The following is a 72,089-nucleotide window of genomic DNA, read 5'->3' as shown; positions in this document are numbered from 1 at the left end:
ATAATAACGCTAACTCCTAAGGCGACGCTTTACCATCACACAACTATTTATCATAACCAACATGCATTCAAGATAAATTCATAGGTCGTTCATACAAAATCACAAGAAGTCACAAGTACTTCATAACATAAAAGGAAATCATTCAAGCTTGCTAAATGTAGGTTCCTTGGATGGATCGCACGAGATATCTCGATCTACTCAGGTGCGGAATCCCTGCGTAGATCGTTACGAGTATAGAACACGAATCACACGAACACACGAAACGAACACACGTTATAAATAACTCAAACACGTGATACGATATCACTATTACAGACACACGTTACAGCTCTCGTAACAACTCGAACAAACTAACACGAACAACTAACTGGTTCTTCACTAAGCCGTAAGCTAGGTATATAAATACACGACAACTTCGCCTGGCATGTTTAGGCGAAGTTGTCCATAACTTCGCTTGACTAACAAGTTCGCCAATTAAGCGAACTTGTCAGTAACTTCGCTTAAACATACAAAACATAATTAAACATTACAGACTCGATTACAGACACTAGACTATGAACTACTGGCATTATGCACCAACAGACTCCCCCTTGGCAGTAGCTTCATATCTTGATCTTTAAGCACTTGTCTTGTAATCTTCAACCTTGTATCTTCACGCATGCACTCCTTCTCTAACACAAACTGACACAACTATTTGATACTTCCTCGCTTCGTCCTTCCAAGCAGGAATATAAAAGATTTTCTTCTCATTTAGCACCTGAAGATCAGCTTGCGATAAGTTTACCAAATGCATCGGATCGTAAACTCTTAGGGAGCTCTTGTTCATCCTCGTCTTCCATCACTGCCTCTGCTGTCTCACAATCCACAAACCACCACTTTAGGTCTTTAAGCACATCCTTGGGCATAAGCTTCATCGGTACTTCTTTCAAACACCGGATCGGTTTATACTTCATGACCATCCAAGGTTTTCCATCAGCTCTCAAACCTCTATCCTTGTCTTCAACAAGTTTTCCCTTCTGCGGTTTCAACAGCTCAAACTTCTTCTCTTTTATACTCTCTCCCCATACAATTTTCCCAATAACTTTAGCCATATTATCGTCACTCCGATTGATTAACCACAATCTGGCTAAGTCTTTCACTTCACATTCCGGCAGTGTATTCAACGACCTTAACATTCTTTTAAAATACTGAACGCCGTCATACCGTTTAATCACAAAGAGCTTCAACTGCTCATCATAGATCCAGCAAATAATCCCTTTCTTCGCTTCAGCATAGCCTTTAATATTGTAACTCTTCTTAAACATTGTAGGGACCGCCGGTTTCTTCGTTTTGACGAACCACTGAGCATAGCCTTCCACCTAGGCTGCTCTTCCCATTCAGTCTCATCGATTACTGTCTCATTACCCATATCTGCTTTCTCCACACCTGGAATGTCATGCTCCACATTCTCTTCTTCTATTTCACCTTCTTCAACATCTTCTTCAATCACAATCTGAGCACCAATCTTTTCAATCTCTTTGACTGGCAATACATCATCATCAAACAACACATCATCACTAAACATATCATCATCTAATTCTTTCAAAGCATCAATCACATCATCTCCCATTTCTTCATCATCAACCATCACCACTTCATCACCACCAGAACTGCCAGCCGCACCTGCAGACTCCCCCTGAGCTGTGGAAGTCCCAAGAGCTTGAGTAGTTCTTGGCAACTCACCACCTGCACCTTTCGATGCATTGGGATCATCGTCTCTATCATTTCTCTTCTTTGTCCTTAACTCGTCGCCTTTACAGCGTGTCTCCCCCTGAGATGCCAAGAACTCCTTCATAGCATCTATAATTCTCCCATGTTCAACCAGGAGGGACGACTGTAGTTGATTTTCTGCTACTAGGCGTTGAATAGCCTGGGTCTGGACAAGATTCACCCTTGATTGTTCTGCCACGACCCGCTCAAGTGCAGCTATTCTCTCCGAGTCTGAGAGGGTTGCATCGAAATCAAACCTCATGTGAGATGTGTCTTGAGTATACTCAGCAGGGATTTCGAATGAAACCGGGACATCAGAAGCAGCTGTGGACGTAACCGCAGGTGGTATCGTGACCGACAACCCTGCAGTTGCAACGACTGTGGACTCTACAAATTGTGCAACCACCTCTGAAGGAGTAAGCGTTGGAGGTGGTAAAGACACAATCTCCGGAGTCGTCCTCTGGAAAGTAGTAGATGGAATGCCGAAAGCTGATGATGTAGCCACCACGGGAACATCCGCGGCGCTTAAACTTGTGACCTGTAGTGATGTAGGAACAATCGACATACCTGACAGTGCGGGCGGAGCGAAACGTACAACTCTTGAAGTCTCTCCAGCTCCCATACCTGCACCTGCCTTTCCCGTCTTGAACGTCTAATCAACTTGTGAATATCCTCTTCTTCTTCTGACTCACTATCATCAGCTGTCATCTTTCTCTTTCCAAACGTCCTCTCTTGAGTCACCAACATCCTTCTCGCCTCATCCATAACATCATCAAGATCTTAGTCAGCCACCGTCGTAGCTGCTCTAGTAATACGCACAGTCGAGACACGTTCAACTGGGATCTGAACGTTCTCCTCTGGATCCACCCGATCCATATCGAAGAATCCTTGACCTCCGAATTCTGCATCAAGGTCCACTTCCTCCTCCGGTGACACAACAGGAGCAGCAGGTATAGCTTGAGATGCTCCTGCCTGTTGTGGTGCCGGGTCTCTGAACTCATCCCCACGAGCTGGCACATACCCCGGGTTTATTAAGTACCCAAAGAGTGGAGTATGCCTTGGACGCAGTTCAGGCTTGCTCCTCTCACTGGATGTTCGGCATTGAGCGAAGATACGTTTGCTCACACTCTCCACGTATCGTATTGGACGTCGTTGAGGCAACGTGGGAGCAACATGATTCAAGATCATCTGAATGAATCTTGGATACATGATGAACCTCTCACGGGCCATCGCTCTTCTCTGTCTATCGATCTCGTAAAAGACCATCTGACTAAAGCTATAACGTTTGTTATAAGTCAGAGCAGTCATTGCTGACTGCATGGTCGCACCCATGCCATCAGTGCCGGCCTTCCTCCCAGACATGCAGACAATCATTACGTGCATGAGGAAGCGCCACTGATCAAGTAGGAAACCCTTCCTCCGTTGTGTATCGCCCAATGGACCAGAATAGCCCATTCGTAGAAATGCTCCATCGCGGAACGGAGCAACAAACTCTGTAGGGTCATCCCTAGTCTCCTCTCCAAAACGTAAAGCCACCCGTATTTGTTCAGAAGAGAACTGAACTTCTTGATTGTTGACGGTTGCTCGCATAACCGGGGGCTCAACGCGGCAATCGTATTCCACTGTCTGCCAAAAATCCTCAATATTGGGTAAGGAAATCGGCAGAGTCGTAGTGATTGCATGGAATATCCTCGAGCGAAGGAGGAAAGTGATTATCTCGCGGTAATCTTCAACTCCGTTCGCTTCCGAGTCTAAGGTGATAAACATATTGTGACCTGGGAAGAATTGCCTCTGATTATCTCCGTCATCTCCTCCAGCACCTCCAGCACCTGCTACTGCAGCCATATCTGCAACAAACGAACCAAGTTAGATAAACGTTAAGGCATAACACAAGTTCGCTTGTTACCATGAGCGAAGTTGTGATAAAATCTGTATAGGCGAAGTTAAAGTTGGGGCGAAGTTGGGAACAACTTCGCTTCATCTTTAAGTTCGCCTGATAACTAATAAGTTAAAAGGTCCAGGCGAAGTTAATGTTAACTTCGCCTCACCACAACATCGCCTCAGGCGAATTTAAGCCTCAGGCGAAGTTACGGATAACTTCGCCCAAACCTTAAGTTCGCCTGAATCTGAATCGGCGACAGTAAGCAGATTCAAACTTCGAAAAATCTGATGTTTTAGGTTAGTTTGACGATTGAGGGTTCCGAAACACATGATGTTAAGACAATATGGATGATAAGTTCGTTCATGACCACGTAGAGACAAGTTTTGAAATAGGGTTCAAACATCCGACGGTCGGAGGTCCATAACCGGGTCAAAACGACCACTGATTAACATCGGAGAGCAATGATTATACGATATAATGACACCACGAACCTTGAATCGTAACGGAAACTGAGAAAAAGAACAAAGAATCGGAATAAACGACAAGTTCGCCGGAAAACTGGATAAGTTCGCCGATAAATACGGAGGATAAGTTCGCTGAGTTTGAAAATAATGAAACTGTTGACCTTAAAAATTCTTTTATATAGGGGCGGAGTTACACACGCGAAGTTGTGGATAACTTCGCCTAGGGCAGGCGAAGTTAATCACAAGTTCGCCGATTTTACTAAATAAACCCCTATAGTTTGAACATTTTGCAATTAAGTTTTAAACTTCCCTTTAAGAATTAAATAACACGATCAAGTCCAAGTAACCAGATATAAAAGCATACAACTACATAAAAAGAAAACCTTTAACAATTAAAGTTTAAGGGATCAAATTTCAGTCTTTACAAGGGACTACTACGTTTTAGAAAAGATCCGAACAGGAATCATACTAATTACGTGACTGTCACATAGATCCGTGTTTAGCTGTATTATGACATAAAGAAACAGGTTGTAGGCAGGTAAATAACTTAAAATGATTTTCATCATTTCTGTGATACGAGTTAGGTTCAATTATGCCTCAAAATTTAAGTGGGCAACAACTCAGAGATTATGATGCCTCTTATCTATTCTCAAAGCGTATTTGGCTTTTCCCAAGTCACCCCGAATTGACTTCGACCCATAGTGTCTGATTAAGTTTGTAAGTACTCTTCATCTGATTCCCGTTCTCTTTCTTACTCCATGATTGAGAAGTCTTGACATTTTCAGCTATAGAATGTTTCAATAACTCCTAATTTTTTTTTATTTTTTATTTTTTTTTATGATAAACATTTACATAGACTTCAGAGTAGTAAACAACTGCAAGTCCCGAATCTGGATCACTGCAGTTTCTTCACACACTATCTTTGCGGGAATCAGAACACTTACGGGCTCGTGTATGACTGGGTAATCGCTTTTCTGCCTATCATTCGGAAAGATATATATGAAGACATGCAAAACTCGTAAGGAGTTTCCACGTAAAATCGAGTAGATTTAGTTTGTATCACATCTACTTTTACGCACCATAAAAAGCTACCATGACATACAATGACTGTTCTAAAGCCTTTTAAGCCTAATAACTTCACTAGTTAAGCACACAAAAGCAGTATATCTATCGTTTTCCAAGGTTGGATCAATTTTCTGTTAAACATAGCAAACGAACTTCTTACGAAGTAGTAGACTTGAAAAATAATTTCATTTCCCTTTAAAAAATTTTAACATTAATCGCCCCGACCAAAACAAAGTCTTCAGGTAAACGGCTATCCCGAAGATCCAATGGATCAGCTGAACCGACCACATACTAGTATGTGTCCTTCTAACTAAGTATGATCGACTAATTTTAAGCGAAAGAATGAAAACTCATCATAAACCGCCCCGGTCACTTTCAGTCATCTGGTTAATGGCTATCCTCAAATTCTACAAGTAGAAAATGAGGACCAAATATATCCTAAGACATGTCCTTCAAACTGAGGCAACCGACATAATTCTAAGCGATAGTGACCTTTTTTTTTTTTTTTTTTTTTAATAAACATAAAAAGCATGGTTACTCGGGATTGATCATCCCATTCAGCCCAATAAGGTTTTGAAATCTTGTTTTGTCAAACGCTTTAGTATAAAGATCAGCGAAATTATCAAGCGTATCCACCTTTTCAAGCACAATCAGTTTCTTCTCAGCACAATCCCGTATAAAATGATGACGTATGTCAATATGTTTAGTTTTACTGTGCTTCACGGGATTGTTAGTTACTGAGATAGCAGCTGTGTTATCAATGCAAATAGGAGTAAGTAAGAAATTCAGACCATAGTCGCGCAACTGTTGTTGAATCCAAAGAACCTGGGAGCAGCAGTTGGATGCTGCCATGTATTCTGCTTCACAGGTTGAAATTGCGACTGAAGTCTGCTTCTTGCATTGCCACGACACCAATCTGCCACCAAGAAACTGACATCCTCCAGTTGTTGACTTCCGACTCTGATTGCACCCTCCATAATAAGAATCTGGTAAGCGACTAGCTCCAAGTCTCCTCCTCTCGGGTACCACAACCCCAGCTTCGGCTTGCCCTTGAGATACCTCAGTATCCTCTTCACACCCTTCAGATGAGATTCTTTTGGGTTTGCCTGAAAGCATGCACAAAGACAAACAGCAAACATTATATCAGGCCTAGAAGCAGTTAAGTACATTAAAGAACCTATAATAGCCCGATATTGAGTTGGGTCCACATCTGCATCACCGTCTGACTCAGCACCCAATTTGTGATTGACGCAGATTGGAGTGTCGAATGGAGTGCTGTCCTCCATCTTGAAGCGTTTGAGCACATCATGGACATACTTGGTCTGATGAATGAACATCCCATCCTTCTTCTGATCAACCTGCAATCCTAAAAAGAAAGTTAGTTCACCCATAGCACTCATTTCAAACCTTTTCTTCATGACAGACTCAAACTCCTGACACATGGAGACTTTTGATGCAGCAAAAATAATGTCATCCACGTAGACTTGCACCAGCAGGAAGTCGCTTCCTTCTCTTTTGAAGAACAACGTGCTATCAATCTTCCCTCTTTCAAACCCATTTTCAAGCAAGTAATCTGATAAAGTTGAGTACCAGGCACGAGGTGCCTGATGAAGTCCATACAACGCCTTGCTTAACTTGTACACATGGTCTGGAAAGTCTGGGTCAGGAAAACCCGGAGGTTGCTCAACATACACAACCTCATCAACTTTCCCATTTAGGAATGCACTCTTTACGTCCAACTGAAAAACCTTCATCTTTTTATAAGCAGCAAATGCCAAAAACAATCTAATGGCTTCCAATCTTGCCACAGGAGCGAACACTTCATTATAATTAATCCCCTCTTGTTGATTAAAACCTTTAACGACTAACCTCGCCTTGTTCCTTATAATAATCCCTTTCTCATCTCTCTTGCACTTAAAAACCCATTTTGTGCCTATCGCATGCACATGCTTCGGTTTTTCAACCAAAGTCCAAACTTCCATTTTCTTGAACTGAGCCAACTCTTCTTGCATGGCTTCGACCCACGAGCTGTCCTTGAGAGCCATTTGATAATTCTTCGGTTCAATCTGGCTGATAAAGCAGGTGTACAAGCATTCGTTGATTATGCCTGTCTCCTTAATGCTTGTGTAAACACAGGTGTGCTCATTCAAGCTACGTCTTGTTTGTACACCAGAGGACACATCACCAATCACATTCTCCAAAGGGTGATCTTTATGAATTCTCGTGGTCGGAACAGAACCGACATGCAGATTGTCTTCCAAGTTAGAAGAGAGCTCGTCAATGATTGTTTCTTGCTGAGAGTGAAACGGATTGAAAAATTCTTCTTCAGTCGAGGCCGCAGGGGTATCGATAGCATTTGATGAGGAAGGTTGACATTTATCGATCAGCTGTCTTTGCAATAGATTTTCTTCCTCATCAAGGATCATCTTCGTAGCAACTCTCTCTTCCTCTTCAGCAATATCCAAATACGGTATGTTAAAAGACTTAAAAAGTTTAACATAGTCGAAAAACTCAGCAGGTCCGTTGCTTGGTTTTGGCGGTTGGTAACTTGTGATATCGGTGTTACACACCACCTCAACCTTGCTGGTCGATGTATTAAAGACACGTCTGTTGGGTGTCCCAACAACATAACCGACTAAGATTCCTTCATCGGCTACTTCACCAAATTTTGAATTTGTCTTTAAAATCGAACAAGGGGACCCGAATGGTTCAAGACCACTCAAGTTGGGCTTTCTCCCATGCATAAGCTCATAACACGTTTTACCAAGTCTTTTAACAGTTAAGACTCTATTCAGAACATAACAGGCTGTAGCAACAGCTTCATCCCAAAACACCACAGGAAGCTTCGAATCAGCCAGCATTGTTCTGGCTCCTTCAATTAACGTTCTGTTCTTCCTTTCAGCCACTCCATTCTGTTGCGGTGTATACGGAGCGCTGTATTGGTGTTCGATCCCTTTCTGAAGGCAGAAGATCTCCATCTCAAAATTCTTGAACTCCGTTCCATTGTCACTCCTGATGAACTTAACCCTTTTATCCATAACGTTCTCAACTTTGGTAATCAAATTCTTCACCATCTGAGCCGTTTCATCTTTTGATTTCAGGAAATATACCCACGAATATCGTGAGTAATCATCAGTGATCACCAAGCAGTAAGAAGTACCTCCTAGACTTTTTGCATTCACGGGACCGAAGAGATCCATGTGAAGCAATTCTAGGGTACTGGCAATTGAATTGACTTTCTTGGTGAGATGGGATTTCTTGTGCTGCTTTCCCTTCTTGCACGCTATACATTTATCTTCAAAATTGAAACTCTTCAAGGGAACGCCTAGCACAAGTCCATTCTTGACAATGTGGTTCATCTTCCGAAGATGAATGTGCCCCATTCTCCTATGCCACAATTCGGACTCCGATTCGCTCGCTTTTGTCATAAGGCATGATTCTTCCGTGGCCATTTCAGTCGACCTCATATCCATAATATACGTATTTCTTTCACGTGGAGCCTTTATCACAATCCACTCCTCTGGTATCTGAAAACCAGGTTGCAACACAATCGCCTCATTCTTTGTAAAATGAACGGTGTACTCCTTATCACAGATCTGCGACACACTCAGCAGATTGTGCTTCAATTCTTCCACAAAGTTAACTTTCTCCAATGTCATCTTTCCGTTCGACACCGTTCCCATTCCTGTAATCTTGCCTCCACTTTCACCGGCAAAGCTCACTCTCCCTCCTTGAGCAGGTTTCAAATCGTGTAACAAGTATTTGTTACCCGTCATGTGCCGGGAACAACCGCTATCCACAACCCAAAGATTGTTGGCAGCCCTGTTCAACTGTTCCTGCACAATAAAGCAAAAGATTAGAATTTAGGGACCCAAGACCAATTGGTCTTGGATCTATACATCCCAAACTTTGGCTTTCCAAAGTTAGTCTCTGGATAATTCCTGTAAGTCCTATAAGGATATCTCCTTGAAGATTGATTGTGAGGCCTTCCAAACCTTTGTGAATTGAAAGAATTATAGCTTGTGGTTTGGTTATTAGCAGTGTAAAACTGAGATTTGTTTCTATGAAAACCTGAATTAGTCACATTTTTGAATTTTGAATGGTTTTCATTTTTAGCAGCATGATAATTACTATTAGGCTTATTCTCAGTTTTAGTAGGCCTTACACCTCTGAATCGCTGCTTCAGAGGGCAATCTGCAACTAGGTGCCCTAATTGATTACACCTAAAACAACACCTATGCTCAACCTTTTTATCAACCGGTGTTTTAGATGTCGAGGCTTTATTACCGCCCGTTCGTCTCACATATGGTGGGACGTACGGGTTTAGTGGAGTACTCTTTTTATTCGTCTTATCTTTCTCTCCACCATTGGGTAATACCACCTCCTCTTTTGCCTTACCAGACTCGGATGACTTATCCGAATCCGATGAGACTGGACTTGGATCAGAAATTTTAACACTTGAAACAGGCGAACTTGTTTCGCCTCCACTAACATTTGGTTCGTTACAAGTTACTTTAACTGGTACTGTCTGAGCAACCTCAAAGTCAACAGATTTCTGAACACTAGGGTTAAAAGTGTAATTGTGATTATAAGGTGGTGGAACCTCATGATAACTGATTCCTCCTCTCTTAGTAGAGGAACCTTGATCACTAACAAGGTGATCAAGAATAGCAGAGGAATTTCTGAACTGCTCTAGTTTTCTATTCAGTTCCACCACTTTTACCTGGTGATCAGCAATCTGTTTTTCTCTATCAACAATTAGTTTGGTTTTTTCTTCCAAAACTTCATAGCTTAAATCAATCACTTCAATTTTTTCAGCAAGTTTTGTTTTTAGACTTTTAACATCTTTTTCACAGGCTTTTATTTTGACTTTATAGCTATTTTCTCTTGCTTTTGTAAAATGATGATCTTCTTTTAGGGTTTTAAATTCAGCATCCAACCTAACATACTGATCGGTTATAGTTGCTAATTGCTCAGACAAGTCTTCACATTTAGAACATGTAGGTTTAGAACATACCTCGGAGAGCTGGTCTTTAACATCTGCCATGAAAGCTTTTTCTTCTCCGGTAACCTTCTCATTTCCTTCAGTTTCAACCTTCGCCAAATTGGCCTGTTCGAAAGTTTCTTCAGAATGCAAGTTCCAGTTGTATTCACCATCTCCTCTGGAAATCATTGCACTATAATCTTTAGAACCCCCACTTTGCTGTGTAGACCTGCCCTGACTTCGTTCCACACGCTCATTCCTGCATTCCTTTGCAAAGTGACCGTTTTGCTGACAATTGTAGCATCTTACCTTCGTCTTGTCAAACCCTGGCTTTCCACCCACAAACTTTCTTCCGGTCTTTCTCATAAACCGCTTCACTCTTCTTACGATCATAGCCATCTGCCATTGCAAATCCATTTCCTCCAGATCATCAGCATCAATCTGGTCATAGTCTTCATCCAACACAGCTGGATCAACAATCTTCCCTTGAATGTAGTTCTCATAGGAAGCAATAAAAGAAGCATAGAGACCAAACTGCTCTTCAGCAGACTTGACACTCATAGGCATCTTGGAGTAGTTGTTGCTGGGAATACTTGGAGAGTAACTACTCTTGCTTACCTGGTGTTGAGAACCACTCGATCCACCTGCTACATAGCAAACATCACCATTTGTGTTGACTGACACATGACCCTCATGTGATGAGTTTGCGCCCGACTCTCCCTTCGAGTAGTAGGCAGCAGATTCAGTCTTCGATCCTGAGCTAGTGTTGACTTTAGCTCCATACATACCTGGATCTTGAACCTGATCCATAGGTGTCTCTTTTCTGACCATGTTAAGCTCAAAGGTTCTGAGCTTGTTGACTGCCGTTTCTAGATCATATGTGGGAAAGTCTTTGTCTTCCCTCATCAGCACAGTGTACATCTCCCATTTTGGTGGGAGAGCATCTAGAAGCTTCTCAACTATTTCTTCTTCTCTGTAGGAAATTGAATAGTTGCTCAATTCAGTCATCAGATGGTAATATCGAGTGATAATATCATCTAAAGATTCATTCTTCAAATACTTGAAGACTGAGAACTGGGTTTTGAGCAATTTTATCTTTGAAGCACGGATTCCTACATTCCCTTCAAATCTGTTCTCAAGAGCTTCCCAAAGCTCTCTTGCTGACGTGTACTTTCTAAACGTATGAAGGATCTCTTGTGGAAGAGCCATAGTAATAGCAGCATGAGCCTTGCTCTCGGCCTCATACATCTTTTTCTCTTCTTCTTCCATTTTGCTATACTTTTTGATTTGATCACGACCTTCATACTCCATAACTGGTGGAATATAACCATCCTGGATGTATACCCACATCTTCGCATCCTGGTATTTGACGTATTGTATGAACCGATCCTTCAATGCAACGAAATCGGTTCCCTTCATCAATCTTGGGGCCTTAGTAGCTGACCCTGCTTCAACTTCCATCTTCACTAACTCAGAGATGTTAATCGACGACATCTTTCCCGAAAAGTAAGAAACCCGGAAAAAAAAAATCAAAAAATTTTCTGAAAAGTACTGTAGGCGAAGTTACGGATAACTTCGCTTAAGCCTTAACTTCGCCGCAGATTAACTTCGCTGAAGAACTTCGCAGATGATTAACTTCGCTTAAGGTAAGCGAACTTAGGAGGTAGGCGGAGTTGTAGAGAACTTCGCTGAGTTAGGCGAACTTGAGAAGGTAGGCGAAGTTGTGGATAACTTCGCTTAACCTTATATCTTCGCCGAAACCCTACGTATCCTGACGGCAACTTCGCCTGATGAACACGGACGTTTTTGCAGATCTGAAATCTGGATTTTACGAGGTTTTTGACGGTGCAAAGGCTTGATTACGATGGTAGGAGGTAAGATTGACTCAAAAACACAGAGAACACGTCCCGCGAATAGTCGAAACGGGACGATTTCTACACCCGCGTGAATATCCCGAACCACACAATCGAGCAAAAGCTCTGATACCAATTGTAGGTTCCTTGGATGGATCGCACGAGATATCTCGATCTACTCAGGTGCGGAATCCCTGCGTAGATCGTTACGAGTATAGAACACGAATCACACGAACACACGAAACGAACACACGTTATATAATAACTCAAACACGTGATACGATATCACTATTACAGACACACGTTACAGCTCTCGTAACAACTCGAACAAACTAACACGAACAACTAACTGGTTCTTCACTAAGCCGTAAGCTATGTATATAAATACACGACAACTTCGCCTGGCATGTTCAGGCGAAGTTGTCCATAACTTCGCTTGACTAACAAGTTCGCCTGTTAAGCGAACTTGTCAGTAACTTCGCTTAAACATACAAAACCTAATTAAACATTACAGACTCGATTACAGACACTAGACTATGAACTACTGGCATTATGCACCAACACTAAACAAACATAGGTTCAACTGTAACATAAAACACTCTTCAACTACTAAACATAAAACAACTGTGACATGCCACTTATTCTCCGGCAACCTCCTCAGCAGCTAATAGACCATCCTTTCACGCGTCTCCTCTTCCTTCCCCCACTGCCACGGCTTCTCCACACTCCCTAGCGATGTGACCTGACTTACCACACTTGTAACACTTCTGGTCCTCGGTGCATTCACGGGAGATGTGCCCCTTCCTCCCACATCGGTAGTACTGATTTGGACCAGCCTTGCATTCCCCCAAGTGCATCTTCCCGCATACCTTACGTGCTTCCCTTCCTGCCATCTTCTGTGTTTTTCTCCCTGCACGCTCCACGACATCCCTAGCTCTTTTAGTTCCTTTCCCTTCTTCCTCATCTTCCACTTCCACATCATCCGCCGCCAGATCAACATAGACCATCTCCGCCAACTCGACCGCAGACTCAAAGGTAACAGGTTTGTTGGCCCTGACTAACATGCGGACATTCTGGGGAAGTCCTCTAACGTAGCACTTGATCCGTTTCGCCTCGGTGTTCACCATGTCAGGAACCAGCCTAGACATGCGGTTGAATTCAGTGGTGTACTCACGATGTGTCATCTTGTCCGCCTTCAGATTCAGAAATTTCATCTCGGCCCTCTCAACCTCAGCATCAGCACAAAACCTTTTCATCACTAACTCCTTAAGGTCATCCCATCTCATGGCCTTAATCTCCTCTCGGGTCTTCCTTTGTTCCACAGTTTCCCACCAGTACATGGCCTCATCTTCAAATGACTGAGTGGCATAACCCACTGCTTGGTCGGGACGGCATTCGCTAATTCGGATTTTCTTGTCCATTGTGGTTATCCACTGGAAAGTAGCGATTGCGTCTCTCAACCCAGTCAGCTTTGGCGGGTCGCATCCTTTGAAGGACTTATAGTTGCACCCATCTTGGCCTCTTTTCCTATCATCGACCTTCACAGACTTATCCTCACTCGAGGCCTCTCTTTCTCCTTCCCCATCCTTCCTACCATCACCACCCGCCCCTTCAGCAGTTCGTTCACGGCTTCCAGCAGATCTTTCGGGATTCAGGTTCTTCACAGCGGCAACTACAGCTTGAACAATGGCTGCTTGAACTGCAGGGCTAAGTTGAACCTCTTCGTTGTTGTTCTGGTCTCCTCCAGCTGTGCTTCCTTCATCTTCGGTGTTGGAAGCTTCTTCTACCGAGGGTTGCCGGACAAGACGAGGCCTGCCACGACGTCCAGTGCGACCCCCAGTTCCAATAATTTCTCCAGCTCCAGCCATTAGTATTCTAAAAGGGAAAACACAAACGTCATCACTCTAGGAATTATTTAGCACATGATTTGTAAAGTAAGTAGTTAATGACGTTGATCAAGTGTAATTAACTATTTGCGTTACTCCTCAGGTTCTACATACTTCCCTTCATGATTTCACTTGTGCTTGTTTATACTCTTAAACAGTTAATCAATCAAAATCAATTAATCCTATCCCTAACCTACGCTCATTCTTCATTTAGCAAATAAGCCAACATTAACATACACCATTTACCATACACTTTACCTTTACTGAGCTTGCTTGAGTGACACATGGCTATCTTGAACTGGCATCTTCTTTCTTTCTCATTTTAAATCTCATTCTCTGTTCGAGTCTAAGCATGTAGGATGCTTAAATCTCTCGAACTTATGCTCTGATACCAACTTGTAAGGCCCCGAACCCGGTAGCCTTACTTTAGCGTCAGATTTACTCATAAACACAGTTCTTGCAATCAGAGTTAATTAAAACTTTCGCGAAAACGTTTACTTGAAGCATTCGTTACAAAACATTCAATCTCTTCTCTGATACTATAAAACAAATCATTATATTTAAAACATCTTTTCTTCCATCTTAAGATGCCAGCCGTTCAATCCATGCCATGTGCCATCCTCATGCTAGTTCTTTGGTCTGATCACCTGCGTGCATACTAAAAGTCAGCTACGCTGAGTGAGTTATAGTTAATCAAGCAACTTATCATACAACCACTACATGCATCATATAGGTATCCGCAGACACGTAGTCCACTATCTAACCTGTTTACCTTACCACTTAGCTTCTTATTTACACCTACCACCTTGCCACTTTGCCACTTTAATAACGTATAACGTTATGCCACTTTGCCACTTTAATAACGTATAACGTTATGCCACTTTGCCACTTTAATAACGTAAAACGTTATGCCACTTTGCCACTTTAATAACGAAGGCACATATAGGCTTACCCTACCACGTACTATCGTTATGCCACTAACACTCTTACTAGACTCTTGCCACTTCTAACACGCTCTACCTCTACTTGTCTACAACACGCTTCATATCATTTACATAATAAGCAAGTCACATCAACAATCATTCACACATAATAACGATGGCACGTACAGGCTTTCCCTATCACGCGCTCACGTTATGCCACTAACACCCTTACTACACCCTTGCCACTTCTAACACACTCTACCTCTACCTGCGTATATCACACTTCATACCAGTTCAGTATTTACGTAATAAATATGTCACATCATAACATTCATACACACTATCAACCACTTGGGATTTACTATCCTTGGCGATACGTGCAATATCCGAAGATCGTTCACGTACCGACAAGCATTATAAAATATATACCTCGTATAACATCTATAGCATACACTTACCACTTAAGGTAAGTGTATTCACACTTCACATCGAGTATGCACACAGCCCCGAAAACATAACAAGGAAATGGGGCTAGAAACTCACCTGAACTCTGCCTCTTCCTCCGATAGTTGTAAATCCCTTCTTTAACTGAGCTCGGCTGACTGTATAAGTTACACGTATTAATACTCGCCTGATCTAATCTGGTGGTCTAGTATTAACTTACTTTTACTTATCGTTTATAATTTATTTTCTAATCGAACTCGACTTTAAGCGAAGTTAAACCTTAGGCGAACTTAGCTTTAGGCGAAGTTAAACCTTAGGCGAACTTAGCTTTAGGTGAACTTAGCTTTAGGCGAAGTTAACCCTTAGGCGAACTTAGCTTTAGGCGAAGTTAACCCTTAGGCGAACTTAGCTTTTAGGCGAAGTTGTCATCAGGCGAACTTAGCTTTTAGGCGAAGTTGTCATCAGGCGAACTTAGCTTGCAGGCGAAGTTCATCAGGCGAACTTAGCTTGCAGGCGAAGTTGTCGGCTGCAGCTACTGTTCGTCCTTAATCATCTTCGTTTCTTAACCAAATAACTCGATTTAGGTATCCACGTAATCGTCTGACCAGCGCCTACAAACCCCAACCATCAAATCGGCATAACATCGATGTTTAAGGGGTGCGATTTAGGCATATAGGTTACGGGTTCTTTTAGGTTAACAATTAACCTATCAAATGCTAATCAATTCCAGTAATATTTGTTGTTTTAGGTTCGTTTATAACAAACTAACACAGATCTATGATTTCCCAAATCAAACCGAACCTATACGAACGATTTCTAACTATAAACGTACCTTGAACGAGTCGAACTACGAACCCGGTTAAGCCTTGATGTTGTTTTGGTCCGTCACGACGTTCCAGCACCAACAAGCTCGGGTTTTCGCCTTCGGATCTTGGTTCGGGTTCTAAGATGGTGTTGTGTGTGTTTTGGTGGTGTATGGAATATGTGAGAATGAGGATTAAATGGTGATTAATGGTATTATATTTAGGGATCATGGGCTTAAGCCCATGGACTCTCCTTCCTTCTTTCATAACCCAAGTCCATAACCCATATCCATTACCCAACACTAGCCCGACCCATACCAACTCCTACTCTATTTATTTATTTCCCGATAACCCGAGTAAACTTTCCCTCTATTATTAAGTAATACAATTAATATTATTTTGGAAATTTCGGGATGTTACAGTTTATTATAAAATACAAACTTACCGGAAAATTGATAAATATCTTGAATGATATTCGCCGGAATTTATTAATAGGTGAAAGAGAGAAAAAGTTGATTAGGGTAAAAAATTAAGAAATGTTATGGTTTAAATATAGGTTAGTGGATGAGTTGGCTTGATTAAGAATGGTAATTGGTGGCATTGATGTGGAGGCCCTAGAAACTTGACAAGTGGAAAATGCATCTTGCTTTAATAGTATGTATAGATTTTTATTTTAATATACACTCAAATTTATATTGTTGAAAATAATTTTTTATTTAGAATTTAAAATATTTTATTAAAAGAAGTTGATTTTTTTTAACTTCAAATGTACCACTTCAAACGGCTTTTCTTTTTTTTTTATGTTATGATATAAATTTTATTTAAACTAAGTTGCATCAATATAACTTCTTTTTTGTTCTACAAAGATATATTTATCTCGTAACCGACCACATGACTTTTACTAACCAACTACACATTATTTTAAATATATTTTTTTAATCATAAGTTATACGAGTGCCAATACTATTTTAGGCGTTTACTTTATCGAGTTTATTATCGTTTCGGTTACAAACATTACTAACCGAATTCGCATCACAGTATCGCCACAATGCGACAGAGTATAACCTGGTTTCCAATCAAATATTAGTGACTTACACACTGATGTTGTCCCTTTATCTTCACCCTATATTTATATTATGCAAAAAGAAAAAGAATGTGTATAAAATTAGGGCCATTATGCAATACTTTTTATCAAACGATTTGTTTTCATCTAAACCCATTTTTGTTGGTACTTCTTTGGAATGGATTCATTAATTACAGGATTTGGATTCTTTAGTTGATGAGAAATATGCTGAAAAGTTTAATGGTGCAATCAAAGAATTTGATAGCATAACTAAGCAGGTAAATTTTCAACTTTCATCAATTAATCTTTTTACTTATTTTGGCTTTGACTTTAAGAGGGCGTGCGATATTGGTGACATAGGATGCATACAACACAACCCTTTTGGGTAGAAATGCTTGGCATTTGTATTTTCTTATCATAACTATTTAATAATGATGTTATTACTATTAAGATTAATCTATTTTAGTACATTTATAATTTCATTTTTGAAAATATAAAAATCTAATGAGTTAATCAAACGTTGTTACGCACGCTCGGTAAAGATCTTTGATAACATTATGATCGAAAGGGGACAAAATCCCCCATTTTGACGCACCCCTTTACCCTTTTATAGTTTATTGACCGATTAAATTTCAATTCTAACTATTCACTAATTAACTCATTCAATCTTGTATGTTGATTAAAATTCACAAAATCCATAAACCCACTTTATTAATACATATTTCACAAAGCACGATATATATGTGTACGTTAATATTTTAGTGCCCCGCCACTACAAAAAAAAACATCCAACAAACCAGATGCAATGCAGCAGCGGGGTCGCATTGATAAGTGATAACCCATTACATACGACAGACATAACAAACCAATACAGGAAGATGGGCAGTTTTGCTTGCTAGTATATGTTAAAAAGTAAGTTTTGGTCCACTCAGAGAAGTAACTAAAGGTTATGATCTAGCCACGTATTTCTTAATCTGGGCTTTTCCCAACACATCATCACACTCACAAAATCTCATCTAGCAATTCACCCCAACCAACAATCATCATCCACCGGTTCATGTTACGGTTTCGCTGCCCATATTATCCTAGATTTCATCTCCAGCATCTCTGTATCTAAGGTTAGTGTATGTATCTCCATGGCCTTTATGCTTCTAAAACTCAAGCCAATTATTTTAAAGTTCTGATTTCTCTTTAGGTAAACTTTGCATTGGGGCTTAAGTGTTTTGGTGGATTCATGAGCAAATGAGGTTGAGGAACATGTCTCGATTAATTATGTCATCGGTAATAGAGATACTACACAATAATAATAAAATGCCAATTTTGATCATTTGATGACGACTTACATAATAAGCAAATAGAGACTTTTTGTTGTATAAATTGTGTATACGGTTTCTGTTTTTGTACAAGTTTCATTAGTTATCAGAGAATGTTGAACATTTGGTGAGGGCCGAGACGGGTTTGGTTCATGCCATTGATCTAAAGAACCCGTTTATTTGAAAAAAGCATGAACGGGTTTGGTTCATGTCATTACTTTGCATTGGGGCTTAATATGATAAAATAAATGGGTGAACATTTGGTTTTGTTCACTTTTGTGTTAGTTGTTGGAGCTACAAATTTTATCGACTAATTAATTATGTTTACAATAGATATACTTGAACAAACAGTACAACATATATAATTAATCATGTTGATTCTAAGTTCAAAACTTTTTAATATTAGGAACAATACTTTGACTCAGAAAGTCAAAGTTGTCTGTTTGAACGATAATCGTTAGATGCATAAGGGAGATAGTTACTCCAATACTCCATAAACCAACTATTTGTGAATGAGTTTTAAAACCGCTTTAGGCCATTTATGAACCATTTGAGCCCTCATACCTCACTCAACTCCTTCCCAATTCCACACCAGTCATGGCTTTTGGCACAACTACCTCCTGCCAAACATTTATTCATCAAGGACTAGCTACACATCCGAAACCTATACAAAAAGAATTGTTTGTATGGATATCTTGCTTCGCTTGAAGTAGGGATGAGCATTTTTGGTATCGTTACGTAACGCTACCGGTATTTTCCGAATATTGCACGAAATACCGGTACCATCCCTAGCTTGAAGTCTTGATTTCAAATATTTATATTTCTTTTTAAAGATGAAAGCATATGCCATTTTACAAAAAGCATATAATAATTTTGTATTATGGTATTGCCTGAACAGTTACCGTAAGTTTGCATTATCGTTTTCTTGAGTCAAAACTGCGATAAGATCTTCAATAAAAATGTATGACGGTAGTGTATATGTTGCAGTTATCTTTATTAACTGAGCTTATGTTGTTGCGATGTGTTCTTACTAACTGAGATTTATTTTTTGCATATCACACAGAGTCTGCGCAACGCGTGTAATATACAAATATAGCACACAAGCATGTCCACACGCTGCAACGCGCGGGTAGAAAACCTTGTTCACTAATCAATCATAAACAAATATTACTTCAGCTTTATTCGCAACACCCGCTGAAACAAGTGTTTTCTACCAAAAGAATCGGATTTCATCATTCTATGATATCTTCTTCCTCGCAGAAGTTTGTGACCTAACGACAAACCCTAATAGAGAGAGAAAAGGAAGGTAATCAGAGAGAAGAGAGAATCAGACGAATAACGACGGTGACCTAAATTTTGTCGCAACATAGGTTTGCGATTTTGACGATCATTGCCGACAGGTATTGATGATGTAATCAGATTTTCATATTTTGTTTTTGCAATTTCTGTTGTTTACATCATATAATTTTCAGTTTGATGGAGGCCAATTAGGATAAGATTATTTTCAATTTCCAAAAAGAACTCTTCCGCGTCCACCACTGTTCTTAATTGAAGGTAAGCATAATTTGTTTTGATCAGCTTAAGGTGCATAGTTATAATAGGCTTTTTGTAACTAATGATTTTATTTGGGGGGTTTTTTAATAGTATCCTCCGAGCTATATCTTGTTATGGAAAGTGTTGTCCATAACTGCTTCGTTTCACTTTCACCGGCTGCTGCTGGCTTTAAGCCATACTTGACACCTAAACCGATTGCATATAAAACCCAAACCCTAACATTTCACAACCTCCTCGCTTTACATTCTCCACCCATCTCTCTCTCCAAGCCTTCCAAAGGTACCTCCAGTTACCACCCTAATTACTTTAATTCCAAGGATTATTATTATTATTATTATTATTATTATTATTATATAGAAACTGTGCTAATTCACTAATCAATCATAAACAATATTACTTACTTCAGCTTTATTCGTAACACCCGCTGAAACAAGTGTATGGGCAATGCAAGGTAATCATTCATACATTTACTATCCGGCGTGTACACCATACCATGTTAATGTTTAAAATTTGAAAAAAACAGATTTTTTTAGTTTACGGAAAGAGGTGGAGGCAATCTCGAGTCGTGTTCAAGAAATCAGGGCTTCTGCTAATCTAGACCAATTAGCAGAACAAGTTGCTAAATTAGAAAAAGAAGCATCAACTGATTCTTTTTGGGATGACCGCGCATCCGCTCAACAAACCCTTATGGCTCTCACAGATGTTAAAGATAAGATAAATCTTCTCAACGACTTTCAAACCCAGGTTTCACTTTTAAACGCTTCAAAGTTGCCGCCTTTACTAGTTGGTACACTGATATTTAACTTTGATTTGTTCAGGTTGGTGATGCAGAAACAATAGTCAACCTAACAGAAGAGATGGACTCAACTGATACTGCACTTCTTGAAGAGGCTGCCGCTATTGTCAAAGAGTTGAGTAAGGCGTTGGATAAATTCGAGCTGAGTCAGCTTTTGTCAGGCCCGTATGACAAAGAAGGTGCTGTTATTAATATAACTGCTGGTGCTGGTAGTACCGATGCACAGGTAATTAAGAAAACCTCCACTTATCATTTCATCTTCATATATCATCATCAGCAATTGCCATGAATGATATCACATTTTCATAGTTCTTAATTTGTGAGGATACTTAAAACATCTAACTGTGACAGCTCATAAACATTTATACACCCGCTATTGTTTTGCAAACTAGAATGGACTACTGCAGATGTTTTTTTTTTTAATGCGTGTTAGTCAAATAAATAATCCTTGTGGTTTGACACAAGTAAAAGGTTTGGGGTCTAACTTTGAAAAGTAATTTGTTGTGAATCCATGGTTTTCCATTTGAAACATGTTTAGGGTCTATCACTAACCTATGTAAAAAGTTCTGTTAATATCTAAAAGTGACAGTTTTGCCCTTTTAACTAATTATCTAAGTAGTCCATATGTTTTACTTTAGTTACATATTTGGTGTCTAGCAGACTAGCACTACTTGTATAATTAACTCTTAATTTTAATAGCCATTAGTTTGTTTTCCATTTTTTGCGATTTTTTACGGTAAAAATTTATTTATGTACTTAGTTACCAGGGTGAAATTCTCATTTATAAAAATTAAACAGAATTTTTAACAAACTTAGTGTTGGACCCCAAACATGTTACAATTTGAAACCAACGGATTCCAAACCTGATACCTGTTATTTTGTAAAACCACAGGGACCAATTATGTATTTAATTTTTTCTTAGAATTAAAAACGGTTGTCGTTCATGTGATTTGGTCTTTTAGTAATTAGTCCAAAAGTTCTAGTTTGGCTTTTTCATCCATTAGTTTCAATTCTTCTCAATCGAAGCCAGAAATCTAATCGACTGATAAGGCCAAATTAGAACTTTTGAAATAAATGATTTGGGTCAAACTACATTTGACTAAAACCCTATTTAACTCTTTTATAAATTTGGATATTTTTATGCAAAGTTATTTGATAATATTCAGTGCAGGACTGGGCTGATATGCTTCTAAGAATGTTTGTAAGATGGGGAGAGAGACAAAAATACAAAATACGAGTGGTTGAAAAGTCAATGGGAGAAGAAGCCGGGATCAAATCAGCTACAATAGAGGTCGAGGGTCGATACGCGTTTGGATATTTGAGTGGTGAAAAGGGGACGCATCGAATCGTTAGACAGTCTCCTTTTAATGCGAAAGGTCTTCGTCAGGTATTGACTTTTGTTGACTAGTGTTATTAATCAAATGTCTAAAATACCCTCCAATAAGTTGGGAGTTTGTGTTTGTTGATGCAGACAAGTTTTTGTGGTGTTGAAGTGATGCCTCTTCTTCCAGATGATTCATTAAATGTTGATATACCAGAAGAAGACCTGCAAATAGGGTTTTCAAGAGCCGGCGGGAGCGGTGGTCAGAATGTTAATAAAGTTGAAACCGCTGTTCGGATAACCCATATTCCAACCGGAGTAACCGTTCGTTGTACCGGTACTGATTTGTCTTTTTATTAAACATTGTTTTCTTTGTTAAATCCTTTAACATGAGCCATTTATTCTTTTGGATAAAAATAACCCTAATCATTCTTGACCTGTTTATTGGTAAAAGACTTGAAATTAAGATATGGGTAATTCCACTTTGAGGTCAAATTTCTTTTGGTTTTACTTATAAAGTATCATCTGTTTTGGAAAGATTTAATGTTAAATAATCTATTTTGTCTATTATCGTCGTTATTTTTGTAATCATAATCGACACATTGCTTATTTTATAAAATATATAAAAACAAAAACAACAAACATACCTAGTAAAAATCCCACCAATAGCAAAGCTTAAGCAGGGTCTGGGGAGGGTGGGATGAGGCATCGGTCTTGTGCTTCTAACCACATGAGGTGACAGGTGTAAACGAGGCGTAGGTCAAGAGCCTCGAGGCGCTTGCATAGAAACGCCTCTTGTACATGTTTGTGTATCATGAGGTTGTAAATATAGCTTTTTAGGTTGTACAAAGTATTTAATCGTCTAAAGAGGTTTGATTATATTTAATCATGAGGTTGTACAAAGTATAAAAACGTTTATATAGAGTAAATTACATTTTCTGTCCTGTAGGTCTATCCCAAATTGCAGGTTTTGTCATATAACTAAGGTAAATACAAAGAACATTTATTTCAAAAGGTGTAGCATTTTCGGTCCTTTCAACTGAAATATAATTGTTATATATTTAAATATTGTTTTTTAACTATGAAATTCTTTTTCACAAAAATATGACGCTAACTTTTTTCGTTAATGGGGGTGTGAAATGAGCAAACAAGTATTCTTTGGTCATCATAAAAATGCGTAGCGCCTCACATACGTGATGCAAGGGCAGTTTGGTCATTTCACACCCCATTAACAGAAAGGTAATGCTGGTTGGTGGAAAGGACTGAAAATGTAATAATGTTTCAAATAAGGATTGTTCTTTGTAATTAATTACCTTAGTTGTAAGATAGAGCCTGCATCATCATCATCGTACTTAGTATATCCCACCAATAGCAAAGCTATGGTAGGGTCTGAGGAGGGTAAGTTGTCGACAACCTTACCTCTACCCTTTAGGAATAGTGAGGCTGCTTGCGGTGAGACCTCCGGCTCGATAGTAGTTTTGCATCAAGTCTTGGACATAAGGCACATAACATTCAACCAGCGGGACACCGCCGATTGGTGCATATACTCTTGTCTTTCGGCTATCAACGCCACCACATGATGCCTGATTAACCTCCGCCACTTTTAACGTTATTTTAACGAGATTAGTAAAATAACGTCAAAAGAAAAAGCCTGCAATTTGGGTTAATCCCGTGTGCGTCTTCGGCTCTCACCTCAGCTCGGGAGACCCTAACGCCTCATGCTTTTTAAAACCAAGGTCAACACAATTTATAGATCAACCTGAACCATGCATAAATTTCCTTTTCACGTATTATGAAATCTTGAATTATTGATTTTCTTGCATCTCTCTTGCCCCTTTATAATATATTTTTTTAACATTGTGCAGAAGAAAGGTCTCAGCTAGCAAACAAGATCAAAGCTTTAAGCCGATTGAAAGCGAAACTAATGTTGATTGCGATAGAGCAACGCGCTTCAGAAATTAAGCAGATACGTGGAGATGCGGTAAAGGCGGATTGGGGGCAGCAAATTAGAAACTATGTGTTCCATCCGTACAAGCTTGTGAAAGATGTAAGAACAGGATATGAGACGACAGATATTGTATCGGTAATGGATGGTGAGTTAGATCCCTTCATTAAAGCCTACCTCCGCTTCAAGTACGCTCAATCCATGTAAGGATATGTTTATATTAAAACATCCCTTCATTATTACTTTTTATATAGATTTTAGAATAGGGATCATGCTGTTTAAATATCCCCTCAATAACACTAAAAGTGACATTTTCTTGAGAGAGAGAAACATTCACACAGTTTTTGTTTGGAGGATATGTTTATATTAAAACATCTATAATATATATGGATGTGTTTTTTGCACTTAGGGCTCTTTACACTTGTTACTAAAAATCATATACTCTTCACTACACAAACCATTTTGCAAACATGTTGTGTCGAGTTATATTTAAAGTATTATCATTTACTTGGTCACTTTACAGTGTCTTTTCTATTATTGGAACACTTTGATGTGTTCTCTAAAACCGTATGGTATGTTTTTTACATCGGACGCTTTGCCGTGGCACCTTGTATGAGCTCGTGGGATCTTTTGATTCCATTTTGTCGAATGCCATTCTGGCTTACAAGAAATATATTATTTTGCGGTTTTAAAAGTAAACTATTTATAAACAAAATAAGATTGTAGATGACAATCCTTACCTAAGGTAATAAGTTTCTTTGATGTTAATATGAGCTTTCCTCACACACCAAGCACTCAGCTCATAGATCAACGATGCTATCAAAAGGACTTGGTCTCTGATTGGTAATGTTGGGTGAACCCCACGTCCTTCCGTCTCCATAGCTCTTGACGATGCCAAAGCTAACAATCCAAATGCTAGGGCCTAGACATTGATATTTTGGGGTTCATTATCAACACTTTAAATTAGTGGCTTCATTGGTTCATCTTTCATCACTCGTTTGGTGCCTTTGTTATTGTAATCAGCATTCCAGCCATGATTGTCATTTGACATTTCAAAGTTGTTCATCCAGGGTTGTTAATCATCGGCATTTGCTTTTTGTGGATAATTTTAGTTTTCATTTATTTTTTTCTTTATTCTAAAATTTGTTTTATAGAATAAACCCGAATTGATTTGTAGATGGAAATGCTCGGGTTTTTTGTTCACAACAACTCGATCTACCATTTATAAAGCTTGTACATCTTTTAACACCTTTGTTGATGCTTTTAGATGTTTATATTCATTTTTCGTTTCCATTGTAAAACTTTTTTAAAACACATACAAATCTCAACATAAACATGGAAGCTTATTTTTACTTAATGATGTAGTGTTCATAAACTTGATTATTCAAATCAAGTAATTAATTAAGCAGTAAAATTAACTCCTTCCAGTGTAATAACCCTAAATGAGATGAACCAACCTTCTTCAGATTATACATCTCCACACCCAATAATCTGAGCTTTCTTCATACTCCAAGCACTCAACTCAGAGATGAATGCACTTTGTTGTTAAATGTAAACAAATGGGCTTCGTCTCTTAACACTTAATGATGGGTAGACCCTAGCTGTGATGCACGTCTTTCCTCCTCCAAAGCTCTCGGCGATAGAGTGATCTATCTGTGTTCCATTGGAGCTTAAAATCAAAACCCTTAAAAGAAATGTTTACCCATTAATTACCCACCAAGGTTCCAAGTGAAATATCATGCTGTTGAGGACCAATGTCAACAAATGTGGTTTTATCAAGGCTATTTCTTGTACAAGACCTGCAACATAAAAGGTTTTCAACACGTTAAGTAATTGGAGAGAAAAAAAATATCAAGGCAAAAACTAGTGGAAGCTAGATTTTAAAGTGAGTCAAGTCGTCATGGAAAGCAAAAGCTAATCAGTTTTGATCGCTACACATTAGCACAATGCATCTTCCATTATTTTGGAATACACGAAAGAAAATTGCAGTTTGTTCATGTTCAGTCAAGTCATGGGGGGCATAAGGTAAGAGTCCAAATGGGCCGAATTTGCCTTTCTTTGATGCATCCATCTTTCTTTGATGTAACAATACACCCTCCTTAAGGGCCAACGTCCTCGATGGTCACGGCTGGCCCACTCCAGGCCACCACTCCGAGTCCTCGTTGGTCACGGCTGTCTTCCTCCAGGCCACCACTCCGAGGTTGGCTCTGATACCAATGTTACAAGCCAAACAGAAGAACTCAACCCAAAAGACTAGTCTGATAGGTGAGGGAACCCATTTGGCTTATAAACCCCACATCAATTGCCCATACAACCGATATGGAACAAGTCCCATACCTTGCAATGGTTTCAGTCCATGACAATCAGCCTCTTCTAAATTAGTTAGTGTGAATGATATCTTCACATCCGCCTATCATATAACAAACACGACATACATACAAGAGCTAGAAAGATAATTGGACCTATGAAACATAGTTAAGACTAACCTCTAAAGCACTCATGCCTATAATTTCATGTAATGATCCATCTTCAAGATTCTCATTTTGTAAAGTAGCTTTGTTTTCATGTAACAATTCAATTTCCTCTATTGGCCATTGTATGAGCTGCTTTTGGTTTCTATCAAGCCAAATACTCCTTGGAAATGATTGCATGATATTAGCGTATTCGTCGTCGTAGTATATCCCACCAATAGCAAAGCTATGGTAGGGTTTGAGGAGGGTAAGATGTAGACAACCTTACCTCTACCCTTTAGGAATATAGAGGTTGTGTCCGGTGAGACCCCCAGCTCGATAGTATTTTTGCATCAAGCCTTAGACATAAGGCACATAACAGTCAACCATTGGGACACCGCCGATTTGTGCATGTACCCTTGTCTTTCGGCTATCAACGCCATCACATGATGCCTGATTAACCTTCTACCACTTTTAACATTATTTTCACGAGATTAGTAAAATAACGTCAAAATTAGTGCAATTTCACTTTTGCCCACCAGAGGGTTCACACATATATACATTATATGCGCGCACCGCAAGCAGGGCGATATTAGCGTATTCATGATTTCATTAAAAAAATGTATGATTAGCAATACAAAGTTTAAAAATGATTACTTGAAGTCCAGACCACCCTTTAGCAGTTTGATCAGCATCAAAATCAGATTCGTTTACCCAAGCCATCAAGATCCTTTTGTTTTTCATAGGGCCAATAAAGGATTTTGAAGCATAATACTTACCATGATCAAGTCTCAAACTTTGTTTATTTCCAGAAACAAACTTCTCTTTCACGAGATTGTAATCCCCAATCATGTAGTGGTCCGTTGCTTGATCAAAGAATCCCACCTTTAAGACATGCTTTATTCTAGGGCTAGTTACAATTGTATCGACTCCATTGGTGCTATCAATCAATACCGGAAAGAAATCAGGGCATTCAAACATCCCAATGCCAGCAATCTCATGAAGCGGTGATTCGTGTATAGTCCAGTTTACAAAATCCACAGATTGGTACAAAACAACCATACCGTTCCCATTATTTTGACTTATGATGATGATCCTCCATTTTCCGTCGTCTGCCAGCCATGTAGTGGTCGGGTCTCGGAAGTAATCAGGTTGAATCCCGTCGGGGACGTTTTTGACGGGATTCGCGGTGTACTTGACCCATTCTCGAAGATACGGGTCGGATAAGTCTTTTGGAACGACCACGTTTTGGACTTGGCGGAAATGAGTGTCGATTCCGGTGTATAATATGACGTGTAAGGCCCCGATCCTGGTGCTCTACATTGGCGTTTGATTTACTCATAAACACAGTTCTAAATATCAAAGTTAATTAAAACTTTCGCGGAAATAATAAAAGTCAACCATTTATTAAAAACATTCAATACTTGTCTTTAAAACATAACATAAAGTAGCTTATTATAACATCATGACAAATCTTCTTTGGATGCCAGTCCCTTCAAATCATGCCATGTATCTCTCTCTCAAGCCAGCTGCTTCAATCTATTCACCTGCGTGCATACTAAAAGTCACCTACGCTGAGTGAGTTCTAGTATAGAGTAAGAGAGAAATTTCGAGCCAATTAGCAGACTAAATATTATAGATAGATATGTCAATTGAGTCTAAGCTTGAGTTTAACTCAGTTATTTTAAATGAGGTAGATTGTAAAGCTCGTAATTTAAATATTTATTATGTAATTGTATAATAGTTGTGTAAAATAAAATTATTATATTTATACAAGTAATAGGCACATGAACCTAGTCAAAGCTCGATCTCGATCTCTTGTAAGCTTTGTTGGGTTTAAGGCTCGATAAGTCAATCTCAAATAGTTTACAAACTGTTAGCTCATTCACAATTCGTAAGTATTTAACTTCTTCATGTTTTATTGACACTAATAAATTATGTCTGAAAGACATGGATAAGGACATGAGGCATCAACAATAGGCATTATAGTTAGGGTTGTTTACGAGACGAGTCAGGGTGGTTTCGAGCTCGAAATTAAACGATGTAGTTCAGCTAGGATTCAACTTGATTTTGAAGCTAAATGCATTTAAGATCGAGCCTACGAGTCGAGCCATGTCCCGAGCCGAACCATGGTCGATTTTGGCTCGGTTACAAAAATAAGCCAAGTCAGCTCAGGTTGTGTCTCAAATCAAGTTTTTTTAGCTAGTTTTATTCGAGGTTTTATCGAGCAAGCCACAAGCCTGAGCTTCGAGCCGTGAGCTTTTTGAATAGCCCTATTTATAGTTTATTGGTGTATTGATTTTATTAATATCAACTATCATCTTTTGGTCGTTGCTGGTCCCAAATAACGAGTTGGCTGATAACGAATCCCACTTTTTATCTCCCAATGATCTGCGACTAACAGAATTCTATCACTGTTAGTTGTAGGTCGCCAGAAAAAAGTTTTTTGTTGGAAATCTCAACATTTTCATCCCAAACATTTTTGTAACCTTAGATCGGACCTTTAGGCACCCTTTTCTAGTAAAAGACCCCAATTATTGAGGCCACCGAAACTTTAGAACCATCGTTGTAATCGGTTGGTGGTGCTCAAGTGACGGTGGCTGGTTTGTGTGAGTCAATTGGTGGTAGTGGTGTTCAGGTTGAGTTTTTTGGTAGTGTGACTTTTCCGGCCAAAAGTTTTTTTCCGGCGACTGCAAGTAACTGCATTATGATTCTGTTAGTCGCGGACCGTTGGGAACAAAAACATTAAAAATGGGACTGTCAACAACCAACTCGTTAGTTGAGGTCGGCAACAACCAAAAGATGATGGTTATGATTAATAAAAACGACTACAAATTTGTTTAATAATGATAAAATTGTAATACATAATTGACTTTCAGGTCAGAAAAACCAAAACTCTTAAAAATTCTTACAAAATCGTTATAAAAGTATTATAATTATTTGTAATTTTTAAAAGCCCTTGAATTTAATTATTACTTGCGAACTTTTTAGTTTAGAATTCAGTAGAAAAGTACAATAACCTTTTAATGTATTCGTGAAGGGCTAGACGGGTTTAGATGACATACAACGGATATAGATATGAAGTTGGCTGTCTTGACAATTCATTAACTTATTTATTGATTTTTTTTTCAAACACCAACATGATTATCTTCATTTCCAGAGTATGGGAGACAACATTTAAAAATAACCTACCACATGTGAAAAAACTCTCTTGTCTAACCTGGAACCCTCTATTTTTTTTATGTCACGTATGAAACTAGAATTAAAGACCTTTTCAGATTGAAGTATTTGAGTATTTCATCTCAACCACTTAAACTATGGATCATTGACACTAAGGTTTTTATTGATACATATAGAGGGAATGATCAGTAAACAATTAGATTTTAATTAAACACGTGAAGTACATCATAATTTACCTATTTTTCAATGGTTAACACACATTCTAAACCTACCTTTTTTTATTTATCCATCTATCATGAGAATTTAACACTTTACCTCATGGGAATTGACCCAATTCCAGTACATCTGGATATGCATATCCTATAAGCCATTTTGTCACATGATACAAAAGACGGCTTTCTACCAAGTCGCCATACAAATAGCATCAACCATCTCCTTTCTGTTTTTTGAACAATCTGGATCAATCGATAGCAGCTAAAATCAATGAGTTACCTTGTATTAATAAAATAAAAACAACCATTTTCAAAAATTTTATACGGTGTTATACGAGCTTTTTAAATATACTAAAAAATTGCTGTATTTTTCTATATCATTCACTCATAACATCCTAAACCACTTCTTAAATTATAAAATTTTCACTTACATAAAATATCGATAGAATGAGAATGCCAACAGCTATTTTTAATCACTTTTCTAATCAATTAACTTCTAGAAATAATTTTAACCCATCTATATATTTTCAATTTTAGTCATCACTTTCACAAAAACTATAAAATAGTCACCTAAAATCATCGGATCAGACATTTCTTCATCAACCGCCAACAGACGAAACTCGTCGATCCGACGAATCTGAAGATGGTTTAGACAGAATTCTCTCTCTCTCTAAAGATGAAACTTCTTTTTCTTCAACCTTCCAAAACATCAACTCAAACTAAAATACTTGTGGTAGGACCGACATTATACGTTGACACGTGGCTAGATATTACCCATCCATGAGTTTTGTCGGATGGCAGATCTCTTCTGTGAGTGTTTGATGAAGAATCGGCGATGGCGACGGTTCTTGATAGCTATATTTAGTATTAAGTGAAAAAGATGGCTACAGTTAGAAATGGTGTGGTAAAAATGGTTATTTTGAGATTTTCCCATAAATTTTGTTAGAACAGTGACTTTTTTTGTATTTAGGCCACAACATTTCCAAAATTGGAGGTCCTTGTTGTCCTAGACTATATTGTCTTAATCGGGCCTACACTTGGTTTAAAGTTTGGCTTAGGCATTATTCGAAAACTATGCCACCGGCTGTCACTTGATAATTGTTGTGCAACCACAAGGTTAAAACCCCCTGGCGTAACACTCGAAATTTGAACTGACAATCTCATATGACCTAGTTCAAATAATTCATTGTCATAATCTACCAGAAGTGATACATGCAACACAAGAGTGGATCAAATTTATTTAGCTAGTGTAATTATTATATAACATACGTTCTTTTTTCACAAAGGTTAACTTGTATAAAATAGAACTTTAAAACAAAATAAAAAAGAAAAGGGGCCAGGAGGAATTAAGTGTCAAACGCATTCGTTTGGTACGCGGCGAAACGAGACAGAGTGCCTGCCAGCCAACCAATCAGAATCATGATAATTACGATGAATAAATAAATAAGGAAATGGGCTGTCGATGAGCTGGCTCAGACCGACACGTGGACTTGCAGAACGACTTTTTGTGATGGGTCCACGTCAACCGACCTCCTTTCCCGCCATTGGTCGCCGACACATCACGACTTGACGTGACCCTTTCACTCACATAGTATTTCTTTATTATTTTTTTACAGAATTATTTCTTTGAATAAAAATTACAATAATATTTTGGTCATTAATGACTTTCTTCTAATTATATCATAGGTCTTAAATAAATGATTCGGGAGAACATCTTTGGTTGTCATTCATTAATGAAATAAATCATTCCTAAAAAATGCCTTTCTTATATAACATTTTTTATTTCTTAACAAAAAGGTAGTTTTTCTTTCATTTCTTCTAGGAATGAAATGAAATAGAAAATGATTAATAATAATAATAATTAATAATAAAAATAATTATTATTTTTGTTATTATTATTACTTCTACTATTATTATTGTTATTTATCATCATCATTGTTATTTTATTATAGTATAAATTTTATTAAATTATAATTGTTATTATACTTTTATTACTATCGCATTATCTTATAATTGTTTTATTAATTGACAAAAATTACTATTTAATTAAAAAATAATAATAATGTGATGATTCATTTCATTCCTATGTGGTAACCAAACAAGACAATGGAATAGTATTGATTCATTTCATTCATTTGTTCATTCCATTCCTTTGTCCATCTCATTCCCTCGTTCATTCCATTACCCCATACCAAACATATAAGTGTTCCTTTTTTTTAATCCCCCATTTGTTGCCTAGTGATAGGAGGCTTGGGTTCTTCGGTATATACTCATGTTCGATTCTAACTTGTGTTATTTTCGGTGAATATTGACAATGAATTATTTGAGCTAGACCTTATACAAATGTTGTCAATTCGAACCTGAGCTCACCCGAGTTTTCGTCCCACTGTTGTTATGCCAAGAGTTCTGCTTTTGTGGTGGCACAACGACTGTCAAGTGGCAGTCGGCGGTATTTTTTCCGGGAGAACGCCCAAGCCAAAGTTTAAATCCTGCGTGGGCCGCGGTTAAGGCAACACAGTCTTTCCTGAGTGGGGCAAAATGACTCTCCAAATTTGAAGAGTGCGATAACATAAATACAAGAAAGTCGTTGTTTTAAAAAAAATATAGGTGTTCTTTTTTAAGATTACTCAGAATCTATATATTCTAATAAAAAACTACCATTTTTGTCACTTGTCAATAGGGTTGTCACTTTTACCCGAAACCCGAAACCCAACCCGAAAAAACACGTACCCGAACTCGAACTAACCCGACCCAAAAAACCCAAACCCGAGAAAAGACTAACCCGAACCCGAACCGAAGTAATTCGGGTTGGTTCTCGGGTTTGATTTAGAAGTTTCAGGTCAACCCGAATAACCCGAATAAACTTTTAGTTCTGAAATTAAATATATTTTTTAGGTATATAGGCTTAGTTTTAGCCACTAACATTATCAAAATTCGGTCCTAATCGATTGTCGTTATTAAAACTATTATAGATCGATTTTTTATTGTTAAGTTATGTTTTTCGGTTGTTACTAATAGCAACCGTAACCGAACAACCAAATCACGCCCGATTGAAGATGATTATGGTTCAAGTTAGTTTTACTCTTCTTTTAGTTTGTTTTATTAAGTTATGTTGGTTTATTATTTGATTATTTGCTTACGAACAAAGAATAATATGTTGTCTTAATTTTAGCATTGTGGTTTTTTAAAACTTTTTGCCCTTTTTATTTTGTTTTCTAAGATACCCGATTAACCCAACCTGAAAAAACCCGAACCCGAATTACCCGAACCCGAAAAACCCGTGAGAGATTCGGGTTGGGTTTTGGGTCAAGATTTAAAACTTTGAAACACGAATAACCCGACCCGAAAAACCCGAAACCCGAAAAACGAACCCGAAGAACACCCCTACTTGTCAATACCATAGCTCTCCTCATCTTTTTTTCAACCAATTATCATATATGGTCTTTATCTTTTAAGTCATTCAATATATGACATTAAAATTATAGGCTTATTCAAACTAAATCCATTACTACATATAATAAGTATTCTCCATATGGATAACAAGAGACGGTTAGTGAATTTTGAAGTGTTAATTAAAGTGTTTAGTATGGTTTATATTCAAAATAATAAACAATAAACATTCAATTCATAATATGTGGAATGAGAACAATCGACTTGGACTAAATCCCGATAACGTCATCGGCTAAGACTTAGCCTTTATGCCTAAAAATACATATGATTTTAAAACTAAAAGTTTTTTGTTTGACCCGAAACCTAGAATTCGGACCCAAGAACCAACCCGAATTAGTTTAGGTTCGGGTTAGTATTTTATTGGGTTCGAGTTTTCTCGGGTCGGGTTAGTTTGGGTTCAGTACGGGTTTTCTTGGGTTGTGTTTCATGTTACGGGTAAAGTGAAAACCCTACTTTCAACGATTATAAACAAGAATCACTACCTTCACTTTATGCAACTTTAAATCTTCTAATATTCTTCTAACTTAGAATAATCACTATTATTTGAACATGGTTTTAATGTTAGTATGTGTTTTTCATTTTCCTGGCAATTACATTCATATTAAATAAACAAATCATTTTGTTATATTTAAATTTTCGGTTTTAATGTTGCTTAATTCTACAATTAGAAATTGTAAAATATAAAGTCAATTAAAAATTTGTCATATACAGAATATTAATGACAACAAATTTATCATGATTAATCAATTTCAAATTGATTCTAAGGATGATTATATCATCAAAGTTCACATATATTGTTTTTGGGATAATCATGTTTTTTTTGGATAACCATAAGCAGATGTTCTCAAATAACATCATATCAATTGATTAAAAGCTATGATATTTTATGTGTATGAATATTTTTTTTATTAGTATACGTGTGAACCCTCGGGTGGGCAAAGTGAAATTACACTAATTTTGACGTTATTTTACTAATCTCGTGAAAATAACGTTAAAAGTGACGAAAGGTTAATCAGGCATCATGTAGTGGCGTTGATAGCCGAAAGACAAGGGTGCATGCACCGATCAGCCAGTGTACCGACGATTGAGTGCTATGTGCCTTATGTCCAAGGCTTGATGCAAAACTATTATCGAGTCGGGGGTCTCACCGGAAGCAGTCTCTCTATCCCTATGGGGTAGAGGTAAGACTGTCTACATCTTACCCTCCTCAGACCCTACCATAGTTTTGCTATTGGTAGAATATGGTGAGTACGATGATGATGATAGTATCATTTATCTAGAGTTGATATGTACTTGGAGAACCTTTTTTGTCACACGGAAAACTATATATGGCCTCAAGAGTTATAAGCAGGCCTATATGTTACTTTATTAAGAGTTACAAGCAGACATGAACTAAAGATTTTGATTTTTGATAAACAATATATACCTGCTAATACAATCACAAATGTAGTGTAAAAGGAAGTTTTTACCTATTTGTAGCATATTTGTGTAATATTAGTTATGTAATTTTAATTTAATTGTACTTGTATTCACAATATATATTCAATTTGTTGACTGTATTTCACTTAATGGTCAAAGTTTAAATTTTTTAACAATTACCCGTGGGCGTCAAACTAGTATATAAATAAAATGAACTAGGATGAAGTGATTTATATTAATTTGGCGGGACCCAATATCTGAACAAGCCAAGACACGTTTGGACAAACTACAAGACATGTAGAAAGAATGCTCCTCCCATGAATGTCTTTGATACGTACTGATACCTTGACACAAGAAGGGATCACTACGTACCACAAATGATATTTTAGAAGATACAAGATGATTATAGTTGTTACTTATGACTAATGAATGATACATGACAAAACACACACGAACTAGTGCATCTACTGGTTGTATGATACCGACAGTGGAACTATGTAATGACAATAGTAAATTGACTAGCATGACAAGGATATATCTCACCCATATGGCATACAATAGTACAATACACGCCATACATGTCAATCATCAGTTAGCACACATATATACTCCTCAACCACATAAGAGTAGATATAAACAATAATAGCATATATAGTGGAGCATCATCGAATGAATCAACACTTCTATTTCTATGCCACAATGTCTAGATACAAGGTCTATAAAACAACACAATGATAATTCCAACCAAAGGCATATTGAATCACTTGCTTCACACCAAATCTTGAAGTTTATATATAATCATTAATTTTTGTGATTTGTGGCCAATCAAGAAGAAATAGACATTTTCATAAGTTTTTATATGAATGAATTAATGGCTTTTTTAGCCATAAAGTTTAATCATACACTCTTAACCCTAACAATCATTTTTCTTGACTTTTAGCTTCAATTTAGTGAGATGACGAAACTAATGGATATTGACACGTCATAAGAAATATTCTTATTTGAACTAAATATTCTATATATTCAATATTGAAACCATGGTACTACAATGTACCAAAAAACACGGTGGAGGCTTGAACTTTACCAACATAAATTTAATCACCTATAACAATTACAAGTGATGTGTCCTCAAAATTCGGATTAAAGGTCCATCATTTATGAAAGAAGACAACTAGACATTTGATATTGATGACCATAATGTAGAAGGTACAAGAAACTCACAACTCTCAAGATACATGAGACGGCAAAAAGTATTATGAGTTTCATAATGACACTGAACACACCGATTGTTATAAACTAGAAAGCAAATTGAGGAGATAAGAAAGTTCATTAAGTTAGCCCACCTTGGAAAAAAGGTCAGGTAGACCAAACTGAAACAAGAAAACTAAGCTAGACAACTAAGAGATAATTAAAAAGGAGCCAAGAGATGTGTCTAAATAAAAGTTGGAAGAATTAAAAATCACGTTAGTGAAGTTTATCCAATGCATGCCTATTATAATTGAAGCGGGCACTAGAAAGATGAGAGTTGGTTGAGCCGAAGGTTCGGTACATGAAAGAAGTATGATGTCCGGCTAATTTGTTTCTCAAGTGAATTGGTTGAGTCGATATGTCAAATTTAATTTTCAATTATAATAGAAAACTTGTGGTTCTAAAGAACCCAAGCGATGGACTTGTTAGTAGTCTGATCACGATAGCAATATGCATGAGGGTCTTTGCTACCTTCATCAAATCTTGTAATCAATGTTGTAAAGGTAGGTCTACAAGCCTGAGTACTCTCCGACTACTCGCTACAAGGTATGGTGCCGAGGAGAGTTTCTTTAACTCCGCCTAATTACTAAAAATTGTTCAAAGGTGGTTAACTTCAGCCAGAAATACATCTAGTCGGTTAACTTTGGCCTATTTTGATTTAAAAATACAACATAATTCATATTTCTATAGTATTAAATAACGAATATCAATTTTTTTAATTAATGATTAACAATTTTTAGAATAATTTAGTATTAAAAATGTATTTCTCTTATTTATATTGATATTCACTTATTTTGTTATAAATATTAGTAAACTTATGATATTTAAAATATATATATTACCCAAAAATTAATTTTCTTTATATTTATCATGTTCGAGTACTCTCTGAGTACTCCGAGTACTCCCTCCAAAAGGGTCGGCCGCGTAGGGATCGTCTAGCGACTATTCAAATTGCTTGTAATGCACACTTACAATATTGAAATAAATGAAAATAAGGATTACTACATCGACTTTTCAACTTATAAGGCTTTTCAGTTATTTACGATATAATAATCATAATTAAAAGTTGTTAAGAACTAGCGGAAGTAAAAAAAAGTATTACTTATAGTGTCAATCACATGTTTAAAGTATATTTTCTTAGAATATAATATGAATAAGAATATTAATTAACTTTGGTCCTATAGTTATCGACATATCGTTAAAAGGGGAATAACTTTCGGTAGATCACATATCAAGGTCTTCGCATAAAGTTGTTATTCTAACAGAAAAAGAAGAAAGAAGAATATACTCTACGGAGACAACACAATTATTATTATTATTAGCTAAATGCTAAACTTTACATGAATGGAACCCTTAACCTCTCTCATATTCTTTAATTAAAACACACCCCATCAAAGTGGGAATAACGATTATTAAGATCAAGTTATTTATCAATCATCTTGTGAAATATGGAAATATTTACAAATTTTGTTATTTAATCTTTTTAGTAATAAAATCACGATGTGTGATACTGATAGTAAATAGGAACTAATCAAGAAGCAAGTAGTGGAAATTTGGAGTCAATATTCTAAATCTAAAATAATTATATACATAGTGTTAAAATAAAATATAAACAACCTTTAACATAAAAATGTTCATATAATTTGAGTAATTATCGTGATACTAGAGTAATTATTATTATGTTACAACGTTTGAATTAAAGTAATAATTATTGTTAAAAAAGAAGTAATATTACACTCCTTCGTTTTTTTAGCGTAATGACAATTACAGTACATCAAAATTAAGTTGTGTATTTATTATTACTCTAGATTTAAACTGTGACACGATAATATTTACTCTAGCTAAGTCATAATTACTTTATTATTTGTGCCATTCTTACGCTAATATTATTTGTATCGAAACTCACTTAGTCACTCCTATATATATCCAGCTAAACCTTATTTGAAATATAACATAAAAAATGTACAAAATAACAAATTCTCAAAGTAAGACAATTGGATATTAACATAGGCCAAATTTTAAAAAAGAACTGTAAAAACCATATGAAAACATGGACATTGTTATTTATATTATCAAAATAGAACGATTATAATTTACATAACCATTTTACATATCACAGTTAATGTCCATTTTACATATCACAATTAATATGATAGTTACAAATAAAAGTAGATTCTTAAAACTAGATACATTTATTCACAATATTACCACCGTACATGGAAGTATACTGCAAGTCCACCATACCAAGTAGAATAAATCATTTCTTGTCATTTTCTTTTCTTTAAGAAAAACCAAAATTTTGTAACTAACACAACAAAGTGTACCATCCGACCAGCTATGTATTCTGCAAGACACAGATTAACAAAAACATAACAGCGGAAAACAAGGAAAACAACCAAAACCTAGACAAACATACATGACATATACCCCACTTAGCATCAATTCATCACTTATTTCATCTTAAAATATTTCCCATGCATCTATATATCAACCCCACATATAACTTCACCAATGAGTACTAGTTGACTACTACCGTACATACTGACTCGCAAATCTGACTCGAAACGGATCCTAAACAATCTTGGCTGTGATTCTCACTATAAACTTCGTTTTTTGACTTGTTTTTAGACACAAATAGTATTCTATTTTGGTGATGGAAAGTAAACAAAAATATGTAAATATTTACACCACTTTTAATTTGTCTTATTTAATAGTGCTAGGAACTACCCGGCACTCCAAATACCTGAGTGAATCCTCTTGAGATATGATGTCAATCATTCATATATTGCTTTTAACGCTTCATGCTTGTTTCATCTAGGAACACTATCAATGAGGAAACCAACTAATGTGGGAAAACTCATTAAGTAAAGTTTCGAATCGAAAGTCTTTACCATCACCTCTATGTCATTGAACTTTAATGACAACTGCCCACGTTTAATTTGTTATCCTTCAAATCAACAATTTAATATGTAGGAAAGTATGATTACAATCTTTCAAACCCAAAAGTATTTGTGTGTTTTACCAAGTCTATTGAAGTGTTGTGATTTTACCATTTGGCTTTTACAATTTAATTAGAAGCTAGTATATTATTATTGTAACGGGGTTGGTAAATGTAGACTCTACGCATTTTTTATAACTACTCAACATCCAATTTATTTTTAAATATGTTAAGTTTTTATAAATATGTTTTGCATGTTAAGTTTTTATAATTTCTTAAATATGTTTTGCATGTTAAGTGATGTTTTTTCGAAGGGAGTGGATGACGGTGTTGTAATATGATTGCACTTCAAACTATTGTTGTAGTTTCCATTGATTGCCTTATTTGTCATTATGAGTGAAATCCGCATATTTCAAAATTCTGTAACATTAATACGTTTTTTCTTCTCAAGAGCACAAAATACACCCCTTGAGTGAACTTTTTATTAGTTTTCGCATTGTGTTAGATTGTATAAAATTTGGTGGCATTATTCACACGCTTCATGATCATATTAATCCTCATAGTCGTTGAAGTCTTGTCTTACATCTTTTATTTGTTATAAGCTACATTCATTAGAGTTATCAAAACTGCCACTATATATATTCAATATCAATCTCAAATTTAATCATCTATCATTAGCAGACTTTTAAATGGTAGACCTTTTGGTCTGCATACGTCGATGCATTCCCTCATCTCAAATCATGACTCTGCATCAGAATATTATTTTATACGTTCATGATACATATGTTAGGACGATAATATTGGCTCTAATTGTAAACTTCATAAAAAGTTCTTTATAAGTTTATATCACATGTTATGTTATGTTGGTGGTTTTGTATATTTAATCAAGAAATCGGTTTTGTTGATTCCTCACTTCATAATAGTTCAATTATTATATTCGATATTACAACATCAATAACAATTTACTATGCATGAAAGGTATAGGACCATAAATTAACAAAAATACTACTTAAAGTAGAAAATGAATCTATACCTTCTAACCTATTTTATACATCACCACCATACTATTTTAATATCATATGTTACACATGTTTTGTTTACAGGTATAGTTTAATAGTACTCACCAATAAATAAAGAAAAAATGTTTATTTTGGGAGTGATAAATAATTACTGGGTAGGAGAGTTGGGGTTGAGCTTAGCTGGAAACAGAGGAAGACAGCTTTCACCTTCTTTTTACCACCACAATATTCTAAATGACATTCATGTCCTTACCCTCATTTCAAGGACAGAAATATGTAATTTTTCCTCTTCCAAGAAAAAAAAGAGTATTGTTCTATAACTATATTAAGTTTTATTTTTCTTGAAATTAGGAATACTAAGTAATGTTTTTTTTTTTTTTAAATATGTGTTTTCATCTTTGAATATAGACAAACCCACTTTTTAACTTGTTTTTAATTTTAATTATAAATCACAATAACTTTTTAACTCTAAATTTAAGGAAAAGAAATGTGTGAATATACACATAAGAGAAGGGGCCCGAGCCATGAGCCTCATAGCAACGCTTAGAGACGGTCCTTCAGTTTTTTCTATAGTTACATATTTATTTACTGACTTCTCTTGCCTGCTTTGTTCTATCAGTCAAAGACTGTTGATCGATGTCGAAAGTTCAATCAAAAATACTTATACAATACCTTTACTAGCTAAGGAAAGTAAGGTGTCGAATCCACAGGAAATCAGTGGAAAGTGCAAGTAGAACTCAATTTCTATTCTAAAAATACTTAAAAGTGGACAGACGATGTCAAACGGTTTAGTTGATTAGTTTGTAAACAATTATGTGAAAATAACCAAACTCCAGGGTTCAGGTTTTGCAGCAAGTTAAGGAATTGATAAACTTCTTTGGACGGTTTCTTATAAAATATGTAAATCAAAAGACTTAACGATTGACTGTGTTGATCGTCATAACTGAATCCGAACAATTGACACGGCTAAATGAAAATCTATTTGACAATCGGTTTTACTTGTTGAAACACAAAATCAATAATATGGTTAACGATAAACAGGTCAATGACAAAAGAACTTAATCCTAATTGTTGAAGACTACAGATCAATTAACTGACAAAAGATTAAGTAATCAATTAATAAAAATCATTTTAAGCACAAAAGCAAACACAACGAATTGATTAACCGAATGATTAATCAATTACAAATCCAAAGTTAAAGTATAGAATAACAAAACCTAACATGCAACTCAACCCTACACCCGGAGATGGCTATGAAGCCTTTAGCCTTGTATCTTGATCTTCATGCTCTTGATTATGATGTTGTAGAAGGTGTTCATGGATCAATCGTGTGATTAAGATGAGTGTTGGTGGTGTAATACAGCCTCCATGAAGTCCCAAAATTGATAATAATTGAATCCTCTCGACCTTAGGGTTTAATGGCTTTATATATGGAAGAATATCACCAAAATTCCCCTTTTCCGTCAGACAGACCGTAAGCTACGGTCTGGCCACCGTAGCTTACGGTTCTTGGACTCTACTTTACGGTGCTACCAGACCAAATACTGTTTCTTCATAAAATCTTCATTTCAACTCCGTTTTCCTCCCCGTTTGCGGCCACGTCTTCGTATTTCAATTCTCTATCCTATCATAGATCATTACTTTCATTCCACTCCATAATGAATGCTCCCAGTTCACTCCTTTAAGCTCCGCATGCACACCTGTAAACATAAAACCTATCAAAGTATTCGTGTTCGATACATATAAACAAGTAAAACACACAATATAAAACACTTAATGCATATACTTTTACCCATACATCAACAGTTCAGCTTGAAACCCGATACAATTTTATGTGCATTTAAACATAGTAGACGCTTAGTCATCTTGATTTTCAATGGCAATGGATTGCACTAACTAACACAACGTAACTTTCAGTGTTCTTCAAACTCTTAGGACTGTTAAATAAAAATATAATAACTGCTTCCAAGTTCCATAAAAGTCTTTGAAATCTCAGCCACCACCATGTATATAACTTACATAATATAAGTTAGGGATTTTCTAACATATGCCCTAAGGGCACATGTAAGAATCATTTATTTATGGAATATTCTTATTAAACTATTATTTCACATTAGTTAAATTAATTTTGTAATAACTATCATATTTAACATTTTATTATTTCCTCCTAAATCTTTCCTCCATATGACTACTAATTAATGTATTTTAATTTCAACTAAAATTACTTTTCATCGTTCTAATTTTCCATCAATATTTTTATAAATATTTAATATTAAACAACTACTTTCATTACATTTCTATCTATTTTTTAAGATTAAATTATATAAAGCATTACTATCATTATGCAAATGGATGAAAGTGTTCTTTTGAATCTAAATGAGTATTATGTTGAAGAAAATGTTATTGAAGAACAAAGTGAAAACAAGAAAACAATTTGTAATGAACCATTCGTTGATCAATGTTCTTTTTTTGTTATTATATAATAATGAAATTACTTATTCTTTTAGATTTTAAACTTTCGTATTTTAATATTAAAAAGTCACTGTTAATTTGTGTGTACAATAAAAAAAATTACTTTCATATTTCAATATTCTTTACATATAGATGAATAGAAAAATGGTGGTAATTTATAAATGATGAAAGAGTAATTTTAAAGGGAATTAAAAAAACATTAATTAGTTGTCATGTATGGAAAGAAGATTTAAGAGGGAATAATAGAAGGTTAAATATAGTAGTTATTACAAAATTAATATGAACTATTAATTTCTTAAGAATATTCCACATAATAAATGTTTCTTATATGTGCCCTTAGAACTCCCTATAAGTTAATAAAGTAGTTAAACGTCTTTAACTTGTTGGTAGTTAATTGTTTTATTATTTAAATTGCTGATATTTTATCGTCTTTTAAATTTCCGTTACATCTTTAAAAGAATTAACGTATGCAAATTCAATTTAAAAAATGTGTGATAAGACACATGGCCATGGTTGTAGAGTTGTAGCTGTCGCATTCTTTGGGCCACTTGGACACAAATAATTTGAATGGAGATAGTAAAATAATGAGGTCAACACAAGGTCTCTTTAGTGTCACCACTCCTTAGTAAATCCCACAAAAGGATCAAGTGGAATAGCTTGAAAATTTTTAATGATAGTTATTAAATAACTTGAAAATTTGAAATCAATCAAAAGGTTATTTTCTTTATGATTTTTGGGTAGTAAATTGGCATATTACCCAACCTATAAGTTGGACAGCAAAACAATAAAACAGGTGTTTTAACATACTACATCTTAAGATGAAACTTGAAGAAGAGAATGATTTTGAATGACTAGTCTTCAAATGAGAAAATCCTCAAACTTGCATACCCACAAGCCCCTTGATTTGCTAGGATTTCACACTTGAAAACTCCTTATTGTTCTTCCTTGTTCTTGACCTAATTCAAGAGAGGGAACTAAGGTTTAAATCTTACGGATTGAAGACATAATGATTTTAAAAGTAGAGTAAATATATAATAAAGTGTGTGTTTAACGGCAAAAAAAAAGGACATGAATCTATCAAAAAGTTATAAAATTATTTCATCTAGTTGCTAGGTTAATTTCATCACACACATATTTGTATCTATACATGTGTGCCTAGGGATGAGATCGTGATCAAAAATCGCAAATTCTTGGTACCGGTATTGAAGATAAAAATTTGAGAAATCCTGGTCCCGTCCCGTACCGATACCGGTTTTACTCATTGCTATGTGGGCCTTGTATCATTTTTCTTGGATATTAAGGTGATGTCATACATGATGTTGCATACGTATCCAATAGAGGCCAAAGTTTTAAAATCTTTCACACATGTTATTTTCTTTGTAACAAGATATGATATAATAGCAATCCACGTCTCTATAGTCTATACATCAGTTTCTTTATTTCTAGATAAATTAACAAATTTGATAAAAATACTTTATAAACCTTTTCAACCACCAACATAACTTTTTAGAAAGGAATCTTCAAATCTTAATCTATATAATAATAAGTTAATAACAAATTACACATAATAAATATATTTAAAAACTAACGATTTTCTTATTTATTAGTATCATATTTATAAAAAATATACTGTATCATGTGAATCAAACTAAAATAAAGAAGCATTTGTTTATTTTTGGAAGAAGTAAAATCAAAACAGTCCAAGGGCAATTCCGTCATTTACTAAATAAAAATATAAATACCCACCAGTTTCACTTTCCAAAATAAACTCGTTTCTCTCTCACGCATTACATCAAACACCTTGTCTGCGTTTCATTTCACCCCGCCGTTACTTCACCGGAACAGTATTCCCCGGCCGTCAACTTTTCAAACACTTTCCGTTAACACTTTCCGTTTATATTCCTCAACAACTAAACATATGTCTTACAACACGGAAATTGATTAACCGGTTAACCAATCGGTTATTATTATATAACGTAATAATAATATGGGGAAGTTAGGGTTAGGTATAGCGGTAGGGTTTGCGGCGGCGAGTTGTGCGATTGCGGCGGCGATGGTGACTAAGAGAGTAAGAAGCAGGAGACGGTGGTGGAAGGTTGTTACGGCGGTTAGTGAGTTTGAAGAGGCGGCGGCGACTCCGGTCGGACGGTTACGGCAGGTTGTTGATGCGATGGCGGTCGAGATGCACGCTGGTTTAGCCTCTGAAGGCGGTAGTAAGCTCAAGATGTTACTTACATTTGTCGATAATCTACCCGATGGGTTCGTATATTATTATCGGTTCATAAATGCATATACAAGCAGTTTCTGTTGCTAATTTGATTCAATTTTATGTCTTTTTTTAAAATAATTTTGGTTATTATTTGCTAGTGTTTTGAACTCTAACGTGGTTAATTTTTAACTTCTTTTTGCTAATGTGTGATTCTTGTGTGTGTTAAAATATAGAATTCCGATGTTAGTTAGAGAGTGCTTGCATAAATATGTGTATTGACTTGGTTTAGGGCTAATTAGGGTGGTATTAGGTGACCTGTTATCAGGGTTGTAGAAATTGTTATGCGCTAGTTAGGCGGTGGGGTAGGGACTGGTGATTAATCGGGATAAAATGGATTGGAATTTATATGTAATTTTTCATATATTTGACAGATTTTGACCAAATAGCGATTAATTGGCGACTAGTCGGGGGGGTACTGACTAGCATGGGATTTTACGACCGTGCCTGTTATTGTGATTTATGAAACATTTTGCCTTCTAGAAGGTTGTTTGAACTTTGAAGTTTGAACCGGTCTTTTTGAAATTTATGCTTTGAATAAATCTTTTTGAAACTTTTTGTTAACCAACCCTTTAAAGAATTGTTGTCTAGTAATTTAATGTAAAGAACTAATTAGTTGTTTAGTTGTCCTTTATGCTGTGTGTGAATTGGTACTGGTTTACAACAAGGCTGACAATTGATAAACTTTAATTAAGGTTGGTGAATTCGTGACATCAATCATAAGATCCTTACCTATTTATAAGTGTATTGACCAAACAGAATTAAATGGACACATACTATTTTGAAACATCATATTGAATGCTGTATTTCAAGACATTTTGTCATGTTGCTGTTTAACTCAGTTTGAACTAAATGCTTTTTATCATCATAATGGTTATTTTTATTGATGCTAATGGTGTATTATTGTTTTTTTAGGAGTGAAAACGGAATATATTACGCCTTGCATGTTGGAGGCACCAATTTTAGGATTCTAAGAATCCAGCTTGGCGGTCAAAGGTCAATTCTTGGTCATGATGTTGAGAGGAAACCTATTCCACAGATTTTAATGACCAGCACGAGCGAGGTGTTAGCGCGTTTACACTTTACACAACATGATTTTATTAGGATTATGTGAATTAATGTGATTTTTTTTATTTACAGGAATTGTTTGATTTTATTGCTTTGTCTTTAAAGGAGTTTATTGAACAAAAGGGGGACAATTTGCAGCTTTCACAAGTTAGAGGAAAGGATCTTGGATTTACATTCTCGTTTCCTGTGAAACAGACATCTGTTTCATCAGGGACTTTAATCAAGTGGACTAAAGGTTTTGCCATTGAAGATATGGTTAGTTAAACAACATACTATGATTATAAGTGATTTGAAACTTGAAATGTGAAGTTTGTAACTCTAATTTCTTGTATCTAACACCACGTGGTTATTATTTCAGGTTGAGAAAGATGTTGTTGAATGTCTGCAAAAGGCATTGTCCAGAAGAGGTCTAGATATGAATGTTGCTGCACTCGTAAGAACTTCACTACCCTTTTCTTGTTCTTTGGACCATGTTTTTTACCTTTACTTTTTAAGGATTAAAACATTTGATTCATTGGTAAACAGGTGAATGATAGTGTGGGAACATTGGCAGTTGGCCATTTTCTTGATAAAGACACAGTTGCTGCAGTTGTAATCGGGACCGGCACTAATGCGTGTTATTTAGAGCGGGCTGATGCGGTTATCAAATGCCAAGGTCTTCTCACGACTTCAGGAGGCATGGTATCCTTGGTCTTTGAGTCGTTTAACTATTAACTAACAAAAAAATAATAAACGTTTCGTCTCACGTATCAACTTAACTTCAACAGGTTATCAACATGGAATGGGGTAACTTTTGGTCCTCACATTTGCCTAGAACATCATATGACATTGATCTTGATGCTGAGAGCCAAAACCCCAATGATCAGGTAAGTTAGTAATTAAATGATTTTGTTTTTATTAATTATGTGACTAATAAAAGGGTATTGTTGCAGGGTTTTGAGAAAATGATATCGGGAATGTATTTAGGTGACATTGTAAGAAGAGTGATTTACAGGCTGTCTTTAGAATCTGATATCTTTGGACCGTTGTCTTCTAAGCTGTCCACACGGTTTGTGTTGAGGTATGACTTTACCATTATACCCTTTTATTAAAGGCATTGAGCATTCTTTCATTAAGTAAAAAAGTCAACATTGAAAATTGAAATTAGGATGAAGGTGAAAACAAGCATGATGTCAGTTTACTATATTTAGGAAGCATGTAAAGTCAAAGAGAAACTTGTGTGGGCTCAAGTTAATTATTAGACAACCGTTTTTTTTGCAAGTAATGGTGCTTGAAGACTGGGTTCTACATTGTTATTAGTAATGCCTTTTCAATAAATATGTATTAGATGTAGGGCTGTTCAAAAAGCTCACGGTTCGAAAAAAGCTTGCTCGTAACTGAGCTGAGCCCGAGTCAGGGTTGGCGAACTTCAAATTTTAATATATATAAAAAAAACAAAAACAATACATATAATATGCCTCTCGATCAATATGAAAAAATAATAATACATTTAATGCTATAAGTTCTTTAGTTTGTAAATTTTGTATTATGTGTATGTTAAAACAGTATTTATACACATATATCAATATGTGTATAAATACTCGAGCGTTTTACGAGCCAGCTCGTTTAAGTTCGAGCTCAAGCCCGGGCCCAACCTGCTCGGCTTGTTTATAGCCCTAATTTGAGGTTATTTATATCTAAATTTATGTGATGATAGAAACCTTTCAGAATTATGAAACAGTATTATATAAGTTAAAGAACTGTTACTTTTTTTCACTCAAACTTTTGGATTATATAACATACAACAGTCAGGTGAATTCAAATGTTGTCATTTCCTATATTATTGTCTAGCTGGGGTCTAGTCACTCACTCATTTGTACCTTTATTCATTTCTTCATTAAATTGCTACTTATAAGGTTATCTTTCGTGTAAAAGAACCGACCTTTTATCTTATATTCTTAAACTGTTAAGTGGTGGTCCTATTAATATTCTAATCATGTATGGGCTAAAGCCGCCTACTTTTCATTTTTTTTTTCTCTTTTCAAAGTGGCAGCCATCTTTCTATTATAAAAACTTCTTTCCCATTACGCCCTTTTGATATTGATTCAAATTACTACATTAACATTGGTCGAATGTGAAGAACCTTAAAATAATATATGTTTCTTGATATCACACAGTACACCACTAATGGCAGCCATGCATGAAGATGACTCACCCGATTTGAGTGAAGTTGCCAAGATTTTAGAAGAAACTTTGGGTGTAAGATTTTTTTGCACAACTTTTATTTAAAGTTTTAGATTATTATTGCAACCGTATTGTTTTTTTAATCAATATTTAACGCATTAGTTAACAAGGCACGGACCCAACATGGAATTAGTAAACACTTTAGTAGGCCTGTGAACAAAGTGAATGTTAAATGAACCGTTCTGCGAGAAGTTGACTTGTGTTCGTTTATTTAATAAACGAATGAACATGAACAAAAGTTGTTCCTTTATGTCCGTGAACATTTGTTTACATTCATTCATTTAAATTCGTTTATGCTCATTTGTTTACATTTATTTAAGTTAGTTTGTTTTCGCTTGTTAATGTATTCACTAAAATTTTAGGCTCATTGGTTTTAACTCAGTTATGTTTGTTCATCTATGTTCATTTATGTTCACCCCTTTACATTCATGAACCGCTCGTTATACTGTTAATGACCAAACATAAGCGAAAACGAACACGATCATTTTCTTAACTAGCACGAACATGAAAACACTGTTCGTTTATATGTTCGTGTTCGATTGTTTGTTCGGTTAAGTTAAACGAACAAACACGAATATGATCTGTTTGTGTTCGTTTGGTTCATTTACAAGCCTACTGGTTATATTTAGATAGGGTTCAGGACTTCAGTCAGTTATAAACTTTTTTATGTTCAGTTATATTTCTTTCTGTAAAAGGTGTCTTTTTTATTAACAGATTGTCCCGTTAAAAGTCAGAAAACTCGTAGTCAAAGTATGTGATGTGGTGACGAGACGTGCTGCCAGGCTGGCGGCTGCAGGCATTGTTGGGATCTTGAAAAAGATCGGTCGAGACGGGACAGGTGGCATTTCAAGTGGAAGAATCAAAGGTTATAAAATTGGTAAAATGAGAACAGTTGTAGCGGTTGAAGGCGGTTTATACACAAGCTACACTATTTTCAGAGAATATTTAAATGAAGCTGTAGCTGAGATATTAGGTGAAGAAATCGCACCGTTTGTGATATTGAAAACGATGGAAGACGGGTCCGGGATCGGGACGGCTATGTTGGCAGCATCGAATTCAGCTCGAAGTGTGGATACGGTACAGGTTCTATGAACGTATATATTGATTGATACATGGCTATGGTATATATGAATATATATGAAAGTATACATATATAGTGCCTGTAAATTGTAAATGTTTCCATTTTTATATGATCTATATGATGTATAGAAGGGAAGGTTGTAAATAGGTCATATAGTAGTAGAGATTAAGGTTGTGGCAGTTCTTTGTAGGATCAGAATGTGTTAATTGTTTCTTAGGTTAAAAATTAAAATAGTATCAATTTGAATTAGAATTTGTGTTTTTGGTTTATTGAATTGTGTTAAAACTTAAAAGCTTCTACAGTTTTTTAAGTTATTTACGTAAGCTAGACCGATCTATAGAAGGATCTGGTAAATAGCCCAAGGATATTCAACACTTGTACAGTAGCCCATTGGGTCTTCTTTAACCGATACCGATGTTCAAAATGTCAACACAAGAGCATTGTGAAATCAGTTCATGAATTAATCCATGCAAGTGAGGGCCAGGTTGGTTATGTGGTACACTTTCAACATGTTTTTAGTAACAAAACTGAAATCGAAATGAATCGAATAGGCTACATTAGGTGCTCGGTTTTGATGTCTTCAAAAGACTGGTTTTTGGTTTATGACTAGTGGAGACGGTGGTGGTGGCGCTTGTGGGCGAGGCGGGGTGGTGACTAGTCGATGATGTTCCTTCCTGTAAGGTTTAGGACTTTTGGTGATTCAGCAACGAACCTGTCTTTTTATACGAAAATACATTAATAAACAAGGTGATAAAATGGTTTACCAAAATAAACATGGACCATAATACATGTTTGTATAAACATGGACGCCTAGAATCAGTCACAAATTAAAATGTACGCATCAGTGGGCACAAATGCACAATTCTCACGATACAATATGTGTACCCATTATGCTAGCACACGATTTCCCTTATAAACCATTAGAATTTCGGCATTAGGCATTTTTCAGACGTAAATACGTCTATGAGCGAACCCGCTATATAGTCATATAGAGTGCTGGGTTATCCGGCCCCGTGATTCTTTTTTAATTATTTTTATATGTAACGTATTTTACGGTTTCTCGATCGAGTCTCAAGATGTTGAATGTCGACCGGCTAGAGCTAGACTTGTTAACTTATACATGCTGTATTTGAATAATAAATGAAATAATTACTTATCGTTATTTTACCATCTCCAGTCAACTATTGTTATTATTATTATTGAAACATATTGATTCAAACTCAGTTGGATAATAGTTGCTTTTGATTGGTCTAGGTTTCTTAAACTTTTTACAACATACATTGTAAAAGTAATGCTTATTGTTATCTATGTATCAAATTTGGTCGTGTTTAATACGGAGTTGCGCATAATAATATACAAATTGTCTAAAGAATAGATAAACAAACCATTAATTTTTTGTTATTGTTTTGACTTAGTTATTATATTCTATGACAAGGTGTTAATATTTTGGTCAAAACTATTTTGAGTTAAGGATGTGTGTCATTCAACGGTAATAAATCTGTTTTTATTTAATTTAACGCGACATACAAGTCCTGGATACTAGATCTATAAGTTAAACGTCTTAACTTACATATTATTTTTTTTTTACTAATTCTAGTTCCACCATGACACTAACACCGTCGTATCTTTGATATCAATTCAAAATATTTGAATTGGAATAATATTTGGAGATAAATAAATAAATAAATAACTAGACGAGTGCCCGCGCGATGCAGCGTGAAATACAGGCCTTAATAATCACATAAGAGATTTTTGGGTGCTCATCGTTCCATTTGAAACCATGGATTAATAATTCTTACTTTAAACTCAATTTAGTAGCGAAGTACAAATGAAACCGTAATCCAACCATTGCTAATGGTTTGTTTTTGTTAGGTTTTAATTTTCAACAGTTTGGTTTCAGTTTTTGATGACAAAAAACGGCTTGGCTCACGGCTTAGTTTAAAACCATCAAAACCGGACCACAAACGTCTATACGTAAGATGTTATTTTTTTAATTGAAAACAAACTATGACAATATCATACTCAAATTAAAGAGAATAAGATGCTCGTTTTTATGGTGCAATTTTTTTAACAAAATATTAAAGTTTGAAAAAGTTATGACCGTTTAAAAATCGTGAGGAAATTTGGGTTAAAAGTGAAATTATTATAAATAATATATAGATAAAAGATGGGGGGTCAATGTTATAACTATTCTTTAAATTTCCAAATGTTAATTAAAGTTGAGAGGGCAAGGTTGTAAATAATTTGAAGAATTATAAAAGATACGTTAAACATAGTGTTAGAATGACTACTCTACCCCTCTTTATAGTTATACCATGTGCTTAAGCAATTGTAAATTACTTAAAATTGGGTGTCTTAATTTGCCCATGGTTGGTTCATTATATATATAAATAAATAAATAATATGAGAATATAAATGAATGACATCGGCACGCGTGTAAAAAACATATACATACATGTATACGTACATACATACTACGGAACCGGAGACACCAAAACCTGTATCGGAGCGAACAAAGTGATTAATTAGGTCAAATCAAATCAAATCGAATTCGAAGAAGATGAAGAAAGCCGGAGCCGACAAGAAGAAGGCCCGGCGATCTCCTGATACTCCTCCTACTCCTTCTAGTAGCAAGGTATTATTATTATTATTATTATTATTATTATTATTCATCGATCTATATGCATATTAATTCTTCAGCATTACGTGTTTGTGATATATGTAGGTGTAGTTTCAGATTGTTTAGAAACAGATTGTGTCTTATTATGTGGTAACTTACTTTGCCACCTTGAAAGAAATTAATATGTTTATTTTGCCTAGGGTTTCATATATTTGTGATTTATTGATTTTGCTTGTAATTGAAATTAATAATTCATTAACCATTTAGTTTCCAATAATTAGGTTTTCGTTTATAACAATTGCTGATTGCATGCTGTGAGGTTTTCATTCATCATAATTAACCAACTTGGACTGGAGGACTCAACTTTACGGAATTAAAATTTTGCATCAAGCCTGTAATATAAAATTCTCATCTGTTTACTGTCAAAAGAGTGCATTGTATATGTTTATGTTGGGGATGGAAGTGAATGCAAGTTATGCCTCAAGTGTTTGTAATTTTGGTTCGTCTCGATATTGTATACGTTTGGTGTGTTCTACCGTGTTTTGTTGGTTGGCGTTTGGAAAGCTCTAAACAAGCGGAAAAGTTCTGTTTTGCTGGATTTATTGTTTGGATCTGCATTATAGCTAATAGGTTTACGAAGCACAAAGATATTTATATCAGGACTTTTCACTAGCAGAAGTGAGACCTTGTAGTTGCATTGCCCTTTAGATTCACAATTTCATATTGCCGTGTCATACCGTAATTCTTGGTTTGTTGTGGATGCATATATAATTTGGAGGATGTTGTGTCATTGTAATGCTTATCAGAGTCTGCTATAGTGCTATCTGCCTCCTTGTCATTAATAATGTTTGTCTGTTACTTTTGCTGTACTATTTTGATTTCTAGAAGTCTGTCGTCAATAATAGGATTTTATCAACAACCATATTACAGAATGCTTTCTCACTAGAACTATAAGGTGCAGGTTTTATTTGAAATGGAGTCTCTGATATTGCACTAGTATATACACTTTAGACTTAACCTTGCTCATATTGTCATTTAATACTTTATGCTTTGATGGATATTGCATTATAACATTATTGTAATGGCAATCTTGATTTATCATTGATAGTGTTCATAAGTTTGGTAGATATAGATATTAGTTTACTGTGGACACATGTCTAGAGTTCTAACTGAAGGTATTGTTTTGGAACCAGAAACAGGCTAACAAGAAAGACGTTTTCCAATTATTTGCTGAGAAAGTGAGAGATCATAAAGACTTGGTGTCCAGGTGGGCCGTGTTACAGGAAACCCGTGTTGAGTACTTTAGAGGAAAATATTTTGTTACTTTTTTAAAAAATCATCCAGAGCTCAAAGACATATTAGAATCAGAAAGTCATCTAGAAGTAGAAGATATTGTCGATGCACTATTAAGAAAGAATCTTTTAGTTCGTTGTGATCGTGTGGTCAAAACCGTACGCCCTGGAAAGAAAAAACTGTCAACATGGCCAGCTCATTTAGAAATATATTCTGTAAGTTTTTATAAATTATATATTTTGGTTATATAAACCTCAACTTTATTATTACTATTATTATTATTATTATTATTATTATTATTATTATTCTTGTTCTATTATGCTTACAGGAGCAGAAGTTTTCTGATAATGATGCGTTTTTTGCATGGACGTTTGTAAACAAGCGTCCACTGTGGCAAACGCTTTTATCATTATCTTGGCCTGTTTTGACCCTTTCAATCTGCTTGTTTCCTGTGTATCCCCATCGAGCAAAGCTGCTTATACTCTACACATGTGCTGGGATACTTCTTCTTATACTTTGCCTGCTTTTGGGTACATTTTTTATTCTTGTTATTTATATTTCTATTTCTTGGAAGTGTTTATTGTTACTGTTTTATATTATGAGATTTCGTTGGTTCGACAACCATAGCACCAAATGCTTTGATTTGTACATGACTACATGCAATGCTACTCGCATATAGGCTTGTAAACGAACCGGACATTCATTGAACCGTCCAGTGGAATGTTCATTTCTTTAATAAATGAACGAACATGAACAAAAGTACAAAATTTGGTTCATTTAGTTGAATGAACATGAACACATGCCCCGCTCATTCATTTATGTTCATGAACGCTCATTTATGTTTGTTAGCTCACGTTTGTTCAAGTTTTTTTGTTTATTTTATAATTGAACGAACATGAACAGAACTACTTGTTCATTTAGTTAAACGAACAGACATGAACACATGTCTCGTTCAGTTATGTTTGTTAGTTTACATTTGTTAAGTTTGTTCGTTTATGTATTCATTCAATTCATGAGGCACATTACAAATTAGTCTAATTTTATCATATTGCAATATCACACATTACAATTCAGTCTAGTTTTATCAACTTTTTAGGTCCAACAAATTGATATCCGTGTTTACTTTTACTTGGTGTTTGCTTAGTCATGTTTGTTTTATATTCGTTCGTTTATGTTTGTTTACGTTCGTGAACTGTTTCTTTATACTATTAACGAACGAACATAAACACGCTCGTTTTTTTAACAAACCAGCACGAACAAGAAAACTCTGTTCCTTTTATTGTATTTGTTCAATCATTTGTTTGGTTAAAGTTAGGCGAACAAACACGTACATGTCCCTTCTTGTTCGTTTACATGCCTACTTGTGTTGCGTATGCTTGTGATTACTTATTAGCTTAAATTAAAGGCGTTTTAGAAACAATGTTGGGAATCTTCATCGCGCCTGATTAAAACCTTTTATAAATTGCATTTTGTATTATATAATATTTTTTTGTTTATACTGCCTTTCTTTATCATTGCTATTATCATTATTTATGGCATCATTATGGTTCTTATAAAACAACTCACTCGTACATTATTTGCTTACATTTTTATGTTTGTTAAAGAGCGTACACAAACTCACCAAGTTCTAATATGAATGAACTACAAAGTAACAAACTCTTGATCTGAAATTAATAAATAAATAATTGATTTCATTGTGTATATATGTTGACAGTGAGAGCCTTGATATTTGGTGTATCATGGACTTTACTCGGAAAGCGTATATGGATTTTCCCCAACATTCTTGCTGAGGAAGCAACACTGGGAGAACTTTTCCGTTTTTGGCCCCAAAAAGACGAGGATGAGAAACCGAAGCTAACAGCAAGACTCTTTTATGCCACTGTGGCGGTTTTAGCTATACTACTTTTGAGGCATCATGCCCCGGATGAGGCTGCTAGGGCCAGGTAATATATTGCTAACAATAATAAATAACCGCAGCAATATCTTTTTTTTTTCACCTGAATCCCATAGTTACTGTTACGTGAAAGTTGACTGTATTGTGGTTATTTTTACCTTCAGGTACCAGAAGCGGGTTTCCAATATTATTGATGATGTCCTCGAGTGGGACCCACGATTGGCTTTGTCAGGTATGATGGATAGCATGCAATCAGAGACCGACAGCAACAGTGGAGGCGGTGAAAGTGGAAAGGCTGCTTCCCCTGAGTATGTCGAACATGAGCATGATGAAAGTATAGATGAGAAAGATTTGCACAACCTTGATATATAGGAGAATAGATGTGAAACAGATTACTGAAAAAAAGGCATATCATGTATTTGATTTTTATGTTCTTGAGTGAGAAAGTATTATTTTGATTTTTTTTTCTTACAACCTTTTTGGTATTTTTAAGTTAAGACCAAACTGTCAGAAAAGCGGACCAAACCAAGCCAACATGTCACCAGGTGACTATAAGTCTATAATCATAATGGTTAAATGGGTCCGACCATGTAAATGTTTATACATGTTACATTCAAAGCATACCTTAAGCATTGGGTTTCAGAAAATGATTAGCAACTCTTCTAAGGGGTTTAATGGCTCGTAACCTCTTAATCTTAAGTCTGAATGGTTAAGAGGTAACCATTAAGAGGTAGCCTCTTAACCATTCAAACTTAAGGTTACCTCTTAATCATTAAGAGGTTACGGGCCATTAAGAGGTAGTCTCTTAATGATTGTTAAGAGGCTACCAAACAGCCCCTAAGATTACCAACTTTGTTTAACTCAAAACTTTTCAATAATGTTTAAATCGATATGAAAGAACATAGAAAAGAAAATGATTTAAAAATATGACTTGTTTTCTGAAACTAAACATCACAATTTTCTTTTTTAAAAAACAAGTTAGAGTAGTAAGTTGAGTAAGATTCAAATTTGGGCTTCCTTTGAAAGTTTGAAATATATATAGCTGACTATTCTAACTTGTAATTAAATAATTTTATTTACCCGGCGTGTTGCTTCAGGTAGGTTGGATAACGCATCGGGCAGGTCAAATATGTTTATGTCACGTTGCAGTTGTGCATTACTATGGGTCCGGTTGATTAACATATAAAACATTAAAATATAAAAAACGACATTTGTTCGGTTGGTAAAACCGGAGCATTGTCGATATCGGGCGCTGCAACAATTAGTCGGTAAAACTTGGGCATTGGTGAAACCTAAGTGTTCCCGGATGGTGCGACGGTGAGTCGACGCGAATTCGGTCGGTTTTGGTTACGTTTGTTACGATACCAGATGTAAACAAAAATGTCGGTAAAACCCGGGCGTCAGTAAAAAAATAAGTTTATCCATCCCGGGCGTTTCATCAAAGTGTTGAGACGAATAAGCGCTTTTTTTTTTTATCAAATTTATAAAAAAACAAAACAAAACAAAACAAAATTACGTGGATCACTTTGGTGTGGCCATTTATAATTGTTTTGACTCTAGTTTTTGGATGTATAATTGTTTTGACCGTAGTTTTTGATTTGTATGAAATTCAATTTTAATGTTTGGTTTTTGTGACTGATTAAACTTGTCAAGGGTAACTAATTTGTATGAAATTCCCACTTTGCTTAATGAAACCTTTCTTCATCATGTAAGTTCAACCTTATAATTTAAAGTTTGTTTAAAGTTTCAGTTTGACCTGAAGTTTCTTGCCATAGTTAATGTCACCCTTGTATGCACTTTTGTTGTCATTGTGTTCTTTATGGTTAATAGAAAATTTTCACTTTGAACTTTGAAATAAATTTATGTTTGTTAAAAACTTGAATTTTAGGGCTAGTTTAGAATTTGTAACATACTTTCTTAAAACTTGAATAATCGAGTAATGATTATATATTTTGTTATGATATTATATTTGATTATGTTTTCATCGTCCAAACCCGACCTGAACGACGACCGACCCAAAAGAATTATCGTTTTGCTGTGAAAAATCTGAAAACCGAAAAATGTGACCCCATTGGAAAAAAATCATGGGTTTGCCACTGATACCACCTATCATTGTATCATCTTTCAAGGCCTCGTGCGTTGCCCTCGATTATCTGAGATCCAGCCAATCTATTCCGCTTATGACCAGGGCCACTCACTGGTTTCGTCCTGTCTGTCTCATCAGGAGAGCGATATCAACTCTCGACCAGTGTTGCGTGTACAAGTACATCTAAGCATGTGCACCTTCCTTTCCATTGAATCCGTCCCTGATGAAGTCCAGACTAGCCTGTAAGCCTAAGCGTTGTACAAACTTAATACCCATACGGTTGTTTTGTTTCATCATTCAGTAACCTCAAAGAAACATGGGATCCAACGTTGGAATTGCAGAAGACGTTACCGAAGTAAGTCCATTCCTTAAAAATCTTGAATGCGTTAAATTAACGTTAATTCAGATTTTTGAAATAATCTTACACTTTTATCCCTCATAATATCATATGCAGTTGATAGGAAACACACCTATGGTTTATCTTAAAAAGATTGTAGACGGTTGTGGTGCGCGTATCGCTGCCAAGTTGGAAGCTATGGAACCCTGCTCCAGTGTAAAAGGCAGGTCAGTTTTCTTGCTTTATGTTAATTCTAACTGTCAGTATATCATGTTATTTACCGTTTTACACAAGCAAATTCATCTTTAAATTACAAAGTCATAATTCACCTTACGGCCTTTTATAAACTTCTTTACATTCTCTGCTTTCGCACGCGATTTCCTTCGCCTCATGATCGCGTGGTATTGTTTGGCATTTACAAAAACAGGTTCTAGTCCTGTTTCAGGTGCCAAAGGCATTCTTGTTGGCAACTTGGCACATCCAAAGATTGAGATGGAATCTATTAAGACAATCAAAATAAATCCATAAACTGATAGTGATGATATTTAAGATATACAAACACACATAGATATACGAAATCGTGTATCTTACCGAAGGTGGACCATAAGCTCCCATCATTCCACCATAATATGAATATGGAGCGTATCCCTATACAACTCAACGCAACAAAGAACTTTGAAGAAAATCAAGAATCCAAAAAAGAGTTGACCCGTTTTAACCTTCCCCAAAATAATACTTTTCAAAATAACTCGTTTTGACCCTAACCAAATTAATACATTTTAAAACGAGCCATTTTGACCCTAAACAGTTGGCACCTTTTTAATGAGCCGTTCTGGCTCGAAACATAATGATATATATCTTCTTAAAAATACCCGATTTGACTAGAACCAAAATTTGATACCTTTTTAAAATGGCCAGTTTGGTCTAAACCAAATTAATACTCATCATTCGTTTTGGCCCGAATCAAATCGACACATACTTAAGTGACTCGTAGTCTCGTTTTGATATGAACAAAATTGATACCTTTTTTAGATGAACCGTTTTGACCCGAACCAAAATGATATCATTTTTAAAATGGCCAGAACCAAATTTATATTTTTTTAAGATGACCCGTTTTGACCTTGACCAAATTTTATACCTTTTAAAAATGACCGGAACCAAACTAATAATTTTTTAAATTTGACTCGTTTTGACCCAAACCCATTCCAGCCCGTTACAGTACTATTGTTGATCTGATTTAGGCATCCAGTGTTGTTGACCGGAAGCATGTTTGGTAGTGGCTGCTGCTGATAATTAGCATTAAAGTAGTCATGTTGTTGTCCATAAAAGCCTGACATCAAAAGATTGAGTAATTAAATATCAGTGTAAACCAAACAAATATAATATATATTCTAAGTAGACTGCAAAATCAGCATAAGCACCTGATGGAGCATGTATTGATACGTACCCACGATGCCATGATGCCCTGCAATCCAACAATATATATAATGATCTTCAACTTGGGCTTTAGTTCTCTGCATGTTTTATCTAGCCTTTAATTCATGTGTATGCATATTAGTTACTATAGTAGTGGGCCAGTGGCGAAGCTTGGACTGAGGCACCAGGGGGGGGGGGGGGGCGACCTCAAAATGTATACAAAATTTCACAAACGAGGGGGGGCCGGACTCAAATTTTCGGCCAAACAAGGCTAAACTTACACTACGTATAAAATTTTTCGGCCGAAAACGGGTAAATTTACACTACTGCGCAAAAAAACAGGGGTGGCCCGGGCCACCCCTGGCCCCAATGAAGATTCGCCTCTGTAGTGGGTAGAAAAGTGGGCACGTAGTTTTTATTCGGTTATTTATTTATAGCCGATAAATAGGCAAAGTTTTTTTAATGTTTGGTAGGAATGAAAATATAGAAAATTGGCAGCAATGTCGTGTTCTCTCTCGTCTATGTTCTTTGGAGTCTAACCCGCTCAAAGGGTTACTATCTTAGGAGATTAGCCATCTCGAATTGGCTTTCTATCATATTGTCTGTGTGCTTACAACATCTTCCTGATCTCCAGTTAGAACACAACCGGACCGTAGTGACTGGTTAGTAGAAGACGAAACGAATAATGATGGTCTCATGTTAGTGAAAGACATATATATTATGCAATAATGCAAGATTACCTGCATGCAACAATGACCAAATAAGTATAAATGATCACACAATTACATATGTATGCATGAACAATAAACGATTACAATATACAAGTAAGAAACTTGTAAGCAGAAACCAAGTCTAATCGTTAATGTTTAATTTGAATGCGAGAAACTGAGAATTTGGGGTTAATAATAAAAAGAATAAGAATAAGAATAAGAATTGCCGGAGAATGGTAAAAACTGTAGATAGATATTGGAGATGAATCGAAGGAAATTATTTGCATGTAATTGATGAAGACGAAACACAGCAGCAATTTAATGTATCAGAAGCAAGAAACCCACGTTGTCTCTATGACTAAGCGTGTAACTTCTTTACTTTACAAGTGTTCATTTACATATTTTATATTTTAATTATTAAGCTATTTATTATTATTTTTATTATTTATATTTTTGTTACATTTTCTATATTTTATGTTATTGTTAGATTTTTCATTTTTTTTATTTTATAGCTAGATTAATTTTATAGTTAAGTTTTATATTTCTTATTTATTCATCGTTACTTTTTTTAATTGCTTATTTATAGTTCAATTTTATATTGCTTATTTTATGGCTGAATTTTTTGTTGCTAAATTTTGTAATGCTTATTTTATGGTTAGATTTTTTTGCATCTTATTTTCAAAAGTAATTTAGTTTGGTATAAAAAATAATTTGATTAGATGTAAAAAGTGGTATATGTGAAAATGTAAGGGTTTCTAAAGATGTTTGTACAAATGGATAGAAAATAAGTGTTTTGGAAAAACTAGTGTAAATGTATCGTGCCAACTAACCGAACATGTTTTGGAATGTTTTTAACCCTTAGCGATGTGGAGTGAACAATATGGACTATAGCAATGGTGTAAAGAATCTAGATGAAAGACTAGAATGCAATTTATGGAGGCGATTGTCTCATAAATTGGAAATAAATTTTCTTCTCATAACTATGCGTAACTTTTTTTCTTTACGTGTTTTCTCTGTTTCTAACCCTAAAAAATTTAAATTATTAAGCTATAATAAGGGTTATATATTTTATATTTTATGGTTATACACTATTGCTTATTTTATGATGAAATTATTTTATTTTATTTTTCATGGATAATTTTTTTATGGTTATATTTTTTATTGCTTTATTTATGGTTAAATCTTTTATAGCTTATCTTATGGAGTGAATAATATGCACTACTTTAGCCATGATTTCTCACTCTTTATATTACCAATTATAGAAGAGCTTATCATGAGGTTCCTATGGGCTAATGAAGATGAAGCCAAAGGGAAAATGAGAGTCAAATGGAGTGATGTTTGAAGTGATAAAAGTATGAGTGGATTAGGAATTAAGTCTCTAAGAACCATGAACATTGCTTTGATTTCCAAACATTTATGGAATAGATAAGACAATAAGGAGACTATTGTTCAACCTTAATAAGATTTGATAGTTTTTTTTTTACTCCAAAATGTATTGATACTATTTTTCTCCCTAAAACTTATTTTTAGAACTTTTATCTTAGTGTGGAAACCATTATCCTTTTAAAGTCTTTTGTCTTCCTAATTTTGAGCCTTTATGGCCAATTTGGACCATGGGGTGTGAGTTCACTTAGAATAGGTGGAATAGGGATACAAAAATGCGGTATAAGGGTTTTTCGGAAGGGGTTTTGGGCAATCATAAGTTTCCGCATTAGTTCCGATTCGAACCCATTCCGGCCCAAATCTTGTTGCGATCCAAAACTCGTTCCGACCTGAAACCTGTTCTAATCCTGAAACTTCTTTTGACTAGAAACTGTCACAATCCCGAGATCCTGAAACCTAATACGAATCGTAACCTGATCCAAACCAAACAATCCAAAACTCGTCATGTGCCGAAACCTATCCTAATCTGAAACCAGTGCCGGCTTGAAACCTGTCCCAGCCCGAAAGAAACCTGACCTGTAAGCCGATCCGAACTGAATCGTGTTGTGATCTGAAACCCATTTTGACCTAAACATGTTTCGACCCCAACCCTCCCAATCTTAAAACCCGTTCTGACCTGAATTCGTCCAGATTCAAACCAAAGGTAAATTACTTATCTATTTTACCCCGAAACCCCCATCCATCAATCCCACCTATATATGGTCTCCTCAACTTTCTTTTCCATCGACATGGCGTTGAAAGTGCGAAAAAAAATCGTGTTGTCAAGGTTTTGGAATACGTAGTTGGTGGACGTGAAAACGGTCCTACATAATGGTGTCTTTACGGGTTTCATCGACCTTTGCTACATCTATTAACGCCTTCCAAAACCTCAACGACATTAAAGATTTTCCCGTTGTATGAGGTTAATCAACAAAAAATAAACGTACAAAGGCTCGGTTTCATTACGATAATGACACAAAACCCAAAAAATAAAGTAATTTAGTAAACATCGAGAATAATATAAGCACACGTACAACTTATAGGTTCGTTATGACACTGACACTAAACCCATAATATATTAGTAACCTAGAATAGTAAGACACTCGTATAACTTACGAAACAAACTAGGTTTACCTTATAACATATTAAACCGGCGTGTATTTGGTTGGTAAAACATGGCTGTCACGGCGGCGAGTAAACGCGAATTCGGCCAACATTGATTAGGTTCAAGCCCGGCTCTTGGGTGAGCTTACTAAAGCAAATGCCTTGGGCCTCCTATTTGTAAAGGCCTCATAATTTTATCCCTCTAGTTTCTTTTTTTTGTCAACATACAAGTATGTTGTTGTCTCTTTTGAATTATTATGCCTATGAATAAAATAGGTTTACTTTTTCCAGCTTAAATGTATATTATATTATTATGTTATCGATAAACATATTTGATTTTGAGAATGGTGCAGCCAAGTGACTTAGAATTATTGAGTCAAACACACGGTTGCTGATATAAGGTATGCTGTAGATTTATTTACTTACACTAATAACACTATCTAGTCGAAATCCATATAATTAGAGTGTTTATCTTCTTGCCAACTGTAAATAATATTTTTGAGCAGGCCAATATTAACTTAAGATTTTTCTGCTAACTAAAGATTTTAGTTAATTGTTAGTTCTAAATCCAAATAAACAAAGAGAGATTACAATATTGAAATTTTAAAAAGACCTCAATTTTAAGTTTCATTTTAGGCCTCCACTACGGTTGAGCCGGCCCTGATTAGGTTTGTTACGGTTCCGAAACTAAACCAAAACAATAAATTTTTTCAAATTACCATATTTAAGAGTTAAGACAGAAGAAAAAACTATATTTAAAACAAAAAGGAAATAAAAACTAATAATATATTTACAAATTTATTTGTGGCACCAACGATGTAAACGCCACAAAGAAAAGTGTTGTTTAGTTTTAACCGAAACTATAGAACATATAAACAATTAAACGAATGAAGTTTTCTTGTTCTTGTTCATTCGTTAAGAGAATGAAAAGTGTGTGTTTATGTTCGTTCTTTAATAGCATAACTGTATGCAAACAAACAAAACTGAACATAGATGAATGAACCTAATTGACCGAACACCACATAGTTTTGTTTACTGATGTGAATTCTTGGTGCTTTAATGTTAAAATGTATCTTATTCAAAGTTTTTTTTTTTGTGTAGGATTATGCATGAAAGTGCACTTAATTGAAAAATGCATCATCACTTAAGTCTGGGAATTTTGTAGAGGATATTTTGATATTTATCTCGATTTGTTTAATATCTTCAGAACTCTCATGTCGATCCAATGTTGGATATTTCATTTTGCATCAATCGTCTTCTAAGTGTCAACCCATTCTTTATTTTCTTCACTAGTTAGGGGGTGTTTGGGATTCCTTATTTTACCTCCTTATAACTTTTTATTAAGTAAATAAGTTACAACATTGTAACTTATGAAACTTTTCATCTCACATCAAATGCAATCCCAAATACCTAATTAATTTTCAAAAAGTTAATAAGTTATAAGCTGGTAAAAATAAGCATTCCCAAACACCAGATCTTGTGGACATTAGTTATTGAAAATTAAGAATGTAGTATATGAACAAATGGGTAATTATTATAGTTAATATTTGTATCACATGCATATAAGTTTATTGTTATCAACATCAAAAGTGCATTTAAAAATGTGACCATATGCATTCATGCTAACAAGAACATCATAAAGTAATAGTTTTGTAAAAAGTTGCTTTATATTTATAATCTATAAAAGAGTTGCTTTTAACAGTATGTATGTATGTATAGACCAAGATCCAATGATCCATGGATGACACATGCAACTATGTAGACCATGACTCATGGATAATACATACAACAACAAAAGTCAGAATCCTAGTTTTCATTTGAATCTTAGGATGTAATATAAAAATCGCTATGGTGATTAATTAGAATCTTTAGTGTAATAATAATGCTCCCTTTCCGAGGTTGAGCACATGCTATGACAATACCCAACTAAAAGCAAAAAAAAAAAGTTACAAAGTTCTTATAAATTGTAATATGAAATAATATGAAATGGCCCGACAGGACTAGTCCTGGATCCGTTAGGAATGACGGGTCAAAAATATTGGGTCAATACTCAATACCGGTTAGCTGATATAAATCAAACACTTCATGGCATTTTGTGTCGTTATATTTGGCTCGTTTAATAAAGGGATCACGTTTTGGTACATATATTTAACTCATTTGATTAAATGAGTCGTGATTGGGTTTGTTTGTTAGTCGTTTGATTAAGCAGGCTAACTTGTCAACTCGTTTAAACTTGGAACAAAAAATATAAAAATAAAACTTACAAGGTCAACCCACAAACACATCTAAACACATTTGTTACAACCCATTTAGAACCTGCCAACCCATCTACACCCCGTTTAGAGCGTTGATGTCTAGGATACAAATAAAGACAAAGTAAAAATCTAATAAATGCTCAATAGTCATGCCCACATTTCGTGTGAATTTTAACCTATAAAATCTTAAATTACAAGTGTAATTTTATTGTGTAATTATATTGGCTCATGAGTTTTGCACCAGCCTACTAAATACACAGTGTTATTAGCATGACTGCAGCATGCAGTCATTAGTTCTAAAGTAACAAAGTGTTGTGTATGCATCTAAAATTCGCATCTAAAAAAAAGTAATATCTGAATCGTTATCTGAATAACTATTTATACCTCTTTCCTCTGTTTCTTCATCGGTAGTAGCCTCCATCACAGGAACCGGGTCAACTTTACCGGGCAATGGGTCAACTTTAACAGGCAAGGGGCCTTGAGGGTTGCCAAAAACCATGGTCAACATCTGTCTATGGCATTCGTCACAAAAGTAAAAGTAGGTGAAATGGCCCTCGTAAAGAAGCTTATGCACCATTGCCCCCGGTAAAACCCGATGCACATACTCACTCATTGATGGCGGAACCACCCTATCTTCCAACCCCTGTTAATATTAAAATAAAAAATATATAAAAAGATAACTATTAGATGAATTTGATATATATTTACTGAAATTACGAGCTTAGTCCAAAGTTTTCAAGCAGGCAACAAAACTTATGAACAGGGTTATCCTATTCTGTTAAGCAAGTGTGAAATGACCAAAATACCCTTGTTTAAGAGGTTGTTTGTAGTAAAAATGAACCTTAGGCAACTTAAAACTATTTCAGACATCCCCCCTTTAACTAAAGTTCTTAATCTGAACTTTTAATAAGTGTAGGTGGTACTTTTGACTTGATTCGAGTATACTTTATCTCTAACAAGTCAAATGGGCAAAATAAATTTGAATTAATTACTCGGATGGTGGTATGTCCATATTTTAAGTACGGTTCTTTGAAAAATTACATTGATTCCTGATTCCTGAGTAGTTTGAAATTGTAACACGGATTGGGTATTACCGGCCATCTCACGAATTTAAGGCCTGTGAGGGAGTTAGTTTTCTAGTTAAATGCCTGTGAATGACTAAAATGCCTTTACTGCTAAAATGAGTCAAATGGGTTGAAAGTCTACCATAGTGTATTTTAATGCATAAATAAAACCTTCTAAATAATTTTTAGTTTTTTCTCAAAATTATAATTATGGAAGCAATAAATACTTTCTAATCATATCTAAAAATACACTAATTATTGGCAAGTGAGTCCAACCCAAACCATTCTGCATAATGAGAAGAAAATGCACGAACCTGCCATATATGTATCGGGCCAAGAAACCCGGTCAACTCTTGAGGCCGTCGTTTATATATAGACTTGAGCCAAAAGATGATACCTTTCCCTTGATGCTTCTTCTGGACATTAAGATCACTAATACTAAATCCCCAATTTGATACCTGCAACACTGCTTCCTCTACAAATGGTTTAACATTACCCTGTCGAACCGACTCCCCTAAATCCCGCTTCCAGAACTCTTGATATTTCAATTCTTCTATCATAACTGTGTCCTGCCAAGTCAACCAATTGTCCAATTAAACATCTACAAAGGAAAAAGATTTGAGTAAAAACCTAAAATTAAAAGTGATTTTCAGTTGAGATTGCTAACCCTTTTTCCAAGTGACAATGCGAGCCACTTATCTATTTGATCAACGTTTCCCGACAAGAATGTCTGTCGGTAAAAGTATGGAAGAAGGACTGGAAACTTTCGTGCTATAAAGTACATAAACTTCCTTCTAGAAGTCCATTTGTCCCAGGTCCTTCGTCTCTCAACTTTATTCATGCTCGGCTCATAGGGGTTGATCATAGGTGCCACCATGAAAGCACCTGTACGTTGAGTTAATATCCCATAATCAGTTTCAAAACAAACATTCAATTATTATCCAAAGAATCTCGTTCAGCATGAATGATAACGAGAAAGGTAACATACCTGCAATTCTATCGGGTATGTAATTGAGGGCAGCCCAGGTGTGTAAGCTTCCACCAGAGTATCCAACCACCCAAAACTTGTCGGTTATATGAACAGCATATGACAAGTATAACACATCCATTGCTGATGACTCGAGGTTTCTAGAAGGATGAGGATCACTTTCCCCAAATCCAGGAAGATCATATGATACCAATCGAATGCCAAATTCTTCTAGTAGTGAAGCCTTGATTCCAGGTACTCCTATTTATCTTCCTCTTAGTTTTCATTAAGCAATTTTCAAGAAACTTATTTAATTGAATCGTACTTTTACCTGCTAAACGAGATGAAAGGAATGAATGTGACGTGACCAGGGTGAACCGAGCTTGTTCAGATGAAACACCTTGCTCATGATAAGCTAAGTGTCGGCCATCCGGTAACATTATACGTGTAGCATTTGCAGGATGTATGTGCAGCTTTTGTATCATGGGAATTGGAGCATCACCTTCAGAGGTTACAAATAGGACTGCATTTAGTTGATCACTATCAGTGAGATGCTTAATAACATTCTTGAAAAACACACATGCTCATAAGCTCATTATTGACTTTCAGCAGGTAGAAGTTTACAGGGAATAATTAGGGGTGAAACGAGCCGAGCCCTAGCTCAACTAGACTCGAGCTTGGCTCGTTTTGACTTAGGAGAGCTCGGCTCAATTAGAGCAAATTTTTTAACGCTCGAGCTCAGCTCATGAGTTGTGTCTAAAGCTCGGGCTCGGCTTGTTTATTATTCATTAATTAATTTACATACGTTTTTAATTATTTATATATATTATGTAAAAACCTTAAACAAGCGTAAGCTTGACTAGAGCTCGTGCGGTACCTTAAACGAGCTAAAGCTGGCTCGAGCTTGACTGTGTAGTGTGAAACTAATACATAGATGTCCAGAAGAGGTTAAACTTCTAAATACACAAGGCTCGATGAGCTTAAACGAGCTTCGCATACAAGCTTAAGCTCGGGCTCGAAACTAGACGAGCATTATTTGAGACTCGGGCTCGGGTTCGATATCTCTAATTGAATGGCTAAGATATTACCTTCTAAAACTATAAAACAACATGATTTTCATCCTTAAGTTAAGCATACAGACCAAGAAATTTGCATATATGTCTGTAATATTAAACATATAATGTGATTAATAATTATCATATCTGTAATTTATATAATTAATCATATTCCTCTATTTCCTAACCAAAAAAAAAAGTCAATTATCCATTCTCTATGCAAAAAGGTTTAATAATAAATATCCAGATCAATTTATTTACAACATAATAATAATGATAATAATAATAATAATATATGTATAACAGAAATCAATTACCTGCAATTACAACGGCGAAGACGAAGGAAATGACGGTCCACGAATGCATCGGATCACGATCTTCCGGTAAATACTCATTCAAAAACCTGAGCTTCGTACACGCAGACTTACACGGACCACTTAAATTCCGTACAACGAAGGAATCATCTCTCAATATACTCTGCTTCACCACATCTCTACATCCTTTACCAAACTCAACGCTCAATTCCGCCAATCCTTTAGCAAACTCCATCGCCAGGTACCTCCAGTCCTCCGTCGACACTCTCGGAACGTAACCGCCGGCGTACGGCGGATTCACTCCGTCCATAGATCAAACTTCAAATGCTCAATCGTCGTCGGTGTGGATTGAATTAAATCATAATTTATTATTATTATTATTATTTATAGATGTGGACTTTGCAGTGGTTGCATGAAGGAGAGAGAAAGAGAGTGTGGTTGACTGATGGAGGGGTGGAAGTGTGGAACTTGAAAGTGAAGGGACTGGTTATGTAAATAGGATGGATTTGATTGATGATTAGGAGCTGGTGGGAAGATGTGGATCTACGGCGGATAAATCGCCACGTTGGCGGGATGGAGTTAGTGGGACGGTAGATGATGACAGCGGTGGTTGGGGTTTTGTGTGGGTCCCAGGGGTAAAAAGTAACGGAACGGTTGTTAACCTTATTTTGCCGGTTTACTCACCGGAGAAGCTTTTATTATTGTGATAATTATATATAGGGATTACTCTACCTAATAGTAACCAACTTTGAAAGTTTTTTAAATCAAATTATTGATACAAACTTTTGTTTCAATCAGTTCACTGAACTTTCATTTTTGTTCCAATCATAGCTATTTTACCTGGATAGCAATTAATCTAGTTTTTTTTTTATTTTTCAATGTTTTTACTTTACATAATAACTTTTAAAGGTTGCAAAAATTATTAAAACTGCGAAATATAATTTTAAAATTTTGAAAATTTGCAAAAAAAGTTTCGAAAATTGAGGTCCGGGTTGGAACGGGTCAAGGTCGGAACGGGTCAAAACGGGTTTCGGGTCAGTTTTTTTTGAACTAACGAATCAGCGTGTTTTCAACACGCTACAACTCGTTTTAACAGCAAAAGCTCGTTTAAGTGATTTTTCAGTTCGTTTCAGCACCTAACATCTCGTTTAAGCGATTTTTAAGATCGTTTCAGCACCTAATAGCTCGTTTAAGCGATTTTTAAGTTCGTTTCAGCATATAACAGCTCGTTTAAGCGATTTTTCAGTTCGTTTCAGCACCTAACAGCTCGTTTAAGCGATTTTTAAGTTCGTTTCAGCACCTAACAGCTCGTTTAAGCGATTTTTAAGTTCATTTCAGCACCTAACAGCTCGTTTAAGCGATTTTTAAGTTCGTTTCAGCACCTAACAGATCGTTTAAGCGATTTTTAAGTTCGTTTCAGCACCTAACAGCTCGTTTAAGCGATTTAAGTTCGTTTCAGCACCTAACAGCTCGTTTAGGCGATTTTTCAGTTCGTTTCAGCACCTAACAGCTCGTTTAAGCGATTTTTAAGTTCGTTTCAGCACCTAACAGCTCGTTTAAGAGATTTTTAAGTTCGTTTCAGCACCTAACAGCTCGTTTAAGCGATTTTTAAGTTCGTTTCAGCACCTAACAGCTCGTTTAAGCGATTTTTAAGTTCGTTTCAGCACCTAACAGCTCGTTTAAGCGATTTTTAAGTTCGTTTCAGCACCTAACAGCTCGTTTAAGCGATTTTTAAGTTCGTTTCAGCACCTAACAGCTCGTTTAAGCGATTTTTAAGTTCGTTTCAGCACCTAACAGCTCGTTTAAGCGATTTTTAAGTTCGTTTCAGCACCTAACAGCTCGTTTAAGCGATTTTTAAGTTCGTTTCAGCACCTCACAGCTCGTTTAAGCGATTTTTCAGTTCGTTTCAGCACCTAACAGCTCGTTTAAGCAATTTTAAGTTCGTTTCAGCACTTAACAGCTCGTTTAAGCGATTTTTCAGTTCGTTTCAGCACCTAATAGCTCATTTAAGCAATTTTTAAGTTCGTTTCAGCACTTAACAGCTCGTTTAAGCGATTTTTCAGTTCGTTTCAGCACCTAACAGCTCGTTTAAGCGATTTTTCAGTTCGTTTAAGCACTTAATAGCTCGTTTAAGCGATTTTAAGTTCGTTTCAGCACTTAACAGCTCGTTTAAGCGATTTTTCAGTTCGTTTCAGCACCTAATAGCTCATTTAAGCAATTTTTAAGTTTGTTTTAGCACTTAGCAGCTCGTTTAAGCGATTTTTCAGTTCCTTTCAATGTTAGGTGCTGAAACGAACTTAAAAATCGCTTAAAACGAGTTGTAACGTGTTGAAAACACGCTAATTCGTTGGTTCAAAAAAATACTGAAACGAACTTAAAAACCGCTTAAACGAGCTGTTAGGTGCTGAAACGAACTTAAAAATCGCTTAAACGAGCTGTTAGGTGTTGAAACGAACTTAAAAATCGCTTAAACGAGTTGTTAAGTGCTGAAACGAACTGAAGCATCGTTTAAACGAGCTGTTACGTGCTGAAACGAACTGAAAAATCGCTTAAACGAGCTGTTACGTGCTGAAACGAACTTAAAAATCTCTTAAACGAGCTGTTAGGTGCTGAAACAAACTGAAAAATCACTTAAACGAGCTGTTAGGTGCTGAAGCGAACTTATAAATCGCTTAAACGAGCTGTTAGGTGCTGAAATGAACTTAAAAATCACTTAAACGAATTGTTAGGTGCTGAAACGAACTGAAACATCATTTTAACGAGCTGTTACGTGCTGAAATGAAATGAAAAATCGCTTGAACGAGTTGTTACGTGCGGAAACAAACTTAAAACTCTTTTAAACGAGCTGTTAGGTGCTAAAACGAACTGAAAAATCACTTAAACGAGCTGTTACGTGCTGAAACGAACTTAAAAATCGCTTAAACGAGCTGTTAGTTGCTGAAACGAACTTAAAAATCGCTTAAACGAGCTGTTAGGTGCTGAAACGAACTGAAAAATCGCTTAAACGAGCCGTTAGGTGCTGAAACGAACTTAAAAATCGCTTAAACGAGCCGTTAGGTGCTGAAACGAACTTAAAAATCGCTTAAACGAGCCGTTAGGTGCTGAAACGAACTGAAAAATCACTTAAACGAGCTTTTGCTGTTAAAACGAGTTGTAGCGTGTTGAAAACACGCTGATTCATTGGTTCAAATAAAAAAAACTGACCCGAAACCCGTTTTGACCTTGACCCGTTCTAACCCGAACCTCAATTTTTCGTAATGTTTTTGCAAATTTTCAAAATTATAAAATTATATTTCGCATTTTTAATAATTTTCGCAACCTTTAAATGTTATTATGCAAAGTAAAAACATTGAAAATTTTAAAAAAAACCTAGATTACCTGCTATCTAGGTAAAATATCTAGGATTGGAACAAAAATGAAAGTTCAGTGACCTGATTGGAACAAAAGTTTGTATCAGTGACTTGATTGGAACAACTTTCAAAGTTAGCTACTATTACGTGGAGTAATCATATTCTTTAATGGTTCTAAGTTTAAGGGAAAATCTTTAAAATGTTCATTTTTAAACAATGTGATCAAACTTTTGTCTATCATCATTATATATTCTTTAAATGTCCGTTACCAATAATCTTTATCAATAATTTTGGCTTCTTCCTTAAACTTTTTTAGACTCGCTTATTTTAAACCAGTAACTACTTGCCACGTGTAGTATATACTGTCGACCTTACTTATATACCATCGGAACGTCGGCCTCACAAATATACCGTCGGATCCATTTCTTTGTAAAAAAAAATATATTTTTTTAAATCATTTCCTAATTTTTTGCAAGGCCAACGGTATATATGTAAGGTTGACGGTATATATGAGAGTGTGCCGGTATGTATGACACATGTCAAGTAACTATTGGTTTAAAATAAATAAATCTGGCAAAGTTTAAGAGAGGATCCGACGATATTAATCATGAACATTTAAAGAATTTATGATAGTTATGGACAAAACCTCGAGCACCTTATTTAAAATAAATATTTTAGGAATTTTCCCTAAAATTAATTCATGCTTAAAAGAAAGTACTAGAAGTTAGATCGGTGACATGAGATTGTCAATACTTTCTAAAAGTTATGAACACATTAAATTTGGTGACATAAATATAAAAAACGATAAAACTAGGACTTAAAAGTCAAAATAGAAGGGCTGTGGAAAAGTACTACTCCGTAGAAAGGAGTAAAGACTATAAGGTGCTGTTTGTTTTTGCAGACATAAACTGTCTGCAAGCTGATTTCATCTGTTTTCATGTCTGCAACTGAAGATGTGGTCTGAAGATCTGCAAGCTGAAAATATAAGACTGTTTGTTTTTATAAGCTGATACTGTCTGCATAACTGTCAAACTTATCTCACAAGATAGAAGTCATTTATTCAAGTTACATCTAGTTTTTAGTCTTTGCTTTCCATGCCGATTTGGTTTTGGTGGGTGGTGGAAGGTGGTG

At 35.7% G+C, this 72,089-nt stretch overlaps 4 protein-coding genes and 1 pseudogene across 5 annotated transcripts; 3 read left to right on the top strand and 2 right to left on the bottom strand.

Moving 5' to 3' along the window:
• Positions 1-20,254: 20,254 nt before the first annotated feature.
• On the top strand, positions 20,255-24,394 carry LOC143533189 (peptide chain release factor PrfB1, chloroplastic-like). The gene is made up of 7 exons (XM_077028042.1): positions 20,255-20,262; positions 20,390-20,434; positions 20,507-20,727; positions 20,802-21,005; positions 21,951-22,166; positions 22,251-22,437; positions 23,966-24,394. The coding sequence occupies exons 2-7, from the start codon at positions 20,428-20,430 to the stop codon at positions 24,250-24,252; spliced, it is 1,122 nt and encodes a 373-aa protein (XP_076884157.1). The 5' UTR covers positions 20,255-20,262; positions 20,390-20,427; the 3' UTR covers positions 24,253-24,394.
• A 1,118-nt stretch (positions 24,395-25,512) lies between these two features.
• Positions 25,513-31,432, bottom strand: LOC143533180 (beta-fructofuranosidase, insoluble isoenzyme CWINV3-like; annotated as a pseudogene). The gene is made up of 7 exons (XR_013135307.1): positions 31,418-31,432; positions 27,158-27,812; positions 26,532-26,695; positions 26,372-26,455; positions 25,969-26,116; positions 25,763-25,848; positions 25,513-25,698 (listed from the first exon to the last, which is right to left on the bottom strand). The product of XR_013135307.1 is annotated as a beta-fructofuranosidase, insoluble isoenzyme CWINV3-like (transcript).
• Positions 31,433-44,416: 12,984 nt separating this feature from the next.
• LOC143533200 (hexokinase-3-like) lies at positions 44,417-49,289 on the top strand. Its single transcript, XM_077028055.1, has 9 exons — positions 44,417-44,692; positions 45,615-45,762; positions 45,840-46,022; positions 46,126-46,200; positions 46,293-46,448; positions 46,535-46,633; positions 46,700-46,827; positions 47,924-48,005; positions 48,705-49,289. Exons 1-9 carry the CDS (start codon positions 44,421-44,423, stop codon positions 49,080-49,082), a joined length of 1,521 nt encoding a protein of 506 aa, XP_076884170.1. The 5' UTR covers positions 44,417-44,420; the 3' UTR covers positions 49,083-49,289.
• Positions 49,290-51,631: 2,342 nt separating this feature from the next.
• LOC143533179 (translocation protein SEC62-like) lies at positions 51,632-55,259 on the top strand. The gene is made up of 5 exons (XM_077028035.1): positions 51,632-51,706; positions 52,867-53,199; positions 53,313-53,514; positions 54,699-54,927; positions 55,043-55,259. The coding sequence occupies exons 1-5, from the start codon at positions 51,632-51,634 to the stop codon at positions 55,248-55,250; spliced, it is 1,047 nt and encodes a 348-aa protein (XP_076884150.1). The 3' UTR covers positions 55,251-55,259.
• A 9,140-nt stretch (positions 55,260-64,399) lies between these two features.
• LOC143533199 (uncharacterized) lies at positions 64,400-68,316 on the bottom strand. The gene is made up of 6 exons (XM_077028054.1): positions 67,612-68,316; positions 66,571-66,762; positions 66,261-66,500; positions 65,940-66,157; positions 65,587-65,841; positions 64,400-64,851 (listed from the first exon to the last, which is right to left on the bottom strand). Exons 1-6 carry the CDS (start codon positions 67,916-67,918, stop codon positions 64,546-64,548), a joined length of 1,518 nt encoding a protein of 505 aa, XP_076884169.1. The 5' UTR covers positions 67,919-68,316; the 3' UTR covers positions 64,400-64,545.
• Positions 68,317-72,089: the final 3,773 nt, after the last annotated feature.

Source organism: Bidens hawaiensis, unplaced genomic scaffold (assembly GCF_021521415.1).
Source record: "Bidens hawaiensis isolate Kalapana, Puna unplaced genomic scaffold, B.hawaiensis_p1.1 tig00009623_1, whole genome shotgun sequence".
Classification (NCBI taxonomy): Eukaryota; Viridiplantae; Streptophyta; class Magnoliopsida; order Asterales; family Asteraceae; genus Bidens; species Bidens hawaiensis.
Note: the sequence above shows the minus strand (reverse complement) of the source record. Positions and strands in the feature narration are given on the sequence as shown.

Bases quoted from the DNA above. Each gene is read 5' to 3' on its own strand.
- LOC143533189 (XM_077028042.1), top strand. The intron at 20,728-20,801 runs GTTTCACTTTTA...TGATTTGTTCAG, and splicing joins TCAACGACTTTCAAACCCAG to GTTGGTGATGCAGAAACAAT. The intron at 21,006-21,950 runs GTAATTAAGAAA...TATTCAGTGCAG, and splicing joins CTGGTAGTACCGATGCACAG to GACTGGGCTGATATGCTTCT.
- LOC143533200 (XM_077028055.1), top strand. From the start codon at position 44,421: ATGGGGAAGTTAGGGTTAGGTATAGCGGTAGGGTTTGCGGCGGCGAGT. The intron at 46,828-47,923 runs GTATGACTTTAC...GATATCACACAG, and splicing joins TCCACACGGTTTGTGTTGAG to TACACCACTAATGGCAGCCA. The intron at 48,006-48,704 runs GTAAGATTTTTT...TTTTATTAACAG, and splicing joins TTTTAGAAGAAACTTTGGGT to ATTGTCCCGTTAAAAGTCAG.
- LOC143533179 (XM_077028035.1), top strand. From the start codon at position 51,632: ATGAAGAAAGCCGGAGCCGACAAGAAGAAGGCCCGGCGATCTCCTGAT. The intron at 53,200-53,312 runs GTAAGTTTTTAT...TTATGCTTACAG, and splicing joins CTCATTTAGAAATATATTCT to GAGCAGAAGTTTTCTGATAA. The intron at 53,515-54,698 runs GTACATTTTTTA...ATATGTTGACAG, and splicing joins TATACTTTGCCTGCTTTTGG to TGAGAGCCTTGATATTTGGT.
- LOC143533199 (XM_077028054.1), bottom strand. From the start codon at position 67,918: ATGGACGGAGTGAATCCGCCGTACGCCGGCGGTTACGTTCCGAGAGTG. The intron at 66,763-67,611 runs GTAATTGATTTC...AACTAAATGCAG, and splicing joins CTTCGCCGTTGTAATTGCAG to TCCTATTTGTAACCTCTGAA. The intron at 66,158-66,260 runs GTATGTTACCTT...CTCAACGTACAG, and splicing joins CATACCCGATAGAATTGCAG to GTGCTTTCATGGTGGCACCT.